Source organism: Rhinolophus sinicus, chromosome 17 (genome assembly GCF_057876585.1).
Source record: "Rhinolophus sinicus isolate RSI-liver-muscle chromosome 17, RSI-T2T, whole genome shotgun sequence".
In the NCBI taxonomy this organism is placed as follows: Eukaryota; Metazoa; Chordata; class Mammalia; order Chiroptera; family Rhinolophidae; genus Rhinolophus; species Rhinolophus sinicus.
In genome coordinates, this window is record NC_142517.1 from 51542908 (window position 1) to 51614996 (window position 72089).

Genomic DNA, 72089 nt, shown 5'->3' on the forward strand with positions numbered 1-72089 from the left:
CACTTGTGCATTACTAGCATCTTAGAAATGTGTTCTCAGAATATGATGACCCACCCAATCCTATCAAGGCAGGAAGTTCAACACCCATAACTCAAGGGACAGAGAGGTATCAGAGGAAAAGCATGGGTCTCACGAAGCAGGTGCCACTGGGCATGACACGTGCAGCAGGTCCCACATCAGTGAGAAGAGAGAGGCTGGAGTGACACACGTAGCTACACAAAGATACTCTGCCACACACATCCAGACTGACAGAAGTTGTCTGAAGATAGAGTCAGAAAATCTTTTCAAAGAATCAATTAGTTCAACAATTTTATTCCCCAGGGAAGATAAAATTTACACACGTCCTGCAATCAATCAATTCCATAAAACTCTTGAAACTTTAGTCACAGAATTTGCAAAATGCTGAATCATACACATTTTTAAAGGTGACAGATTAGAGATGGGAAGGAAACACTAGGCCTTTTAATACATGTCAAGGAAAACATCACCCCGGTGTTTAAAGAGTTATGAGGAACTCTCAGACTTTTTACTAGGAGACCAGAATTTAAAAATCATAGACAATGAAGCCAGCCTGAAAACTTCTTAGAAGCCATTTTTTTCATGTATCCTGTTGTCACCCATTTTACAGAAAAGGAAACTGAGACTCAGAGGGATGTGACTCGTTTCCAATAATATCACAAGGTAGAATTAGATAAAAGTGTGAGTTGTGTGCCTCTCTACATTTAATCCAGCACACATTTACTGAGCACCTACTAAATTCTTGCTGGAGAAACCAAGGTGAATACGCCAGAGAATCCATGTTCAAAATATTCAGAGTCCATTTGAGAAGATAAACATGTAAGCAGATGTTTCTGGCATAAGTGTTATGTCCAATATTAACAATGATACAAAGTGTTACGGGGACACACAGAACTCAGAGTGGTCAATTCTTCCTGGGTTTGAATCTTAGTGTATTGTGCAGACAGAGTGGAATTGCATTCCAAGCAAAGGCAATAGAGTGAGCTAAAGCAAGGGGATTGCGCCGAGAGCCTTACACAAATAGTTTGAAACAGCTGGAAGGTGTAGAAAGTGCTTCAGAACAATCTTGGAGGATGTCAACAGGTCTCAGCTGCTATCCTGTACCTCATTTGGCATGCTCCCTGAGGCTGTGGCCTGTATGCACCTAATGGGCCAGTACAACACCTGGCCAAGTGCTGATGCATTATGGGGCCAAATGAATTCTCTTTGAAGAGGAGAGGAGTGTGAGGGAGAAAAGAATTTGCCACGCAGGTGAGTCAACTGGAACGCAAGGTGTGTCCTAGCTCCTCAGGCCCAGCTCTGGGTGGTCGACCAGATATCCAGGGTCACCTCCCCTGGTGCCACTGGATTCCACTTGGGAACATCAAGTATTTTTTCAGCAAGTAGTTCCTAAGCCGTGACACTTCTGACTCACCCAGTGCCTGTGTAGTTTTACCAGTATAATTGATCCCAGAGCGCAGTTTCTGCCATACCCATTGGTTTCCTAGGGAGTAATGGTATATTCAGGCTCCGTTAGAGCATCAGCGCAGCCCAGCCCCCTGGGGAATAACACGGAGGGAAATATAAGAGGTAGACATAAATAGCCCTGAGTTGTATAGTCAATCTTTTGGGTGCTCTGAGCTTCCTGTCCTGAGCTAAGGTTTTCTCTTGGGGTTCGCTGAGGCACTGAGAGATAAACAAAGCTCTAAAGTGACTCTCCCTGTTGGGAAGCTGAAAGCACTTCCAAGACACTGCTTTTCCTACCCTTTTGATGAATGTGTCCTAGTCTCCCTATCATTGCACCCTTGTGAAGACCTCTATGATGTCTGTGAGGAGAGGAGAGGCCATTTGAGTATGAAATTGCTCTCAGGTGTCCTCCCACATATGTTGGGTCTATAAAGTGTCAAAACAGCCAGGCAAATCATGCCAGGATTCATCGTGGTGGGAGGTGGGGGAGTGGAGGGGTGGTGGGAACCACTCACCCCTGATATTCCGCACCCAAGCAACCCTTAGTGACTAAGGTTTTTTCCACTTACACCTGGTTCTTTTGCTTTCACCACACAATGTATTAGCAAGTGAAATCCTTGAGTAAGCAAAAGAGGTCCTTAATAAATTCTCTTGTAAGAACACATTCCTTAGCCTACTACCGATAGAGTCAGGGAACACACATTCACATAAGCTTTTCAAAATATACCTCCAAGCCATGTTTGCCAAGTAGTTGCTATGATCTGAAAATCAAGTGTGTGCAAAAGCAGGCAGCCAGTGTCTTGTAAGTGAATGAGGAGCAGGGCAATGAACAAAATTAAAAGCAAGTCACAGATTTATTTATAACTTATGTAACTGACAAAGGATTAATGCCCAGAATATGGGGGTGGGGTGGGGGGCAATCCTATACATCCATAAGAAGAAAAAGACAATATAAATAAATTGACAGACTATATGAGCATGCAAATCGCAGAAAAGAAAATTATCCTCAGCATACGAAAAGATGCTCAACCTCAGTCTCACAATAATCAGAGATGCAAATTTCAAAATTAAGAGATACCAGTTCATACCCATCCAGTTGGCCCAAAATTGTAAAATCTAACAACATGAAGTGTTTATATGAAGATATAAAGCAACAGCAAAGCACAAGCTCACTGATGATAGGACCGCAAATAGGTACAACCACTTTGGAGAGAAATATGGCAAATGTCTACTAAATTTCAGGCTACGTATACCTTATGTTGCAGCAATTCCACTCTCCAGTATACAGCTGAGAGAAATTCTTGCATAAGAGCTTTATACAAAGATGCTCACTACATCATCATTTATAAAAGGGAAAAGAAATTTAAAAGCTCTGTAGTAGGAAAGTGCTTAATAAATTGTGACACATTCATTAAAAAAATTGTGCTATAGAAGTTAAAGTGAATGAAATAAAACTAATATGCTAATATCATTACATCTAAACAAGTAATATTAATAAGAAAAGCAATTTACAGAATAAATCAGCATTATACCTTTCATGCAAATTTTAGAAACATAAAACAACACTGCATAATGCCTTGAACACACACTTATGCACAAAATACGGACAGGACAGAGGCATACATACCGTCTTTGGGGTGGTAGCTGTTCTGGGGAAAAGGAAAAAGCGCTGGGAAAAGGAGAGCTACAAAGGAACTCAGTTGTTTATGGTAATGTTTCTTACAAAGCTAAGGCAGGTATAAGGAAATGTTAACATTTTCTGTTTAAATTTTTTTATTGGGGAATATTGGGGAACAGTGTGTTTCTCCAGAGCCCATCAGATCCAAGTCGTTGTCCTTCAATCTAGTGGTGGAGGGCGCAGCTCACTGACCCATGTGGGAATCAAACAACTGGCAGCCCTGTTGTTCAGAGCTCACACTCTAACCAACCGAGCCATCCGGCCGCTCAGAAGTGTTAACATTCTTAAAAGTCAGGGTGGTAAGAATATGAATGTAAATGTCATGAAAGATTAGGTTTTGCGGCTGTAACAAAAACCCTAAATCTCAGTGACTTTGAACAACAAAATTTATTTTTTGCTCATGCATGGTGAGTCAGCAGAGGGGCTCTACTTATTGTTGTTGTTCAGGGACCGAGGCTGATAGAGCAGCCACCACCTCCGTGCTGTTGGCTATACCAGAGGGGAAGGAAAAGCAATTACATGCTCCAGCCTAGAATTGGCACAAGTTGTCTCCTATCACAACTAATTGGCCAGAACTAGTGTTATGGACCTAACCCTGCTTGAGGGGGCTAGGAATTGCAATTTTATCATGAGTCCAGAGGTGGAAAGAATGGGAAATATATGACTAACAGCAAGGAGGTTTACCATAATGGGCGTTTGTTATAGTCCCGATCATCCTTTTTTACATGTTTGAATTACGTTTCTTAATTTACAAAACAGAAGAAAAAAAAAAAAAAGCCCTGGTTTGGGAAGCAGGTAGCTTTGGCTTATGAGTAACAGAAGGAGAAAGAGGCAAGGTGGATGGACAGAGGTGGTCAGCCCCATAGGCCTGTTCCCGGACCTGTCACCATGATTGTCAGACTCCCACTGATACTGCAATTATCCCCTCTTCAGAAACAGACCTTCATTTAAATGATTCTGAGCATGTTGACCTTCCTTGTTTTTATTTCTTTCCAGAAGCTGAGTAGGCAATAGGATGCTTGATACAGAGAGGTGTGGTGCATAGAGCATGGATTATAAAGTCCAAAGACTTAACTAAGCCCCAGGTCTGCCACTCATACTTCCTGTCACCTTGGGCAAGTTAGCAGACCTCCGGGTCTATTTTCCTCATCTGTAAAATGGGCATAACAATAACACTTCCATCTCTGAATAGTTGTGATAAACAAATGCGGTATGTAAAGTGCTTTGTAACTGTAACGTGCTGTGCAGCCGTTCACTATTATTAATGACCTAAATTTTGCTGCAAGGGAAGCCTCAGGCCAGATTTACATTTCTGGCCGACAATGACTCATATAACTTCCCTCAGCAGAGCCACCTGGTTGACAAAACAGGCCCAGGCATCATCGTGTGGTCTCACTACTTGAACAATCTATTGATTTCCTTTTGTGAAAGTGAGTATGGGTGCAGGGGCTGAGCATTGTTGCAGGTTCCCCAGGGAGACGAAACGAAGAGCATGGTGTGGATGGGGCGGGCCTCTGGGCCTGATCACATATTTGAGCCAGGTGAGGATAGAAGGGAGCGAACAGCTCTTCCTGTCCCCTCATTTTCCAAATGAAGAAACTCAGGCCAGGGAGGCAAAAAGGATGGCCGTTCTTCAATAGCCATGGAGAGAGAATGAAGAGACCCGGCATTCACCCTGGGGTCTTCTATTCACTGAGAGGAACCAGGGCAAGTTTCTTACCACCAAATACCTCAGTTTCCTCATGTGAAAAATGAGGGGCTTGAACCTGACCCCCATGGTTATTTCTAATGTTTGGTGCTTTAAGAACATCTAAAACTATCAAGTACGAAATGCGAGTAGAATCCTCCCTAAAAGTGTGCTTTGTGGTCCAGGTTATTGACTTTGAAAATTTGGCTCCCAGGAGTTACCTTCTTGTGTTTCCACACACCCTGACTGCCACCTGTTTGCCTTCCTCTCTATCTCGCTGAAAGACTATTTTGAGGTCCTGCCTGTTTCCTTGGAGCCGTAATACTCTTGTCTCTCCCCTTACCTAACAAGTATCTTTCTGGGCCATGTTACCTGCTTTGTGGGTAGGGTCAGAAAAACCTTCAGTGGGCAGCAGAGAACACAGGACCTAACTCAGGAATCAGCTCACGGGCACCTGTGCCTGGCCTTACAGTTCACTAACAGAGGTTGCTTTGCACGGCAATATTGCTGATGATACTTCCCCAGACATCACAGGAAGCTGCACAGCCAGATGCAAGGGTGAGTCTGACCCAGGCCCCAGGTGCATCCTGCTCTGGGGGAAGTAAACGCCACAGGAGGATCTCTCACACCGCATTACCTAGGGCTTTGCCCCTGAGGCTGTCACAGGCTCTTCCCCATAGTTGCTAAGTCATTCCGCCAGCAATTCCCAGGAGTAGAGAAAAAACTAATACCTCCGTCTGGAGTAATAAGAGGTGGCCATTACACCTGCAAGGCATTTCACCTGCAAGGCACTTCTCTGCCTACAAAGCACTTTCACAGTCATTAGCTCATGTGATTTTTACGAAGAACTGAGAGTTAGCCAGAGAAAGGATTATTCTCTCATGTTCTAGATGAGGAAGTCCATGTGAGGTCCAAGAGAGGCTGAAGGACTTACGGACAGATCTCATGACTCTAATTCTGGTTCTTTCTCTGCAGTACAATTTAAGTATTATCATCTTATTATAAAATTATATTAATGGCCAAGCCTTAGGGCCAGCATTGAAATCACTTTCAACTATAAAGGACCTCATCAGCTCACTTCTGCCCTGCAATAAGTAGTTTAGGAGGAGAAACCATTTCTGAAACCAAAACAGTATTTACATTGTGGTTTGTATTGTATCTGGTTTCTAGAATCCAGGTCTTTAGTATTTTTCTGCACTTGTCCACTTTCACCCTCTAACTAGATTTTTATTTTGAGTCAGTACAACTGAGGAAAGATACAAAGCAAACGCTCACAAGAACTCCACTTGCGGTACTCGTCATGTGTACCCGTAACCTCAGAATGTCAAAGGGACTGTAAGGCTGGTTATAGCAGAAACTCTTTCCCGATTGTTTAAAATCCTCAGTGATCCCCGATCGCTCAGTGGTCCACAGCTAGCAGCATCAGCATTACTTAGGAGTTTATTAGAAATGCAGAATTTCAGGTCCCCACCCCAGACTTACTGCATCAGAAACTGTATTTTAATAAGATCCCCAGGGATCTGCACATAAAGGTTGAGAAACACTGATGTACTCGTAAAGAATATGACCCAGATTCCTGACTGGTGGTGAACACTCACCAGTCCCCACACCCTGACACTTCCCCTCTCACCTTTGCTTCTGCAATGATCTCTTCCCCTGGCTTTTGCCTGAACCAAATTCTTCCATTCTTTGAAGGCTGGCTCAAATTTCACCTCCTCCAAGAAGCCAACCCAGAGCTTCCCATCAGGGATTGAGCTTTCATTCCTCTAGATCCCTATGCCTCCCCCCGGCCCTGCACTTTCTATCTTTGATTATAATTTCTGTAAGCATGATTTACCTCTACCTCTAAATTATGAACACTTCAAGGTCAAAGTCTAGGTCTGATTCATTTCTATATTTCCTGAAGCCACACAATACTTTGCAAAGTTCCTACCACAATCTAGCTTCTCAATACATTTGTCTTTAATGGTTCTTTCTGTCTCTAATTGAGAGAGCTTAAGAAATTCAGGTTATTATTCTGGTTATTTTAGACAACAATTACCACATGTGATTATGATCTAGACTTGAAAATGTTTACCTCAAATATTCATTAACTGTTATTCAGCATATACACAGATACCCCTCTCTATACACATGCACACATACTTTGTTCATTTCATTTGTTCTTCACTGTTACAAGAGCAATGGGCCAGAATTTATTGAGAGCAGAGGGGAAAGGATTGCTATACACATGATGTGCCAATTTGGCTAATTCAGAATCTTACCAAGAGAGAAGAAAGGACTTGATCGTCTTACAGAATGGAACGTGGAACCAAGATCCCAAAGTCTCTATGAGGACCTGCATTTGGGACAAGCAAAGGTTCCCCTGGCCCTTCTTCAGTTGCTTAATGGAGAAGACTCTGAAGACAAAACGCCACTGGTGTTCTTCCAATTTTAGAGTCATCTGATTAGAATTACAGTAAATGCATAGCTCAGTTTGCATTGTCCTGAGGTGAACCGCAAACCAAGCTGTTCTGGTTGGAGCATCTGAGGGTACTGAAATCTGAAAGTCCACAACCTCGTCACAGGGGGCACTCATGCAAGGGCTCACCTGGAAAGGGGACAGACACAAGTTAGGACACTCCATTTCTGGGGACACTGGAGCTCTGGGAGTTAAAGCTAGATGTATAACTTCACTAATGTTTGGAAGAAAAGCTCAGATCACTCACACTCCAGACATTAAGCCAACCCAGACCTTTGAAAAAAAGGTTTGTCTTTGGGAATAATTTTAGAATGTTATTCTAGTTGATGTCTAGCCTGTCGGCGTTGAGCTTTGAGAGGTGGGCTACAACGCACAAGTTTTTTTTAACCGTGAGGTAGTATTTTGGTCCATGACTAAATGTTTTTGTTTTTTGTTTTGTTTTGTTTTGCTCTGTCTGGCTATAGAAAAACAAGGCAGGAATTCTATAGAAGAATCACCAGCCCATCCACCCTCTTCTAACCCTTCTACCTACCGAGTTTCCCTGAAAATAAGAGCTAGACAGACCATCAGCTCTAATGCGTCTTTTGGAGCAAACATTAATATAAGACCCGGTTTCATTTTACTATATTATAAGACCGGGTCTTATATAATATAATATAATGTAATATAATATAATATAATATAAGACAGGATCTTATATTAATTTTTGCTCCAAAAGACACATTAGAGCTGATTGTCCAGCTAGGTCTTATTTTCAGGGAAACACGGTATTCCACTCACAGCGTGAGGTTGGGGAATCGTTAGCGTATTGGACCAAACCTGACTGTTTTGTTTTTGTTGCTTCTGATTTAACTACCAGACTGTTAAGCATTACTGCCCCAGCTCAGTCTGGGGGGGTGGGTACCACACTTTGAAGTCACCAAGTCAAAGTGTTATTGGATGAAACTCTGCTCTACTGGACCATGAAGCGTGTTTTCAAAGGGACGGAGAATGGCAGACATGCCAGCCGTGACTAAAACTGTCTCACCAGAGTGGCACCCTCAGAATGGAGCAAAAAGAAGCACCAGCGTGTGATGGGAATCTGTCCAAGTCCTCCATAGAGCCAGGCCAAGTCACACACGAGGGGACACTTTGGAGATTAGCTATGGAGCCTCTGTTTCCTCATCGACAAAAATCAGATGAATATGTGCAGTATGTGCATCATGAGAGACTTATACAATCACATACGACTTTTGTCTTTAAGGCAGCAGTTAGTGCTAGTGTCGTAACTTGCTGCCTGGGTGACGTTCTGCGACGCCCTTTCCTCATCCATGCTTACCCCACCTCACAGGGTTATCACAAGCATCCAAAGAAAGATGTGGGTTGAGGTTTGCCCTGAATCAAACTGGAAAAATAAAGTCTACTTTCTTATCTTCCAAAAGTCCTTAGTGTAGAAGAGATGAAAAAGCTTCTCAATAATAGGCTTCCTTATAACATTAAGGTTTTTGCCACTTTCCTTGTGTGCTCTGCTCCTTTCCCAGGAGTCAAAGATATACCAAAGTCAGGGGATATATAGGAATCAAATGACAGAGTATGAATGTATGTATGCATATGTATGTGTATATACATACATACACACATATGATTCTAAATACCGATGGTGCCAAAAAATTGTATACAAATAGACACTTTGGTCAACGTTGCTCAAGCAGTAGTTCGCCGTAATCAGAAGTGTCTGGACGCTGATGGTAACCACTCTGAGCACCTCTTGTAATTGCAGAAGTCAAACATGACTTGTGTTCATCTTTTGTTATCGGTATATATTATTACAATTTTAATAGTTTTCCTTTCTTAAAATATGTACACATTTTTTTGGCACCATCTGTGTATCTATTTTGAAATTATCAAGTTTAACAAGCAAACTGTTAATTTTCAGTGAAGTCCATTCTCGGACAGGAGCTGGGAAGGAAAACACTGGATGCTGGGGGCGAAAGGAAAAGCTTTAATGACTGGTTGTTTGAAGCACACCAATGGCGCCATCCCTATGCCGGCTGTTCCTGCTCATGCTATCCATCACCTTTCAGGCCTACCCTGAATGAATGATCACTGCACAGCCTTTATCATAAATCAAACTTAATTTGGCACCAATTCAGTCTCACTCGGCCCTCAACAGAAAATCTGGAAATTACGTAGAAGACATCCATGCAATGCAGGTACTGAAAGTGTTGTGGAGAAAACTTATTTACAGCTTGGGATTCGGTGGTAAGACAACAGCAAAACAAGACAGAGGGCCTTTCTAGACAACAAACAAGCAAAACCAAGCTAAATACTACCCAGGGTCTTCCTGTGAGGGCTTCAAGCCCTAGAAACACAGTGTGTCAGGGGCTACAAAGACTCAGAAATATTGGACCTACCACCTTGTTTTGGGGATGGGGAAATAGGGCCTCAGTTTGGGGAAGTGACTGTGTCCAAGGTCACACAGCCAGTATGTGGCAGAACAGAGGGTGGAGGCCAAAATGCCCAGTGACGTTTTGCGGGCTGTCACTGCCTTTCAAGCTCTCAGGAATAAGAGCTTATTGAATACAATGTACACATTGTCTAATTTGTCTCTGAAGGTTGCAGACTCTAAGTATTCTTAGACTCTTGTACAAGAAACCGGAAAACTCTGCCAGGTCTTCAGCTCTCAGAAAGTGGTAGTTCAGTGCTGTGGAAACCTGGATTCTATCTACTCCCACCTCAGACACTAACCCTTGTGTATCATGTGCTTTGGCTCCAAACTGAAGCCCCTTTGTAGCCCAGGAAGAAAAAGGGTGCTAGAAATTAAGGAAAGCGAATGCAGCTTTCTTTTTTCAAGAGCATCCCAAGAAGCACAGTGGTGGTGTCAGTACCCTGTGTCGCTTCAAAGCCCTCCTCTTTATTTAGAGATAGGTGGATATGAAAGTGAAAACCACACCTGTCTACTAGGGGCTGATGGGAGTCAATTCCGGGCTGTATGTGCTGAATCCCGGGTGTGTGTGTTTAACACTCTGAAGCTCTTTTTTGACTTTTTATATGACGTCCAAATTGTTCGTCCTTGAGTGAATGTCTGTGGACAACTTTTATTTTATCATTTTTTAGTATCAGTATTCTGAAAGGTACATGACTGTGTGCTATTTCACTCTACAGATGAAGACACTGAGACACAATGGCCCTGTTGCTATAGAGCAAAACCCAGGAGCGGAGCTCACTGGAAGATCCAAGACCAGGACCCAGCTGCTGCTTCCCAGGATGCACACAGGGCATGGCTTCAGTCACCATAACGAGATGCCACCAGCTTCCAGGCAATCCTGCGTTGTTATTCTGCTAGAATGCTCATTAGATCATCTGTCTCCTCTTTGTTAATGCCATCCTTCTGGGACAATATTTCCTGCCCCCTACCCCCCCACACACACATACACACACACGCGCAATCTAATTACTCCTATTTATTTTTTCAGTATCAGTTTAAGTGCTGTTTCTTCAAAGAGGTCCTTGCTTACCACCACCACTACCACCCCCTAAAACATGTCCCCTAGTCTATGGTTTCTCACACCATTTCCTTTTCTTTTTACACTCCCCAAATTTGCAAACATTCATTGCATTGTGACCCTCTGATATGAGTCTCTAACTTCCTTGATGGCAGCCACTGTCCCTGCTTTTTACTCTCCATTGAATCCCCAAACCCCTGGCCCAGCATCTGGTACAGAGGAGACAACAGAGGGAGAAAATGAAATAAAGAGCTGATGGATCAACAGGAGAACACACAAATACTCAAATCTTCAGTAATTCATCTCTTGTTAGTCAGGCTTTAAAAGCTTGTCCCAACAACCCAACAACTGCCCACCATCTGCCAAGCCAGGCCCCTCTCCCTGACGTTTCCTGTACTTCAACGCAGTGAGCTTGCAGCTCTTAGAGCCTGGGCTTCCTTTGCCCAGATTCTTTCTGCGAAAGCCTCAACCTTCAATGTCAGTCTAAACGTAACTCTGAGAAATCTTCCTTGAACTCTTCACAGAATATAAAATACCCCCTTCCTCTGTGTTATCCCCACATCCTGTGGTCAGTGTTACCATGTGCCATGACTAAGACTCTGGGTCACCTTTGCCCATAGCCCCCATGTGGGCTCAGCTCATGGGTGGTGCTCAGATAATATGGAGTGAATGAATCAAAGGACCAAGGGTTTCCAACATGAAATGCTGAGCTTCTCAGAGCAGGACACCTGTATTAACCACTTCTGGCACAGTGTTTTGCATGTAACAGGTACTCAACCACGAGCTGACTGGATGCCATCCTCCCCCAGAGAAGATATAGGGAGGCAGAACAATGTAGTGGAAATAGTTTGAGCTTTGAAATCATTCAGACCCATCTGCTATAGTGCTAAAGGGATTGGAACTCAGAGTCTGGGACCCTTCCCCTTGTTCCCATCTGGCCAGCAGATGGCAATACCTATGCCCAGTGGCTCCTGCCCAAACCCTTTCCATCCTGATGAAGGGGAGGTAACAGGAATAAGCTCAAAGGATGACTCAGCTCTAGTGACTAAGGTGAGGAGGTGGTGGTGGGAAGAGCATGGGGGCTGGAGAGGAAATGAGTGAACACTGTATCTGATGAAGGATAGTTTCAAGATAAAGGGATTTGGCCCTGGTGGGTTCCTGGCCCTGACATGGCACAGATTAGCAGAGGCCCATAATCCCCTCTACCTCACGTCATGGTGAACTTCCTGCTGGTCAAGGCAGGCTCTTCAGAGTAATTGTTGGGCATACTTCTGCCTTCTGGAGGCTTTCAGCCCAAGTACTGAAACATATTTGAATACCATTTTGGATGAACTGGTTTTTAAAAAGTGTCCCATATCATCAAAATCAGTGTGCATTAGATCTAATCCTGACAGCCCCCCAATTTCCAACCTTGGCCTTGTTCCTGGGCTCCAGATGGTCTCCCCCACCCACACCACCACTTTGATAGCCCCAAACATTGTATATGTAACAAGCTTAAAACTGAACACGTAATGCCCTCCCCATCTACCTCCTTCAGCTCCTGTCCTGGTTGGCTGTACCACTATCTACGAAATCACTCCACCTGAGACATCTGGGCCCTTCCTTTCCCTATCCTCCCCATCACTCTGATATCCATGTCAATTCCTGTTCCTGAATTTGTGACATCCATTTCTTCCTCTTCTTTCCCACTGCATCTGACTCTGGGCAGGCCTTCATCATCGTTCACGATGACTCTTCCTGGCATCTCCTAACTGGTCTCCCTGCCTCTAATCTCTCTCCAGTACATTTTCCAGACCGCAGAATCATATGTTCAAACCTCATTTCTAATTCTGCTGTCACCCTGCTTACCATCCTTCGATGCTTTCCCAGTTCCTACAGGAAACAGTACAGACTCCTTAGTCTGGCATATCAAACACTTCATGATCGAGTGCCTGCTCACCTGTTTTCGCCTGCTAACCCTACCCCACAAACTCATACATATAGAGACACACCCTAGATTCCAGCCAGCTCTCAGAGTCCTAGTACCACACCTCACTCTTCCCACCTCTGGGTCTTTGAACATGTTGTTTCTTCTCACAGGTAAGCACTTCTCTGCCTTTGGCAAAATTGTTTATCTTCCAGATTCAGCTCACATATTACTTCTAATGTGTGGCCCTTCAAGTCATCCAGAAATGAGTTGGTATCTCCTCCGAGCTCTCTCAAAACATGGTCACTCTTACTAAGCATCTGTGGCATTGTGACTTCTACGTCCTGTTTATACATTCTTCTCTCCATTAAACTGGGAGATCCTTGAAAGCAAGTTCCTCCATAGAATTCCCATTCAGCAGATGCATTTTGAATAAATGAAATATCAAACACAGGCATGAAATAATGAATAATACTACTTTGTCCCTTCATCACCTGTGTTTCCATCCATAAAATAGGTATCCGTACATTACAATGCTACCAACCTCAGATTTGATACTACATTATTCTTCAAATACACAGCTCATACTCCTGGCCCACTCAATTAGTAGGAGATATTGTTGAGTTACTTTTCCTAAGGAAGGAGTGGGATGCTGGTGGGTCCATCCACACTGCACAAGGGCTGGTCTCAATAGCTCCAATTAAAGTCACAGAACTGCTCAAAGACAGTGCTCTACTTGGAGACCCGGAAAGCCAGGATGCACGCCATGAAAGGCTGGGACTCTAGCCATGTCCCCAGTACAGTCATGGGTATTGTCCACCCACATGGGTGCTTATCGTGGGCACTAACACAGGCATTGTCACAGTCCTCAGGCAGGCACAGAGGGTGACACATCTGTGCAAAGGAAGCCACCCACACAGTCTCACCTCCCCCATGTCACTGTCTCCATGATCCCACACCTCCCAGTAGCACCCACGCACTCACACACCCACACTATTGCGTTGTCTCTCTGCAAATCTGGAGTTTTCTGCAGCAGACCACAGCATCTTTTAGCAACGGAGACAGGTGCACCCATATTCTGACGGCTCTCTTCCTCTGACCTCCACCATCAGCCTGCTACTCACAGAACAGCTTCCGTCAGTATGCTGACATGAGCAGACCTGAATTCACCTTTCAGCTCTCTCGGGGAAAATTATTCGAGCTCCCTGAGCCTCAGTTTTCTCATCTACAAAATGGGACTAGTGGCCCTGCTTACCTTCCTTACATAGATATTACCAAGATGCAATGAACTAATAATGCACGTGAATGTGCCCTGTAAGCACAAGCGCAATGCAAACATGTAGGATTCATAGAAGTGATAACATTGGGTAGACGCTAGGTTCTGTCTTTAGGGAAAAGCACCTTTTCAAATATAAAGGGACAATTCAAATCCATGTATTTACTGAGCACATACTATAGGACAAACACAGTGCAAGGGATTGTCACTGATCTTAACCATAACTATTCCACAGCTGAATCCAGCTTAATGTTTATATGTCTGAAGTCAAATGATTCATGTTAAGAGGTTTTAATATATATGCATGTTTCATACATTTTTGCCTATATGGGAATACAAACATTTGCTTGTGTGTGTGTGTGTGTGTGTGTGTGTGTGTGTGTGTGTTTGAGAGAAAGAATACTTGCTCAGGAGTCAGGAATGAAGTGAAATGAAAAAACATGAGTTTTTGAATAAGATATACATACGTAGATTCAAATCCTAACTATGACAGTGACTTATCAGCTTTTTGACTCAGGAAAAATTCTGAATTCACTGAAGCCTCAATTTCCCCCATATTAAAAATGGAAAAATAAATGTTCTCTCCTAGGCCCATTTAGGTCCATTGTATAAATTAAACAGAAGTATGCACACAATATATTGATATTGAACACTGTCTAGCACAGAGAGGGCTCAATAGATGTCACTGCCCCCATTCTGTGTTCTGTCCCATTCACGCTGTGTGACCTGGGGCAAGGCACTCAGCCCCCTGGCACACATCTCCTCATCCAAGGTATCATCCAGTCTATCTTTGGATTCCTCCCAGCCTCAGGATACCCGTGTCATGTATCAAATATCTATTTTATGCATGTACATGGATTTAAATAATGAGTGGGACCACGGGGAAGCCCGTTCAGCCCGGTGTTCGCTCCATTTCCAAAACATTTCCTTTCTCCAAACATGCCATTTGCTGGCTCTCATATTTTCAATACAGGGCCCATTGATGGCTATGAAAAGGCATGCCCAGTGCAGCTGCGGGTGTACTGGAACCCTCCAAGCAAGCGCTCTCAAGCCCTGTCTGTGAGCTCTGTGTGTTCCGAGCCTGTTGTGGCAGCCATGTCTGGAATCCTCACACCTGCACGTCAGCTTCCTGGGCATTTCCACTCCCCTCCCCCAGCTACCATCCTCATCTCCCATTTGCATCTGAAATGCAGCTGCTGGGGCCTTACAGAGGGGAACCAAATGGACAGGACATCTCCTTGTTCGGCCTCCCTCCCCTGGGTCCAACCCAATGTGAAGCGCCTCTGTACAAGCTCTTTTGTTGCCTCCTCATTATGTTTAAATGAGCCTCATGTGCAGGAGAATTTTTTTTAATAAAATAAAATAAAACCACCACAAAAGACCAAAGCAGATGACATCTGTTCTTTCAATGAAAACTTTTTTTTTTTTTCCGTCCTGAATTAGACTCAAAAAAGAAGAAAAAGAAAGAAAAGAAAAAAGTGGGGCTGGGCCTGGTTTGTACCAGTCCTCCCCAAAAAACAAAACAAACAAAAGTAGTGTATGCTGGGGGCAAAGGGGAAGGGACTGGATAACAAGAAGCAGACAAGGACAGAAGAGGAAAAATAAAAGGAACCTTTCCCACTTCTCCAGCAGTTTAGCCATCACTCCACACCAGGAATATTCAGACACCATTACTTCAAGTGCCACTTATTTTGAAAGATGTTAAAATTTATATTCTCTGTGTTCATTTCATGGGCAAAATATTTAACTCTTGAGCCACTATCCCAGACCTCTTTGGTAATCTCTGTTTATTGAATACTACAGGTGGGTCTCATGCAGGTGGTACCTGGAATATAATTTGAGAAGCAATGATCTACAAGCTGATAACCCCAAATCTTGATCAACATCTTAGTTCTTGTCTGCAAACTAAACCACCCCAAGTAGCTGACACACTGAACTCACCCCTTCTTGGCCAACACCTGCTACTTGCTCTGAGTAACCTTCTCACTGAACCTCACCCAGAACTGATTTCCTGGATATCATCCTTGCCATCTGCTTCCTCCGTGAGCTCCCCACATACAACCCATTGCCAAGTCCTGCCAATGTTCCCCCTAAACATCTCTTGATCCCTCTTTCCCTCCCCTTCTCTGTCATTACTGCCTGAGTTCAGGTCACCTTCGGCTCTTGATTGACATGTGTCTCGTCATGCCCCATCCAGCAGCCAGCATTGCTGGTGATAATCACACTTTGAGCAAAACGCTTTACGGTTCTAAGGCAGAGTCTAAATCCCTCAGCTTGGTTTCCCAGAATGTTCATGAGCTGGCCCCTGCCTACCTCTCTCTCTAATCTCCACTTACTACCCTCTACTATAGCTCAGCCAAACTTCCTTTCAGTCTTCTACTTGCTTCATGCTCTTTCACCTGGGGCCTTTGCATTTGCTGGTTTCTCTACCTGGAACACTCTCTTGACTCTGCATGTGGATTTCCTCTACTCACACTGCAGGTCTCAATTTAAATGCCACTCCTCCAGGAAGTCTTCCCTGACCACACCTGCCACCACCCCCACTACCAAACTAGGTTAGGCACTCCTGCTGTGTGTTCTCAGAGCACCGTATGCTACCCCTCTGAGAGCAGTTGCTCAACTTACTGTTATTATTTATTTAATGTTCTGTCATGTCTGCTGAAAAGTCAGTAGGAATAGAGTGGGCATCTCTCTTATTCTCCCTAATATTAACATGACATGAATCCTTTAATTGATAAACCTCAATGTTCCTGTTCGTTTGTTGGCCACTTTCAGCAAAAGGAAAAAAAAAAAAAAAATTGTATTTTTTGAAATGGAATTCTTCCTCTAGGATGTTAGATATATTTTGAAATAGAACAATAAACCCAGACTAATAAAGTTATCTACAGCTTCAATTTCATCTCCAGGCCCCAGTCCCACACAATAAATCTTTGGTGCAAGTTCCAAAGATAAAAGTCCCTCGTGTAAAAAATTAACCTGGCAGAGGAAGCTCCTCACCCTCTTAAAGTCCCTGAGATAACCCCCTGAAATTCTTCTCCTTCATCTTCCTCATAGTCCCTGATGTTTACCGGGCTCCTTTGACAGCACACAACATGGTGGTATAGGGAACCAGGACAAGGAAGGGAGCCAACTAACCTTGACTGTTGGCCAAGCGTCAGGCCCTCTTCAATGTCTTACACAATCTCTCCTAACAAATGAGGTAGATGCCATTTTCCTCTACTTACCCATAGGAAACTGGCACAGACAGGCAAAGTGACTAGCTTTGGTCCCACTGCTGTAAATGGCAGAGCCAGCACATGAACTCACATCTACCAACTCAAATAGGCCAACTCTTTGATTCTAGGCTGGCATCTTCCAATAAGTAGAAATCCCAGAAGAGGGGTCTGGCACAGAGCTGGAAGCTGTCTCCCAGCCTGAGAACCTTAGCAGAATCCTGCAGAGCAACATGGGGTGGCGGAGGGGTAGGGGTGGGGATGGGGAATAGCAGGAGCAAAAACTAGGTCTACGGGAAGGCACACAGCATTGGAGAAAAATAGCTGGAAACCTGGAGGTTCCCTTGTCTCTTCCAATGTTGCCAGTCTAGTCATGTCTTCCAGACAGGCATCATATTGTCCAAGGAAGATCATTGGTCTTCTTTACAAGTCCACTATTTACTTAGTTTCTTGGGAGTCAAGGACCCTGCTTATTTTATGGGAACTAACAAAAACAAAACAAAACAAAACTCTCTGACTGAGAGCCCAACAATTTTCCCTAGACCAACACGATAAGTTTCAAGTTTTATTTTAATGGTGGGATTTGCCAGTAGCTAGGTTGTATCTTCCTTGTTTCTCTTCTGGCCTTCTCACATTCTTTCTAGGATTGTCTCCCTTAGAAAGTGAAAATGGAGTATTTTTGCAAAATAAGACAGTGGGGTAGTTCTACCAAAGATTGCTTTGTTCACTAGATTGCTAGTTACGAATGAGTGGAGGAAATTAAATTTGCTTACCATGAAAATCCCGCTTCACCCTGGAAATCTAGAGGCTGAAATCTCACACAAATACAGAGCTGAGATGGAAAATCCAATGTGAGGTCAATGTTCCTAACCGATTCATCTTCTAAACTCAACCCATTTTCCCACTCTCTTGACAAACCGGTGAGCCAACTCTAATGATACTTTCCTTCTACACTGAACTGAAGGAATCACATGGATTCTGGAGTGGCCAAAAAAGAACAGGGAGAAGTGAAAGTCATAGATTAATAATCAGTTGACGTTTATTGAGCATTGGTTATCAGACATACTAAATAGCAATAGTAAAAATACTACTACATATCTGATTTAACTTAATCTTAAATGCCTTGCAGGTTGGTATTTTTAAGCCCCATTTTATAAATAAATTGAAATTCAGAACTATTCACTGGCTTTCTAAAGACATGTATCTCCTTTTGATTCTTTTATTGTCATCTTCTCTCAGGTTTCTATATCCACCCTGGAGGAAATTTGGGGGCCAGAAAGAAATCAGAGCCATGGGTTCTGTGGGAACACACCTGGAGAAACCCTACAATCCAGCATCTCAGGGTTGGGAGGGATAAAGGGAAGGCCAGGCTGAGCAGAAAGTAGAGGGCCTTTAGTGAAGGGAGAACAGTAACATTTTGCACTTAGTATCTTCTCCAACAGCTTCTGAGCATCTCTTTTAAAGTCTCCAAGGTTATTTAGACAATAAGAAACCCCAGGGAAAGGGGAGTGGTGAGAAGAAAGGTGTGAACTGTTGAGTTACTTCTTCCCTGTGATTTACTTGGCTTGATAAAGGCTGAGACAATGGCTGAAGGTGCTAATGGGAAGATGCTGTGATGGTGTGGCTACTACTGACTGGTCCGGGTTGAAGAATCAGGGCTGTGTCTAACCCCTACTACATGAGCGGGTGAACTTTGAACAGAGGGAGTAAACAAAAACCAAAATTCTAGCTCACACATTCCTTCCAGGTCCAAACAATATCCTCACATCTCGACGTTTAGTGTAAAACAAATATGAAGATGAATTCTAGAGCTAGCTGTAAAACAAAGATGACTGTTCCCTTGTGTGGCTAAGGAATTTTAAGTATTATAAAAGTAAATTGTTCGCCTATTCTTTCTTTCAATAACTATTAATTAGGCTACTACTCTATGCCCAGAACTGGATACAGTGGCAAATGAAGCAGACCTAAAGCTTACAAACTAATGAATAAACAGATAGTAAATGGAAATTATGCACAGAAATAAATATAAAAGTGCAAGTTATCATACAAAAATCAGAGAAAAAGTATAGGGTAGTGTAAGGAAATATAACAGAAAAAATGGCATAATTTATATTGATGGGTCAAGGAAGTCCTATCTGAAGAGGTGACATTATGCTGTGAGCCAGGAAAAGAGCAGAGAGGCAAGCAGGCAGCAGGAACAGCCTGTGCAAAGGCCTTGAGGCCAGAAAGAGAGTGGCCAATGTATCAGAGGGCGCAGGGTAAAAAAAAGAATGTCAGAAAGCAAGACCACGGGCATATTATGTATATAGGGCCTTCTAAACTATGACAAGAACTTTGAACTTTATTCTAAGTGCTAAGTACAATGGGAAGCCATTATAGGGTTTTAAACAGGGAAGCACCATGATCTGATTAACATTTAAAAAATAATTACATCACTCATTGTGGAAAATGGATTGGATGAGGATGGGAAATTATTGCTGAAGTCCCTACAAAAGTTGAGAGTAGAGCCCAGAAAAACGTAAGTCCTAGTCTTTGACTCAAACCACAAAGTTTTTTAAAACATCATTATTTATGATTTATAATCTAAAAATGCATGTCATTTTATTAAACAGAATCATATTTTGTCAAATTTCTTACCCGCTAAGATGACCTGAAGTACTAGGGAGTTGCTTCAGGTCAATGCAAGGTCTAATTGGCTTCCCTGATCACCTTTCACTACTTTCCAGGTTTTCCAAAAATGGTAGTTGAGGAGGGAGTCATGATTGAGGAATAAATATATGGGTCATTTGCATCCAATTCTTCAACTCAGCCTCAACCTCATTACATAGCAGCAGCAACAAATGTCAGCGGCAGGAAGTACACAACAAGAAGAATTAACCACATTTTTTTTCATCCAAACTTACACACACACTGTCACACACACATACAGTTGGTTTGAAGTGGGGTGAGGGGAGGTAGCCAGCCTTCTCACATTTCTCACATGAGAACCAATAGGATCTCATGGCAGTCATCAAAACAACAGGCTTTTAGTCAGTTGACCTTTCATGTTGGAGGGTTTTGTGGGGAGAGGAGAGGAAAAGAAGATAGAAAACTTGGGCTTTGCATCATTTGTCATTCTAATAGCTGCACACTGAACCAGTCTTATGTTACAGACACATTAATTTGATTAAGATAAAATCCATGGGTCATTCAGGCATATAAAGTACTCTTGCTTAATTACAAAATTAACAATTGCAATAGGATAAATCACTACCAAACTGGTGGTTATTCTGGAACTCATGGAGCTAAGGCAACAGTACATGGGGCACGAGCATTCAGCTCTCAAGGCATTACTTAAAAGAGGTCACACTCACTCAGAACAGGAACTGCTGGTTGACCCATCTCACAAGAGGTGCTAAGAGTCCCTCAACTTCTGAAGCATTCATACCCTGTCAGACACACAGCACTGAAGGAAGTTATCTATAGCCCCAGAAAATCCACTTGGAAATCTGAAGGCTGGGACCCTGGTTTCCATCTTTACTACATTACTTCTTCCTTGCCTGCCACCTTTTCCTTTTTAGTAGCAGCCTAATTTTCAGGCCCCGGGCAACTTTTAGTCCAGTAGCTACATATTCCAGGCACTGTGTTAAGTGATGATAATATAAAAACAAAGACCTGATCCTGGATCTCAACAAGCTTCCACTCTAGTTGGTCCCTGGCTTCTCTGCCTTCTGTGATTCCGTGAGAAGGACCTGGCTATGGCATAGTGCCCACTGACATGCTGCAGCAAAGGTCTGTAAGGCTCCATGGAGACACAGAAAAGTGAATCAGGGAATACGTGGAAAGTAGGCATGCATTGAGTTGCCCTTAAACTGAATTAGGGGGAGTTGGTCATTGGAAGAGGGAAAGGGAGGGCATCCCCAGCAGGGGGAACAGAACGAATCAAGGCAGGGGAGCTTGGGTATACATGAGATACATGGCCATTACTGTGGTATAGCAGGCAACAGCAGGCTGTTTTTTCCATTTTAGGAGAAAGCATTAGTGGCTAAACATATACGAGTACTCCAAAACTGGGAGAGTTAGCACTTCCCATACAGTATAGAGGAAAGAATTCTGGATGGGAGTACAGGAGACACATTATTCCTGTGTCTAACACACTGTGTGCTCTTGGGCTGATTATTTCACATTTGCTTCAGTTTTCTCATCTGCAAAATGGGAATAAAGATCCTTTTCCCATTTACTTTACAGGGCACTTTTGAAGGTTAAGTGATGAAATATATGTAAAAGTTTAAGTTCAAAGCTTCCAGTATTTTTCGATGAGTGTGAATGATGGACAGCAAATTGAAGAAGTTATTATTTTAAGTAGTCATCATGATATATTCAGGGACCAGCAAGCCATCCAGTGGCTGATGTGTAGGGATAATGACTAAGACCAGCCTGGAGAGACCCTCAATGTGTGAATTTTATATTTCATTCAATTTAGAAACAGGGGTTTATCATTATTTTATTCACTTAACAGATAAATTAAACCAGCTCGTAAAGAACATTCCAAGTAAAAAGTAGAACCGAGCATGTAAGCTACTGATTCTGTGCCTTTGCAAATGACCCTATCACTCTACCAGTAGGTTTACTATCTGAAAATTTCTGAAGGTCACTGGTCAGACAAAGAACAGAGAAAAGGAGTTTGAAATGGCCTCTAAGATCCCTTTCAGCCTTAATGCTTCCAAACTACCCTGCCTGTGGTGCTGCAGCCAGACCCCAGAACACATAACCGTTTCTGAGTTCCGAGATGCCAGAGTCTGGGCAATCCCGTGTGTGTCTCAAAGAGAATGGTGTGTATGCTGTGGCTATGAACATAGACGATACACTCCCTAGAGACTTTGTGAGACCAGACAGGCACATTTCTAAATGAGCTTTCCATTGGAACCCCAACCAGTTTGGCGAAAACCCAGGAGTGAGAGAAGCAAACCTGTCACCATGTCGAAGGGGAGATTTACCAGTGTGTGACTCCGAAGAGCAGAAGATGATGAAAATAAGAAAATATCAAACCAGTTTACTCTCCTCCTGCACCTTCCTTCTGAGGGGCTTAAAACATTTTAAAGTCATAGGTGTCCATCCTCATCATTGGCAAGTTCCTTTATTTTCCAGAACTGAGAAACTTCCCCTTCTCTCATTTTTAAGGGAAACTGAGCAGACCAAGTTCGAAGCCATTTGAAAACTGCCACGTCTCCGGTGATCATTGTTGGAGGACAGAACCAGAGCAGCCCTTCACCTTTGTTCCACTCATCCCAGATGGCAATTACATCTCTGTGTTCCTGTGCTGTCGCATGGAGAGAAAAAAGACAGGTCCACACTGCAACCCACAGGCCAGGGTGGTGGTGCCCACTCTACTGTGTGTTCTGGAGCAAATTAATTTACGTTTCACGCTTTGGATTTTTTTTTTTTTCCATCATTATCCTCTGAAGGTAGACATAATTTCTAATACCACTTCCAGTTCTGATATTTTGCAAAACTAAGATTCCTTTGATTGTGCTCAATTAACTTAGCCAAGGATCAGGAACCATGAAGAGGAAGATCATAGCCGGCAGCTCTGCTTCTTCATCTCCAGGATGAGGATAATAAACGACTTTGCAGGGGGGCTGGAAAGATGAGATATAATACCGTGTTTCCCTGAAAATAAGACCGAGCCAGACCTTCAGCTCTAAAGTGTCTTTTGGAGCAAAAATTAATATAAGACCCGGTATCATATCATATCATATCATATCATATCATATCATATCATATCATATCATCATATCATATTACATAAGACCCAGTCTTATATTATAGTAAAATAAGACTGGGTCTTATATTAATATTTGCTCCAAAAGACGCATTAGAGCTGATGGTCTGGCTAGGTACTATTTTTGGGGAAACAAGGTCCGTATATGCAAAGTTATTAGCATAGTGACTTATATCCAGTAGGCACCCCATATATGGAGCTTTTTATATCATAACCTGAAGAATTCATGTCTAAACTTCAGCCAGCCTGATGTTCTGTCTACGCAGTCTTGCCCAGGCATCTTCATGGCTTGAACACGTCGCCCCTGACTTACTGCTGGCCACTGTGAGCTGTAAGTCTGAACAGTAGAACAATGTTTTAGGTTCCTCTATTCCATTCAGAGACCACAGAGAAAGCCTGTGAAGTTTTCTGTTTCTTTTGGCTGGAAGCAGTTAGTGCCAGGTGTCTGTGAATGAGCCCAGGGAGGACTTAACGAAGACCAACCATTGGCCTGCTCTGTCCCTACACCCGCGATGGCAGGAGGAGCTTGTGCATGGGACTGGGAGCCTGAAGCAGGGGTCATGACGTCCTTCTGTGTCTGCTTTGGCAAGTTAGCATCATCCCAGGGTGCAAAGCCCTTGAGAAGGGTAAGTCTTCATCACCACAGTGACGTCGGGGCTGGCCGTGTGGCACCATGCAGGCTGGAAGCCATAGATAGCCGCCTCACTCGCTCAGAGCCCCCACCCCGCTCAGAACCTGAAAAAAATCAGAAAATTCCACTTGCTTTTTCCTATTTAATGAGGTCGAACATTCTTAGGGAATGAAAAGCACAGCTCCTGCCTAGCTTTTAATTAGCTTCAGGAGCCCTTGTTTCAAACTAGCCTCGTTCCCAAAGCTATTCTCTCTCTGCTCTGAATGAGATGAAAATTCAATTGCATCTGCCTTGTCAAGTCATAATAAGATGCTCCCCGCCTTCCAAAGTCACATGGAGAAAGACACTCAGGAGCCAGGTAGACACTGCACTTTTTGACCCCAGAAGGACAGCAGAACCTGAAAACGGCAGTTGAAAGAACTCTAGTTTGACCAAACTTGGTGGGGTTTTCTTGTAACCCACCATGTGAATTTGGGCTGGTTTCTCCATGTGTACAGTGGGAAAAATATGGACTTTGGAGTCACAACGGACCCAGAATGAAATCCTGCCTTCTGGTCCGAGTGCCTATGCAAGTTAGCAAATTACTCACATCTTCTGTCCCCTCATTTGTGATACAGATATTGATGTCCCCTTGTAAGGTGACTGGAGGGACCAAATGAGACATTGTGAGTAAACAAAGCTTTCTCTTTCCTCTCACCCTCACTTTGCCTGTTTCACTGGGTGAAGTAGTGACCCAAAGGGATTATCAGTATTCAAAGGCTAGGAGCCTGGGCTTTGTAGTCAGAGGTCAGGGTTTAAATTCCAGTCCTGCTCCCTCCTACCTGTGCAACCTCAGGCAAATTCCAGAACCTCAAATTTTCCTCGCAATGAAAGTGAGGATACTATCAGTAGCTCCTTCACGGGATTACTATAAGTACTAAATGAGAGAGTGTACAAAAAGCCTTTGCCTAGAACCTGGCACATGGGAAGTATGCAATAAATATTAGCTAATACCAGCAGCAGTGGCATCTGAGAGTGTGCTGTAAAAAATCCTCTAAGATGTCCATCTCAAATCCTTTTTGGAAGGAATGTGCCAGTGTGACCAGTGCTTATGTAAACGTAAGTGGTTATTATTTATGTAGAAGAACATTACTGAATATTATGCAGGAAGCGGGAAGAGAACAACGCAGAGAAAGAAAAAAATTTATGATGGGCTTCAAAAGGGAAAGAGGAGAGAATAACTTCTCACCAGCCCTACAGAAGCAGCCCCATATATTATCTCAGAGCTGCCTGAGTGCAAAAGTTACATCAATAGAGTCTGTTTTGAAGAAAGCATAAAAGGAAAGAAAAGAAACGGAAAAGGGGAAGGAAACCTCATTCTATTGCCTCTAAAATTAATCCTAAGGCTGTATTTATCCAACAGAATCTTACTAAACACCCACCCCAGGGGAGACAGAGACACAGCAGGCCGAGCTCTGCCCTCGGAGAATTTGCAGTCTAATGAGGACCTTACACCAAGTACATAAATAACTAATTAAAGGTAGAAAGTGAAGTGTCATGAATCATCATCATCATTATTAGAAGTCATTTTTATGGAATTCCCCTTATTAAGTATACCATCCTCATTTTAAAAAAGAATTTTGGATGATTAATTACATAAACGAAGATATACCCTGACGTATAAAAAGATACAACCAGAAATTTAAATTTAAGCAGAAAGAAGTGGCAAAGGCTAATATAATTGTGGGATTGAACATCAGATTCATCTCAGAGCTTCCTGGATCAGGGCAAAATGGGAAACACATTATTATAATTTAATATTTTTTAAATGCCGACACTCTCTTAATCCATATACAGAAACCCAGGCAAGGCCTAATTCAATAATCTTGCATTTTCTATTCAATTGACAAATGCAAAAGGCATGCACGTCTGTGGAATTTTGAGATATTCAGGCAGGTACCAACCATTAAGTACATTTTAAGATGATTATTTTGGAAAAAGTAATCTGTATGAATTACTAAACTTTTTTTTTTTTTTTTAATTTCTGTTGGGACCACTTCTCAGCTAGAAGCTGTGCAGAAGGCAAGCTTTTTATAGTTATATAAGAAGAAAACCAAATATATATATATATATATATATATATATATATATATATATATATATATTCTTTAAAATACTGAGCAATCTTTGTATCCTGATACTAGACCTGCTAATTTTATTTTCAATGTGATTTCTTTGCTGCAGAAGCTAATTGCTGTTGTTCTCAAGTCATCTCCACTTAGGTAGGTGGGAAGGAGTAGACTTAGCCAATTGTACAGAAAAATCAAAGACACTTGCTTGCAAGGGCACCTACTTCTGAGAATTACCCTGAATTTTGCATGCCACTGACTAAGAAAGGAAGGAAGGAAGTGACATCTTTAAGATCCTGGGCTTGGGCTGCGGTGAAGGGGACCAGCTGTTATTCTTCTCCTGGTGTGGCTTATGTCTGGCCTGTTGTGATGTCTTTTACGAATCTGGGAGAACTTGAACTTTAAAACCTATTTTCAAAGACCATGTTTTGCCTTCTTTTTCAATGTAACCCTTAAAAGTTTCCTGAGCTTAATTAATGACGAAGAATTAAAACAGAACAAAACAAAATAAGGCAAGCAACAAAGAAGGGGGAAGAGGTGCTGAACTGAGGGAAATAAAGAGAATTTCTGGAGAAGGCGGAGGGAACACAGACAGTCTGAGGCAATGGTGTCTGAAGGTTTCTATGCTTAGACCCTGAAGTGCCCTGGAAAGTGGGTGCCAGCCTTCAACCAGTTGAGAGAGAGATTGAGAGCGAGGTCATGGTCGAGGCTGGACAGAGAGCCTAGTAACGCGTGCCGGCCAATACCACACACATCTGTTTGATTTGGCACTGTTCACTGACCAGCTGCTGGCACAGAACCAGAAGGGGCAGGTGGGAGTCTTGGGGAAGGGGGAAGTAAGGGGAGAGGGGATTATGCACAGTTGTTCCAGAAAGGGGAAAAGGGAGGAATGAGGCTGCGAGAGGCCCGGGGCAGGCAGGGGCAGGAAGCCCACAGCTGTGGTGGTGGGCATTGCTACTAATCACCCTTTGCAGCAGGTGAAGGCACTGAGTCAGAGCATAGAAGCCCAGGGGATGCGGCTTCAGGAGCTATTCAGGCACTGGGCCAGGTTTGGGCAAACTGTCAGGAGTGCTTTATCGCCCTCCCCTTTGACCCATCCACTATCCCTCTAATGGTGAGCCTTTCCAGACCTCCAAACTAGTTACCATGTTGCCTCTCCTTTTGTCCTACACGATTTAACCTTTCTACTTCCTATCTCAAACAATGTTTTTGTGTTTTGTTTTGCTTTGTTTTTCTTTCTAAGCTCAGCTCACAAAGACTTACTTTCTCTGAGCTGAGATCCTTCTAACTATCTAGACAGAAAGTAGGAAACAATAAGCCAGCTTACTTCACAGAGGCCTAGGAAGTGTAAATAATATTCCTGAAGTCACCTGGTTCAGCCAGTGGAAGAACAATTTGGACAAATGCTGACGCTTCCACGTCAGCACCATTTGCTGTGCCAAAATGTGCTCTGGTCCAAAACTTGAACCATGCGCCAAAAGGTTGAACTGGCGAGTGGTGTACTCACCAGGGGAGAGCCGTATTAGCATGTTAACCGCATTGTGAAATCTTACACAAGCATAAGCTCTTGGTTCACCATTTATTCAACACCATGTGCCAGAAACCATGCTGCTTCTCTTTAAGTAGCTGAGTGTGGGCCATCCATGTCTATGTCTCTCTCCACTGTCCATTACCTGAAGGGAAACGACTCGAGTAACTTCTGCAGGTTTGAAAATCAAACACATTCATCACCTTCGCTTCTGAAAAATTCAGTGCTGGCATCACGTATGGCAAAATAGACAGGACACCACAATGCAGCAGAGATTGATCACTGGGTCTGCTCACTGTAACAGCAAGATCTGTTTCCTTCTAGGACCCTCTCAGGACCCAGAGGTTAAAATAACATGATATGGAATTTCCAATATTCGATCTCAAAGAAAGACCATTTCATACGGCTTGCCCTAAAAACAAAGCTTGCAGCTCTGAAAAGTGTCGGAGGTTCAAATCCTCCTTCTGACACTCATTAGCAGGGTGACCTTTGCTTTAAATGAGAACAATAATAGAACATACCTCATAAGGTGGTTGTGGCAAATGAAATCTCCCATGTAACAGCACAGACTTTGGCTATTAGTACCCCAAGAGTGAAAAGGGAGGCTTAGCTTTCATGGACAGGATGTCCCCAATGACAGGGTCCCACCTTCAATCTCCCACTGGCTTATCTTTCAATGACGCCCTAATTTCCCAACTTGGGCCACTGCAATTCAACACACACAAACAGCGAGAGTTAAAGAATACAATTAAACTCTCCTACTCAAGAAAGGAACTTTAGCACTTAACTATCTACAGACAAAAATACCAGCTAAGTTAAATCTGATTTCTCAGCGACTTATTACCACTCAGGCTTCCCTCATGAAGGGGAGGCGGCCCCTCATTAAGTCTCTCCTTTCAGGCTCTTTCCAGAACCGGGCCTTCTTTTTCCTCCACCTGGAAGTTGGTCTTCCTCTGGTTTTCTTTAACGTGATCCCCAGGCTTCCCTGTCTCCTGGATCTCATCCTTAGGCTTTCACTTCTCCCCATTTCCTGGACACATGGCTGCCTCCCTCTTCAACAGCTCATTCACCTGGACTATAGCCCCATAGGGACCACCCAGGTCCTCCCTCATCCAACCTTGACGCCTTACACAGTGCACAGCTGTACAACAGCTTCAATTCATAAGTCATTTATTAAGTACACATTTGCATTTTACAATTCGCTTCCATAGACTATATCAGCATTTTGAAGTACTGTAGACCCCATATTGATATAAAACATAGATATCCATACTCACCCTACTTAAGGTCCTTCCTCAGAAGTACAGACAAGAACTTGGTGATTGATTGACACTCAGGGAGTTCCCAACTTAATGTTCAGCTCCACTCCAGGATTGGGGGCCTGCACTGTGACCCACCATCAACTCCAACCCTTTCTGGCCTTGCACACTAAGTCCAGTGACTCATCTTGTCCCTGATACTGAATTCCTAATTTCATAACCTATTAGTACACTCATGCCTACAAAGCTGTCAACCCTCCCAGGGACTGGAGTTGGCGAGCAGCAGTCACATATCCGGTCTAGCCCGTCCAGGAACAGGACTTGCTCCCAGCCTCCCTCTGGCCTCATGGTGTAGTGGAAACAGACTCCATATTTGAATTCTCAATCCACCACTTATTATATGGCCAGCCATTTTATCCCTCTGAGCCTCGATTTTTGTCATCTGTAGAATAGGAATAAAAATACCCTGACAGAGATATTGCGAGAATGAGTAATGCAGACAGAATTTGACACAGAGTACTGATCAGTGAACAAGCAGTAACTCTTTTTCTTTGGATGACCCTCTATTATGTCCGGCTTGATGCTGGCTGCCACCTGGCTTGTCACCTTCTGCCTGTCCTCTTGTGCTGCTGTCACTGCCCATACCCACACCTACCTAATGGCCTCATCTGGTCTCTGAGTTCTAATTTCTCCTGCTCCTCTGAGGAAGTTCTGCTGTGTCTGTTCTGCCTGCTGGCTGGTAGTATGCTAGAGTGGCTTCTACCAGCTCACGAGAGCTGGTCCTTGGCATTTCTTCCCAACTCCATGCTCAATGACCATCATGTTGGTAGCCTGAAATCAGATATAGTGGGGCTATTTACACCACAGAAATCAGCAAACCCTATCACAGGGCTCTTTCCCTTGGAGAGTCGCTTGTTAAACATTTACAGGCACACCAGTGTGGACCTTTCATTCTTTCTGTAACATCTCTGGGCCTGATCAGCTGACCTGAACACTCACCTGTAGCCCTTTTAAAGGAAGACCTCAGAAGTTTTCTTTTGTACACAGACCGGCCTTGCATTTCTGTGAGAATGCAGCTAAATTCATGCCAAAGTCTACAGAACAACGCTCAGCTCAGGAATGGAAACATGACACCAGGAAACAAAAAAGAAGTCTAACGAATATACATTAACCTCAGGATTAACCCCAACACTAATGAGATCTGCTCAGCCCAGCCAAAGCCTTTTCTTCCTGCCGGGCTCTCGCGGGGTGATGCAGGCTCCAGGGCTCAGGCTTTCACCTGAGCTCTCTGATGGAAATCTTCCAGGCCCTAAATGACTATGCCCTTTACACCACTCCTGCTTCTGGCTTGGAAATAATGTTGTCCGGTAGCAAAGAAGGCATGGAAGAAGGTGAATCCTTTACAGGCAAAAAAGGAAGCTCTGCCTCTCCTTCTTTTTTGTGAAGCCTCTAAACCCCACAAGTTTGCTAAGATGTAAATATTTTGAGGGCACAAATCTTGTTCCACTTTGTGTACCTCAGAGGCCTGGGCAAGTGACCTGCCCCTCGGTGTTGTTAAATTCAGATGTCTGTACCGAGGACCACATTTGGAGTTTGTAATGTCGATGGAGTGCTGGGCCACCCTTACCTCTATGTCCCCTTGAAGAAAGACTCATTAAGCAAGTAAACAGATGGGTAAGCATGTGCATGGTGGGGTGGAGGGAAGGATATTTTTCCTTATGAGGAAATGTGTTCTCATGGATTTTAGAGGGCAAATCCTCATCTGCTATAGGAGAATCCTATCTATTGGTGGTGGCTATCGTGGGTCGTTTTTTAGTAGTATTTTGTTTCCACCTATATTTGAAAGGACACTCGCAGCCCAGAAGGAAATACACCCCATCCTTCTAACTGTTAAAACTTAAATCATCTTTTCTCTTCACAGGATTCATAAATTCTACCAATTGTGCTCTCTTCACAATTCCAGATGACCTACAGAAGGTAACACACTTCTCACTACCCCACGTCTTTCCCTATACCCACCCCTCAACTTGCTGCCTCGAACACGGGCACACAGGCCACATTATCTCTCTAATGCCTTGAATGATAATCTTCACGGCGACACCAACAGAGACTGACAAACGTAGGGAAGGGGCATAAGTGCCACAATTCTCCCCCATATTCTCCTTCCTCAGGTCTCTGGCCCACACTAAAACATGAACTGCGAGCCCACCATTCCAATAACCCTTCTCTGTCACCTCCTTATTGTCCCCTCTTGCCTTCAGGGCAACATCTCCTATGTCATCAGATTATTACTAGTGTGCTTCTAGTGATGGCAGATGTCATGGCCTTAATGAGGCACGTCACAGCTTACAAATCACTTTCTGTCCATTATTTTGGTGAACCTCAGAGCCTCCTTGTGACCCCCAGGTTGGTGTGACTGCCAACATTTTAATGGGTCACTGAGGCAGCGTGGACGGAGTGCCCAGTGGACGCTTGGCTAGAGCCCCCGCAGCTCTTTCCTCCCACCCGTTTCGCCTAACCAAAGAAATGCAGTGATTACCAAGGAAATACATGACCCTTAGAAAGACTCTGATTCAAGAAAAATTTTTTTTCAAGAAAAGGATCTCAAATTGTGTTTTAACTCCATTTATGAGGAAATCCACATACTCTTTCTATTTTCCACCTCACTGGCAACAGCCTCTTAGCTGATGACCAGATCCCTCCTTTTATTCTGACCTAGTAAAGTCAGGGTGCCTTACACTGGACAGCCACATGACCTCTTGCTGTACTCCCCAAATCTAGGTTTGAGCCAGATTTTTATCAACCTGAAAAATTGCCATTATTCCCCTATGAGCTTTTATTTCTTCCTTTATCTTCCCACACTTTCTCTTCATGCCTTCCTCCCAAATTATCTAATGCGCAAGTACTCCAAACCACCCAATTTAAGACTCTCTTAATTTCTCTTCCTGCTTTCTAGTCCAAATTAACTCAGGAACATTTAGGATCTTCAGATACAGAATAACTACTCTCTATTCAACATAGCCGTAACACAAAATTTATTTTAAAATATTTATCAGTTTAAACTTTTCACAAACTCTTATTGGGCTTTATAATTAGATGGCTTTTCTCTCTGTGTAAGTCAAGTAGCTCCAATATCTTTAGCGTGATGATATCAGATTATAGAATGGAGATGGCCAGCGGGCTGGCTGCTCGGTGCCAAGCTTAAGAGGTCATCTTATTAATCAATTAGAGAGAAGATTAATTTAGTCCTTCACCACACACTTACTAATCACTTAAGCTGAACTCCTATAGTACTCAAGATCCAGTAGTATGTACTTGTTATGAGTACACTACCCAAGCATTCCAATTAGACTGTGAGCCTCTTCAGAAGAATCTGGTCTCAGCTTGCCACTACCTACCTGTCTTTCGACATTGAGCAACTCACTTCACTTCTCCAAGCCTCCTTTTCCTCATTGTGGGAGGTGAGTAAATAGAGCATTCTAAATCCACTGATTCACCTTCTTCCCATTCAATTCAGTAAACGGGTTAAGCACAGAACATAGGAGCTACTGGGAGAACTCAAAGGAGGGATTAAGTGCTATTTAAGAGAACTCAGGTAACTGTTGAAGCTGGAAGATGGGTATATAGAAGTTCATCATACAGCTCTACCTACTTTTGTACATATTTGAAAATACCCCTACTAAAAAGAATAAAAATAATAGAAGGAATGCAGGTTACACATAGCAGGTAGCAGCTGAGCAGAATTGAAGCATGGGTAGGATTTCAATGAGCCGACACTGGGTCAGGGGCCATTCCAGGCAAGGCACATCATGAGCCAAGGCATAGAGAGTGGAAAATACAAGGTGTTCACAAAGAACTGGGAGTAGTCATGTGTGGCCAAAACACAGGGTGCAAGAAGGGAGTGGTAGGAAATGAGCTGAAAAGGTATCTTGGGGTCAGAGCTGAAGGGCCTAGAGAAGCAGAGAGGAAGCCTGTGCTTGATTCAGGTCCAAGGGAAAGTGACCTCATTGGTTAAGCCCAAGTTGGCCCCACCCCTTCTCAGTCAGTCTGGGGGCAGGCCTGGGAGAACGGCATGTGGCAGAAACTGGCAGAGGAGCATGCTGGCAGCACCACCAGGCTTGTTTCTTCACCAGGAAACAAGGTTTCCTGTAACTCAGACCCATGAATCAGCATTTCCTCTGTCAATAATACACAGCAAGAAATGCAACAGCACAGGGCTTAGGGGAATGGAAGAAAGGAAGGAATATTCCATGACATGGCTGGGCTCTGCTCTCCTTTCCCCTCATGAAACACTCCAGATAAGCTCCCAAATAACACTCAGGTTTCATAAGATAAGTTTCTCAGAGAACTTCACGGTATCGCATAAAGATTGAGCCCTACAGAATGCTCAGCTCTCTCATTGTATTACGTGTTTCTGTCACCATTGGGATAAGTAAGGTCACACTCTGAATTCTTTCATTACATGATAACTAAATATTAATATAACAGTGTTTTATCCTTGCAGAGGTTTGAATGCATGTGTGGTTTGCTTTTAGTTTTTACACGTCTGTCCAATATTTTGTTTGACTCTCATGATAATCCTGTGAGGTACACAGGGAATATTATAGCTATTTCACAAGTGCAGATACCAAGGCACGGGGATGAAATGCTTCTTTCATGCCAGAGCTGTTTTGAAGAAGCCAGAATTGATACTAACTCTTCAAACTCCAATCCAAGACACTTTTCAAAGTCATAGCCTTTAAATAAATACATAATATTTTAAATACATTTGATAAGTATTAAATTATTAATAGTATGTTTAATTTAAAACATTTAAAAATATATATTATCTACACAAATATCCTAGCACCAGAAAGAATTTCATTCGCTCCCTCATTCTATTCATTCATTAAATAATTATCGACTGCCTACTCTATGCCAGGCTCTGTTGCAGACACATTTCATGAGGAACAAAACAGACAAAAAGCCCTGCCTTCATAAAGCTTACATTCTCATTGAGGAGCTCAGTGAATGAGATGAAAGTAAAATACAGACTGTGTTAGAGAGTTATACTTGCGTTGAAGAATAAAGCAAGGAAAGAAGAGGGTAATAAGTGTTGGGACAGCAGGGAAAGGGGGAGATGCAGACAAGTTTACATAGGATGCTCAGTGACAATCTCCCTGAAAATATGACATTTAAGCCAAGATGTGAAGCGCAAGCTGTGCAGATATATGGGGTGGAGGGCGTCAGCAAAAAAACAACAACTGCCAAGGCCCTGAGGTGGTACTTTCCTGGCATGTGCAAGAAACAGTACGGAGTCAGATGTAGCTGGACTCCAGGAGAAAGGAAAGGGGGAAGAAGTGGGAGTGGAGGTGGGAATAGATCATGTAGGCCGTTATGAAGACTTGGACCTGACTTAGAGAATTTGCTCTCACTTAACTCAAAACTAAAACCAAACCAAACAAACCAGAAAGACAAAACTGAAATAAGACAAAGGAGTAAAATGCAAAATAAACAAAACAAAAGCATGTAAAGGGAGTTAAGGTTAGTAAGAACTCTCTCTCTCTCTCTCTCTCTCTCTCTGTCTCTCTCTCTCAGATCTGGAATCCAGAGCCAGGATACAAACCCCCAGACCAGCCACCATGGCCGCTTCCTGAGGGAGGCTTTCAGCGGCAAGTCAGATGGAAGAGTCACTTACTACCACAAGCCTGGGCCCGGGCCCCAAATCCCAGTTCGATTCCTATTGAGCTAGGCGGCTAGGATTCATCAGGCCTCTTTTTGCTTAGGAGGCTATGGGCCAAAAGCAGAACAAAACCCTCCTGAGCCTTCTTCCCCCAGGCCTTCCAAGTTGAAGCCCTTCCCACCCAGCAGGGACAGACATCCAAGCTATCAGCTCAGCCCTGCAAAAACTCCCTCCCTATCTCAGGAGTCTATAATACGCTTGTTTTCACCTGGACTCATCCCTGAGGGTGGAGTGTGCGTGTGGATGTGGACATGGTGTGGAGGAGAGTGCACAGAATAATCTCACACTCATTCTAGAAATCAGTATTCCCTCATGTTTTGTTCTTTCTCTTTATTAATCCTATGGGCTTAACAGGCAAGCTCATGATCAATTTATGCCCATGTTGCCTCCACCAGCATCTCCCCCTTGCCCTGAAGCATTTTAAAAAATTTCTTTTTGTGATTTCTTCAAACATTGACACTGGGACCAATGGGAGGGTAGTTCAGTCCCTCAAAGCCTTTTATGACTGTCTCTTTGAATTGCTTCCAGAAGTCACTGAAATAGATCAGAGCAGGACATATTCTAAGTCAGCAATGGACACTAGGTGGAGAAGTCCCTCACCATTCTTCTTACCAAGTAAGTGAACAAACAAGAGGGACGCTGTCACTCAGAGATATGTGAACAACCCCAGTCACCCCAGACATATCATGACCAGGGTGAGGGCACGAGAATAGTTAAAATAACTCTTTAAATGGCTTCTGTCATTCATGCCTTTCTCTATCACCTTCCCCATACCCACCCCTACCACCATTATTACCATCCTAATTTCAGTCTCCTCTGAACTACTTTTTTCAACTTTTTACTCTGAGGTACTTGTAGATTTATATGTAGTTGTAAGAAATAATACAGAGAAAGCCTGTGTACCCTTCATCCTCTGTTAACATCTTGTAAAACGATAGTACAATATCATAATCAATATATTGATATTAGTACAGTCAAGATAAAGAATATTTCCATCACCCTAAGGATCTCTCATGTGCCCTTTTATAGCCATTCCCTCCTGCTCCCACCCCCTCCTGAATCCTTGGCAACGACCATTCTGTTCTCCGTTTATAAAATCTTGACAATTCAAGAATGTAATATAAATTGAATCACACCATATGTGACCTTTTAGAATTGGCTTTTCCCTATCAGGATAATTCCTATGAGGAGATTCAGCCAGGTTGTATGTTTATCAAGTTAGTTTCTGTTTATTACTGAGTAGTATTCTATGTATGAATATACCACAGTTTATTCACCCATTGAAAGACATTTGAGTTGTTTCCAGTCTTTCAAACAAATATTATTATGAAAATAAGTTTGCTATAAACACTTTGTACAAGATTTTGTGTGAGCATAAATCTTCGTTTCTCTGGGATAAATGCTCAGAAGTGCAATTACTGGGATGTAAAGCATTGCATGTGTTTTTCTTTCTTTCTTTTTTATTTTTTTAAACATCCTGCCAAACTATTTTCCAGAGACACTGTATCATTTTACATTCCTACCAGTAATGTCTCATGAGTGAAGCAGTTTCTCTGCATACTTGCTAGCACTTGGGGTTGTCACGATTTTTTGTTATTTTAGCCACTTTGATAGATGTATAGTGATATCTCATGTGTTTTTAATTTACATTTCCTTGATCACTAATGATGTTGACTATCTTTCCATGTATTTACTTTCTATCTTTACATACTCTTTGGTAAGATGGCTCATCATGTCTTTTGTTGATTTCAAATTGAATTGTTTTGTAATGTTGAGTTTTGAGAGTCCTGTATATATTCTAAATACTGGTTCTTTGTCAGATATGTCATTTGCTAGTATTTTCTCTTAACAGGGCCTTTTGATGGGCGATTTTCTTTCAATTGTGATGAAGTCTTATTTATGTTTTCTTTTATGGGTTGTGCTTTTGGTGTCAAGTCTAAGAACTCTTTGTTTAGATCCTGAAGATTTTTCTCATTTTTTTCCCTAAAAATTTTATAATTTCATCTTTTACATTTAAGTCCATTATCTGTTTTGAGTTAATTTTGTTATAAAGTGTGAAACTTAGGTTGAGGTTTCTTCCTTTATTTGTTTGTTTTTGCCTATGGATGTTCAATTACTCCAGCACCATTTGTTGAAAAGGCTATATTTTCTCTGTTGAATTGCTTTTGCACCTTTGTCAAAAACAGATGGGCATATTTGTGTGAGTCTATTTCTGGGCTCTCTATTCTGTTCTATTGATATGTGTGTCTATCTCTGCAAATACCACACCGTCTTGCTTACTCCAGCCATATAATATATCTTCAAATCAGGGGGACAGAGTCCTCCTACTTTATTCTTCTTTTTCAAAATTATTTTAGCTATTCAAGTTCCTTTGCCTGTCCATATAAATTTTAGAATAATCTTATTGACACCCACCAAAAATCTTGCTGTGATTTTGAAAGAAATTGTGATAAATCTGTACATCAATTTGGCAAAAAATTGATAGCTTTACTAGTGTGGCAGACAGAATAATGGACCCTCAAAGATTTCTACATTCTAAGGCCTGGAAACTGTGAAAGGGTTACTTTATAGGCAAAAGGGACTTTGCTGATGCGATTAAGTTAAGGACCCAGAGATGGAAAAGTTCTTGTGAATTACCCAGGTGGGTTCAATATAACCACAAGGTCCTTATACAAAGAAGGTAGGAGAGTCAGAGTCAGAGGAAGGGACAAGTGACAATGCAAGCAGAGGTCAGAAAAGAATTGAAAGGTGCTGTACCGCTGGCTTTGAAATAGAGGAAGGGGCCATAAATCAAGGAATTGGTGGCTTCTAAAAGATGAAAAGGCTAGGAAGTGGATTCTCCCCTCAGAGTTTCCAGAAAGAACCAACCCTGACAACACTTTGATTTTAGTGCCTTAAGATCCCATATCAGACTTCAAAAATCCAGAACTACAAAAAAAAAAAAAAAAAAAAAAAAATTAATTTGCATCATTATAAGCCACTAAGTTTGTGGTAATTTTTTATAGCAGAAATGGGAAACTAATACAATTATGTTGAGTCTTCCATTCAATGAACAGAAATTGTATATCTCTCCATGTATTTAGATCTCCTTTGATTTCTTTCTTTATCATTTTATACTTTTCAAGTCCCATACATTTTGTTACATGCACATTTAAGCTTTTTATTTTTTCAACAATAAGTGGTATTGTATTTCTAATTTCATTGTCTATCTGTTCATTGATAGCATATAAAAATGCAATTGATTTTTCTTTTTATTTTGTATCCTGCAAACTTGCTGAACTCACTTATTAGTTGTAAGAGGTGTTTTTAAAATCCTTGTAATCTTCTATATAGATAATTGTGTCATTTATAAATAGGAACAATTTTCTTTCTTTCTTTCTTTCTTGCTTGCTTGCTTGCTTGCTTGCTTGCTTGCTTGCTTTCTTGCTTTCTTGCTTTCATCTTTATTCTTTCTATTTTCTTTTCTTGACTTATTGTATTGGCTAGAACTTCCAACACTATGAATAAAAGAGGTGAGAATGGAGCCTCCTTCCTGCTATGAGGGGAAAGGATTCAGTCTTTCACCATTAAGTATAACAGTAGCTGGTTTTGTAGATACTCCTTATGAAGTTGAGGACCTTTTCCTCTAATCCTAGATTTCTGAGAATTTTTATCATGAATAAATGTTGAATTTTGTCAAATGCTTTTTTTGCATCTATTGATATGATCATGTGGTTTTTCTTCTTTTGACACTGAATGTGGTGGATTAACATTAGTTGATTTTTAAATATTGAACCAGCCTTTCATCTCTGGAGTAAAGCCTACTTGGTCACGGTATGTAATTCTTTTTATAATTGCTGAATTCTATTTTATATTTTGTTCTATTCTGTTCCATTTAATTTGTAATTGTTTCTATATTCATGAGAGATGTTAGTCTACAGTTTTCTTTATTTGTACTGTGTTTGTCTAGGTTTAGTATCAGGGCAATACTACCTTCATAAAATGAATTGGAGATTGTTCCCTCCTCTTCTATTTTCTAGGAGACATGTAAAATTGGTGCTAACTGTTCATTAAATGTTTGGAAGAATTCTTAAGTGAAACCATCTGAGACTGGAGATTTCCTCTTTGAAAAATTTTAAAATTATAAATGCAATTTCCTTAATAATTGTAGGATCATTCAAATTACCTATATCATGTTGGGTAAGTCATGGTCATTTTTGAAGGAATTGGTTCATTTCATCCAGGTTGTCAAATTTTTATGTGCGGAGTTGCTGCATCTGCCTGGTATGTAAAATCTTCTCTATCTGCCTCTAACCCCTCTCTTCAATCTCTCACGCCTCTCTTCCACAGACTCAGTGAGTCTCAGTGAACTGGTAGCTCAGTGAATTGGATTCCTCCTTGGGATTCCTTACATACTCTGTGCTTTTTCACTGCCTCATCTTGCTATTTTCATTCTCTACACCTGAATACCCCCAAATTAATATACATATATATATATTTTTTCTTTTTCATTCAAGGGACACTCAGAAACTGCAACCTGTCTTTCCCATTTCCCTCTGAACTCGCTTGATCTGCATTATTGCTGACAGTTCTGTGGTGTGCACTGTATACTCTCTTGGACAGAAGTTATTTGTGAACGTGAATTTATGTCCCCAACTGGATTATCAGTTCTTTGAAGGATAAAACCCTTCTTTGCTTCCTTCATATGCCCTGGCACAGGGCATGGCATGAGATACATGCGCAAAGGACACCTGGAGAATTAATTCACATGGGTCCTCACATGATAGTTCACTCAAGAATTCTCTTTGACCTCCTGTCTTCAGGTATTTAGGAAGCTATTTTCTAGGACCTGCTCTTGAAACAGGTGTCTTAACCTCTGAATAGAACTGGTTTCTTGAGTAGTTAGAGGGAAAGAGTCACTCTCAGCACCAAGCCAGATCTCAAGGGAAAAACATACTGTGGCTTTCAGAGCCATAAAGACTGTTTCACAAAACCACAGGTTCACTATGGAGAGATGGGACACAGCCAGGGTTCTGTATTGATAAATGTACCAACTTACAGAAAGAATACCTTCTCTTACCATCTAAATCAGTAGTTCAAATTCTCTTTAACAGCACTGTACTAAATGGATTTATGTTAAGGAAGCAGGGTAGAAAAGTGATCTCCATCTATTCCCAGCTCAGCAGGCATCTGTATCCAACAACACCACTGAGATGGACTTTGAGACCCAGGCTGGGAATCAATATTCTCCAGGGAATCCTCCCTCCATCCCCAAATTGGAGAAGGTGAAGTGGCTAGGAAGGGAGGCAGAGATGGAGATGAAACAAAGTGAGTAGAGGGAGAAACCATTTCCACTCCTTTGACTGTCAAGAACCAACTCTTGGTGATTCCACTGTTCCTTTCCTTGTCTGAGCCTCTTTGTCTTTCACTATGTGTTCTGCTGTATCTGTTTATATGGTCTCCCAGCCTGGGTGTCTCCCTGCATCAATCCATTCTAAACCCAAACACCAAAATCATCTCCTTAAAATGTACCTCTGATCGTACCATCTATATTTGCAAAGAAGCCTTCATACATGCCCTATGGCACAGGAATAATGTTGGCATGCCTTCACCAGGCATGTTATAACTTCACCTCCCACCATCCCACTTACACCCCAAGTTGGCAAAAACAGAATAGAAAGACTCTAGAACCTAGAATCAGATCTGAGTTCAAATTTAGCTCGGTCTCATCACAGTTTCATGATCTTGGGGAATTTGTCTAACCTTGCTGAGCCTCAATTTCTTACCGAAAAAATAGTTGAAAGAATAACAATAACTCAAAGTATTGTTGTGAAAAATAAATGAGGTTGTGAGTGTAAAGTATACAACACATAGTAAGTACTCGATAAATGATAGTTTTACTGTGCTGAAGCCCACTAAGCAACTTCCCTACTCCTATAACACCCCCTGAGCTTTTCTCAGGCCTAACGGCCCTGGCAAGGTTATAAAATGCCCTTGCACAAGGCATAGGGAAAAGCGACGAGCCAAGGATGTAGGGTGGGGGTGATGGAGCATCCATGTAAGAGAAGCTGCCTGTTGTTAGAAAGAAGCACTAACTGGAGCTCTGAGAGGGGCTGTGTGAAGCATGGGTGACAGAGCAGGTCAAGAAATTCAGAATGGCCGGCCAGGGTCCAGCATCTGACCTTCTTCCCTGAGCATTGGAACAGGCCCAGGCCTGTGTTTCCACAGCCGATGAAGACTCCTTTTCCATCTCTCCTGCAGATGAATCATCTCTGTGTGTTTAATAGAGACTTATTTGAATGTTATTCTCAGCACGAAGGAGAAGTTGGTGGTGGGCTACAGCCTGAGGTTTAATTCTGAAGTCTATTCACTATGGCTTGTAGAGCTATCATACCCGGTATGTATGTGTTTTATTATAAGGGGCTCAAGGAAACAGTGTCAAGAGACCCACTTCATAAGTGTGCTTATTATTATCTCCGCTGTTGAAGCCACACAAAATAAATGTCTGGCATTTCCAGAAATTGCTATCGATTCAGCAGCAGATTTTACAAGGCCAATCAATAACAGTTTCCTCCATACTCCTCTCCCCCAGTGTATATTTGTGATCACGATTTTTGTTCCTCCTGTGCTTTCTAGTGCTTGTAATTGGTCCAGAATAAATGGATGATTTCATCTTTTTCCAGGAAAAAAAAAAGGAGATAATAAACTCTGCTATTAAAAATGTCTCCCTCCCCTACCCACAACAAAGCTGTGTGCATATATGTATATGTGTGTGAGAGAGACAGAGAGAGAGCCTGCCAGGGTAAGACCCTCAGCACATAAGCTACAATTTGAGGCCCCTTTTCCCTGCACCTAAGCCATGCTGTAGCAGGAGATTAGGGACCCAGGAAGGCACATAGACTCTTCTAGTCGTGAGTTCTATCACAATGCCTTTATAGCTTATAGTGTCACCAACTGTATAACAGAGGCTCAGAGCAGGCTAGAATTTCAAAGTTCACCATCCCAACCCCCTTTTCTTACAGATTAAAGTATAAAGGCTCAGAAAGAAAAGTGGTTCTAAACTAGTCTCTTTCCTCAGAACATGATCTTATTTGGAAATAGGGTCTTTATAGAGCTCATCAAGTTAAAGTGAGATAATTAGGGTGGACCCTAACCCAATATGACTGGTGTCCTTATAGGACAGGAGCAATTTGGGCACTGAGAAAGACTCACAAACAAGCAGAATGTTATGTGAAGATGAAGGCAGAGATCAGGGAGATGCTTCTTCAAAACAAGGGATGCGAAAAACTGCCAATAAATCACCAGAGGTTAGGAGAGAGACATGGTACAGATTCTCCCTGCTAACCCTCAGAAGAAGCATTGATCTTGGACTTCCAAAACTGTGAAACAATAAATGTCTTCTGTTGAAGCTACCCTGTTTGTGATACTTTGTTACAACAGCCCTAACAAACTAATACATTCCTCTTCCTCAATAGCAAATGTTCAGTAGGCCCAGCAGCTCTAAAGAATCTAGAGATGAAAATCAGAAAAACATCATAACTATACTAGAGACTCAGGAACCATCTTTGATAATACTACTCCAAATAAATACAGTGTCGCGAGCAAGGGTATGCATGCACATGGAGAATACATACCTCAGCTTCCCAGACGAGACAAACATTTTACAACTGTGAAAAAGTAAAATAACTCCTAAAACAACATAAAAGAAGTTGTCTATGGGATAAAGCACGTCAAGCTACAGTTTGTTCTCTGATGGGATAAAGTTCACATTTTTTCAACTAGAATATAAAAGAAAAGAAAAATCTATGAACACCTTGGCAAAAAAATAATGCTATAGGTTCCCAAGACCTATTTCATTTATTTCTTCCTAAGGACACAGGAAAGCTGTAATTCCCAGTCTCCTCTGCAACTAAAATGGACCATGTGACTAGTTCTGACCAATGGGCAATAAGTAGCAGTGACATAAGTAAAAGCATAGGAGAGTATATGTGCGTCTTTCATGCTTTCTCTCCCCTTGCCATAGAGACCCTAGGGGTCATATATTGAGATAAAGGAGGTACAAAATTAAAGTAGATGGATCTTTAAATCCCTGATTGAAAGGAAACTGCCTTGGAGAACCATCTGGCCCTCCATGAAGCTTGTGTGAGAAAGAAAGATATATTTTTGAGATTTGGGAAGGATAATCTAACCTGACACTTTGGCCTAACTTAACCCTTGCAATCTGTATTTGACTAGTATACTACTCAAAATAATAACAAGCCATTTGAAAAATATTAACTTGGAATTTTTCATATTTCTTGTTGCTTAGGAAACAGACATTGACAGAGAATCCCACCAAACTACGTCCATGTGATCCCCCCAAAAACCCAGACACTGGGCCCCACAATAAAGGAAACACCTCTTCAACATTCTTGAATGTTCCTTCAGTGGGAGGTTGGACCCTTACAGAAAAACGGGCAATTTCTGCCTCAAAAAGCAGCCTTTCTTGGCACAACTCTGAGTGTTAGAAATTTATTCCTTACAATCAGACTCTCTGTTACTTCACTCATGGAACTTAATTCTACCCTCTAGAATTCTGGAATAGCAAAGAATAAGTCCCCCAAACTGCTCTCCCCCAGGCTGATGATTTAATCAAAGGAGATTTCTTTCCAGAAGGCTTGTTCATCAAGCTATCACTAATAAGTCAAATTCCAATGGAACGTAGGCCAAAGCACTGTCCCAATTATTTTGTTAGGATTTTATCATATCAAAAAAATGTTTAAAATAAATGGAATTCCACCTGGGGCCTAGCATTCTTTCAGTTACAGAAAGATTTGCATCACAGCCATATTTGTTTTATTAGGATTTAACCTGTCCATCGTTCTGTTGACTGCCTGAGTAGGAATGTGGGAAACAGCTTTATATCACCATAAGCTCAGAAAAATATGTCAGTGAAATGCAAGCAAATAGACTATGATTACATCGACAGCTCTTTTCATAAGCTAATGGGCTGTCTAACCTATTCACGACTGCTGTCCCACATAGGGTCTCGTAAGCACATTGCCAAGGCGTTTGTTGAATTTGGCAAATTGATACACTGGGCTTGTTTGACTTCCCATTTCTATGAATGATCATTAGGTATTTAACAATATGTGAATGTGCTTAGCATGCCTAATGGGGCATTAGTTAGGTAAATAAGTGATTCAGTTGAGATCTGTAGTGTTAACACAGACACTACAGTTCTCCTTTTTCTTAATAATTGAGTCCCTTCACGTTTTAAGTGGAAATTTTTAAATGTGTATATACATGTGAGGAATCTCAGTCCTGTAATGTATGTCTGATCATCAGGACTCCTATAGAAGAGATAACATACAATTTTGCTTAAAGGACTAAAGGAATCAAATCAAGATGAGGGAAAAAAAACAAAACAAAACAAAAACAAACAAACAAAAAAACATGAAAAATGGAAACTTACTAGTAAACAAAATATTTTTTTTATATTTCAAAGTAGAATATCTAGTATTGGCATGGCTGGGGGAACACTTTTATATACTTCTTTGTGGGAGTATAAATTGAGACAATCTATCTGAAAGCCAATTTGGAAAAATATCAAAAGTTTTTAAAGTGTGCGTACCCTTTAACTCATACCCAATGATTTCACTTCTAGGAATTTATTCTAAGGAAATAATACTGGGTGTGTGCAAAGATTTATTTACAAAAATTCTTATTGCGACATTATTTACAATAGCAGTAACTGGAAAAAACCAAATAGACAACAAAAGGAAGTTGGCTTTTTAAAAAACCTGATACATCCATTTATGCAATGTTATATTACACAGGCCTTAAAAATTATGCTAAAGAAGAATTACGAATATGAAAAAATATTCACAATATACTGCTATGATATTTTTAAAAAGCAAGTTTCAAATCAGTATTTTCACTATACCAATTTTGCAAACACTTATATAAACAAACACAGATTAAAGACATAAAATATTTCTGAGGGCTGGGATTGTGAGTTGTTTTTATTTCCTTGTTCATCTCGCCTGAGTTTTTCTAAATATTTGATAAGGAACACATAATATATTTGGTGTACAAAAGTATTATAATAAGATTGAATCTAATACATGAAATATTTTAATTTTTCCAAGATGCTGCTGTTACTAGGAAATCAGGCACATCTTCCCTACTGGCTTAACCCATAATGTGCTAAGTCAACCTTTTTTGGCGTTTCCAGCTAATACAGAGTCAAATATTCTCCATCATTTAAAGCAAATTTGAAAACCAATGGACAATTCCACAATTAGCCAACATACTGAACTCAACTGCACTTGAAGTAAAAGGATTTGTGGAATTTTTGAAGCTGGGAATGGAACGTTAGTATCATCACTCAAGAGCATTAGATGGGGAGTCAGAACACCTGGGATCAAATTCTAACTGTGACATTAGATGTGACCTAGAGCAAGTCCCTTAGTTCTTCTGTAGGACCTCTCAGACTGGGATTATATATGTAGGTTAATATTTTTAAAATAAAGGATATGAAAGATTACTATATTTAAAATACCACCAAGACAGTCTCACATTATTTATTGCATAGCTTTAGCCATCTCTCACCTAGAATTTCAATAACTAACAACCAATCTTGATTGGAATGACATAAGAAAAGGAACTGATTTTGTTTTTTGTTTTTGTTTTTTATTTGTTTGATGTGCGTAAAACCAAACACACACTCATTGACAAAGTGTATAAGTCATAAACGTACAGCTTAACAAATTATTGCAAAGTGAATCCCTGTACCAGATCCACCCAAGTGAAGAAATAGAACGTGGCCAGCACCCCAGAAGGCCTGCACATGCCCCTTCTCAATCACACCTGCTTTCTACCCCTTAGAGTCACTGCTCTCCTGACATTGTGATTATTTCCTTCGTTTGCTATATAGTTTTACCACCTAAGCATGCATCGCTGAGTAATATAGTTTACTTGAGTTTATTTTTTAACTTTCTATAAACAGAATCATGCAGGAAAAAATGTCATGATAATGAATGTAAAAAATTGTAAACTATAATGTACAAATGAGTGAATGGCAATATTATTAGTAATTCTTTTACGTGCAAGATAGGCACCTCCAAAGCAGGTGCTGGTCTCACAATTTTAGCATTGAGTCAGCTTCCATCAGGTCTAGACCACCTCACCCTTACAGGTGTTCAGCACAAGGTCACATTCAGGGGCCCATCAGAGCTCTGGGTTTGTGACTTCTTGTGCCACCTGGATGGAAAAGTACTCACCTCAGGCTGAGGGGGTCTGTAAATACCTGCTTTATTCATAAATTAGCAGGCTTCCCTCTGTTGAATGAGTTCTCCACCTATTATCAAGGCTCTAAGGTCACATCTGGTTAATCGTTGGCCAGAAATCAATACACAGACAGTGATGGTTTATGATAGGGGCTTATAATAAGCAAGTTCAAGTTCAAGAGACTGATTGTCTTTTTGCTCTTAGATGCTGAAAAGAAGGTGCTGATCCCCAATCTGCTTGGAAAAAATATAACCTCATTCATACTGCTTCCTAAATGAAGCAGTATTTCATATATTTTTTATAGGTTCCCTTCTGCTAGTTGGTCAATTCATTGTGTCCTTAGGCTCAGCTGTTAAATGCCACCTAGAATTCTTTTCAATCCCAAGGAAATGCATTACCTTCTTCTCTGGTGTTACAAGACCTCAGGGTTGCAGCTACCCTTTGTCCCAGTTCTGGAACAATCCTGACACTCTTTGATGTTAGCGGCTACCTTGTGAACTGATCCATGGGGCTCCCAGTGCCTGAGGCTCAGTGTTACCGTGGATTTCCCAGCTGGCAGTTGGCCACTGCTCCCCATTCCTCCTGTGCAACGAGCTGTGCATGTGTGCATGAGCACATGCGTGTGTGAAAGGGCGGGTGTGTCTAAGCGTGTGGAGGCATACTATCTGCTCATTCCACAGTAGACAGCATTACCATGGACTGTAGCAACACCAGTAAGAATGCCTTTCATGTAGTGAATGTCGGGTGAATAACTGAACAAATCAGCAATGCTCCACCTGGCTTCCTACCCCAACATTCTTCCTCTTCTCATAACTGAAGCCACATGAATTCCACCTTAGGCTAAGGCTGTACCATTTCATGGACTGGTTTAGGGCTTAGTCAAGTGAAATTTCAGGGGCTTTAGTAGAGATTCTCAAAAGATTCAGAAATAATGTACCTGGCCAATCCTTTCACAGCAATGTTGAGTCAATATTTGGATCACTGCCTTGTTTCTCTCCCATTTCTCCCCCATGTGCACTCCAGTTTTAGTATCTGGAGCACTTGCAACCTATCCCAGGGTCCTTACCAACTATCTCTACTCCTGCTAGAGACTGAATACGCCCCTCCTGAATCACAGTAACTGGAACCCTGCTTTCTGACCTCTTATGATGCTTAGATCAGGCAGTATTTGTCATTGCTCATCACTGGTTGATTTTCAGCTGGAACCTCCACTGCTCTCTGGTATTCCTTGATCCTGAACAACAGACACTTTCCACCATACTTTCCTGATGCCACATCTACTGGAATTCCTCACCCCACTGACAGTTGGTCTGCCTCCAGTTCACCATCATAGGCATCTTCAATCTCTAGTTGCCTGCTCTGTACATTGCCAACTGAAAGACCTTTTCATTTTTAAATTAAAGATAACAATAAAATTTAAAAGTAAGACACGTTCAAAGGAAGCAAATAAGCAAAAAGAAAACAACCATAATCTAACCATAAAACTTTGTTAAAATCTTAGTGCAAATAAAGATATATACCATATTCATGGATTGGAAGACTCAGTATAGTTAAGATGTCAGTTCTTTGGGAACTGACATAGAATTAATGAGATTCCAGTTAAAATCTCAGGAAGTTTGTTTGTTTGTTTGTTTTTGTAGCTATAAAGAAGCTGATTCTAAAGTTTACATGAAAAGGCAAAGACCATAGAATAACCAAAACAAACTTGTAAAAGAAGAATAAAGTTGGAAGATTTGCCCTACCTGATTTCAAGACCTGCTATAAAGTATTCAGACAGTGTGATATTGGTGCAAGGATAGAAACATAGATTATTGGAACAGAATACAGTCCATAAATAGATTCACACATGTGTAGCCAATTGATATTTTAATACAAAAACACAAATGCAGTTTAACTTATCTTCAAAAAATCATGTCGAAACCATTGAACGTCTATATGCAAATATATGGAAAACTTCAACATTAAACCACACACCTTATAGAAACAATTTACTTAAAATGGACCACAGATACAATATAAAATGCAAAGCTATAAAACTTTTAGAAGTGAAATTGGGGAACATTTTCATAACCTACGTTGAGGCAAAGATTTCTTATTCATGACACTAAAAAAACCATATACAAAACAAATTGATACATTGATCAGATTTCATACAAATTAAAAACTTTTTCTCTATGAAAGATAAGGTACAGACTGGGAGACTACAGTTACACATACCTGACAAAGGAATTCTCTCTAGAATATATAAGGAACTTTCAAAACTCAACTGTAAGAAAACACACAATCCAATTTTTCAAAATGAACAAAATACTTGAATAGATACTTTATCATAGATGATATATGGATGGCAAATAAGCACATAAAGAAATGTTCAACATCAGTAGCCTTTAGGAAATAAAAATGTAAACTACAATTAGGTACCACTGCAGATCTAGTATGAGAATGGCTAAAATAGAAAAAGAGAAACAAAACCAAAAACCAAAAATATACAATCTGACAATATCAACTGGTGGCAAGAATGCAGAGCAACTGATATTCTCATACATTGCCGGTTGGAAAGTATAAAGATAAAAAACTCAATAAAATGGTTTGGTAGGTTCTTATAAAGTAAAACATACATTGACCATATGATCCAACAAAATGTATGATTACAGAAAAACGTGTACAAAATGTTTATAGCAGCTCTATTCATATTACCCCCAAAGTGGAAACAACTCAAAATTCTTCAATAGGTGATTGAATAAACACCTGTACAGCCATACACTGGAATGATACTCCGCAATAAAAAGAGAGTCCTATTAGTGCCACATCTCAAAGGCATTACAGTGAGGAAAGAAGTCAGTTTTTAAATTAGAAACTATACGATCCCATTTATATGGCATTCTGGAAAAGGCCAAGTTATAGCAACAGAGAACACAGTAGTGGTTGCCAGAGGTTTGGGTGTAACTCCAAAGCGCAGCACGAGATTTTTTTTTTTAAGTGATAGAACTGTCTACCCTGATTGTTGTGGTGATTATACAATTTTATACATAGATAAAACTCACACAACTATACTTTACAGTGTCAATTTAAAAACTAAAACTAAACAAAGAAGTCAGCCCATTCCTCCTGAATCTTTTCCTATGTGCATGTCTATTAATAGAACCATTCTGTATTAGATAATGTTATACCCAATTTAACTCACAAATGTTTGAATAGCTTTCACTGCAATTAAATATGTATCTACATACATTTTTTAATGGGTGGATTGTGTTTCATTGAATGGATATAACACCTATTGTGTAAGCAATCCTATGTTGTTGGGAATTCGGGTTGTTTCTAATTTTTCAATATTAGAAATGCTGCTGTGATAATCACTCCTGTCTAAATAATTGCACAAATACTTAATTATACTTTAGGTACATGTTAGAAGTGGACTCACTGAATCAAGGTATGAACTTTTTAAAGGTCTTTGACATGTTTGTCAAAATGTCCTCCAGAAAAGTGGCATCCAAATGTCCCACCTTCTAGGAGGAAGTGAGGGTGACCAGTTCCCAATATGCTCCCCTATATCCTTGCTCACATTCTGTTATTATATTACGTGTAGTGAAAACTTCTTCGAAGTCTTTCTACATGTATTGTATTCATCTTTGAACAACAAAACAACCCACAGAGTCGAGCACACTGCCTGGCACACAGAAGTCACTATTTCATATTTGTATTTGTTTGTTGTCAAGAATAACTGAATAAATTAATGACCTATCTTTTTCTTTGGCAATGAATTTTCCTATTTATTGTCATATATTTTAGAGTTACTTCACGGAATAATCATTCATTTAGCACCTAGAACAGTGGCCGTAAACATTTTTTAATCAAACCTCATCAACAGAAGAATTTTGACTATTCATCCCAATGCATTTATTTTATTTTATATGTGCATACTCCTGTCAGTCTATACATTACAGAATAATAAAGCTTAATTTCTTCCTTATTTTGGGTTAGAAGGAAACATAAATGAAGTTCTACTCCTCCGTTCTCACTCTCCAAAAGATTGTTATTTACAACCACCCCAGGCGGCACACATTTTTTCAGATCGCTGTCTTAAGGAACCCAGACACATGGGGCTCTGCATTGGACACCATGAAAAATGCTGCCTGGATAACACAGTCCTGCACTTGGATTTCAGTCAGTTCGGGAACAAATGCCATGAGAACTTTACGGATATCAGAGTGTCTTGAGAAAGTAGAGGACAGAGAGAGAGATCTCTTCCTATTGCAGAAGAAAAGAGAGTCTTCAGGGAAGAGGGAGCCCTGGAGCATGAAGCATGAGAAGAGTTTTGTGTTCTATACCCTGAGGAAGTCCCTCCTTGCCCATGTTCCACTTCAGCCTCAGCATCGTTGCAGTTTGGCAGGATGGGGGAGGGCTGCTGAATGGGGAAGAGTCTGTACACCTGCCATGTATGGCTGTTGGTGGGTTTTCTTGGCGCCTCTTTTGTTCCTGTTTGTTCAATGTACATTTTTTCCTCCTGCCTTCAGGACAGAGTGACACACATTTCAATTTGGGCAAGGGACAGTGCCAGAGGAGTGTGGGGTGCAAGAGTCCATGGACAGAGATGGCCAAACTTTACCAGGCTAATGACCGATGCTGCTTCATTGTCTTCTTATTTTAAAATATATGAAGTTTCCAGTGCACTGGAGCTGCTACAGTGGGGCTCCCAGGCATTGAGTGTGGTGGAGGTTATACCAGAGCCCAGCTCTGGTGTGAAGGGGGCCTGGGGGTGCCTGAGAAAGCTGGCGGTGGTGGGAGAGGCAGAGCATGTTAAGAGCTGGGCGACAGGTGGGACCAAACCAACGGAGCAGCACATAAACAGAGCCCAATGCTTCATGTGAACAAAAATGGAAAATGTCAACTGCTATGTAAATATTACTTTAACTACTTTTATTGCCTTCCTTCCATTTTGACCATGATCGTCTTGAGTAGTTTTAAAGGAATGACCCATGATTCTTTAAAATGCACCAGCACGTCATTTATTTGAATATGGCTAGTTTCAACTTCAAGTACAGGAAGCAAATCCAATCAAAGTCTTTGGTGAGAAATTAGGCCTCACTTTGGCAATATGACAACTGATTGTAGAGGACACAGCCAATTAGGGTTTTACACATATTGTCTATGGTTCCTGGGGAAACAGACTCTAAGACGGGACTTTGTAAGCAGGGGTTTATTGGGAATGTGAAGGAAGAAGGACTGGATAGCAGGAAAGGTTGGTCTTGAGCTGGCATGGCCCTTCAGAATTGTCCTCAGTTGAGGCAAAGGGCCAGGCCTTTGTACCCCATGTCATCTAGATGTTGCACATGAGCCATCCCCAGTGTGGGGGTGTTACCTTGGGTAAGGCAGCTCCCTTTGGCCTAGGACAATTTCTGGGAAGATACTCAGCTGTGATTCGAGCAGTACTGAGTGGCAAGAAAGAGTGTCTGGGTTTGTAAGGCGGGGTCAGGGAGGTCCAGCACAGCATCCATGACACATGTATTTCTGAGAGAAAGGACAATGGGAACATTGGTCTTGTCCCTTGTCTTGGATTACTTTTGTGGAGAGATTTCTTTTCTGAGGAAAACCATGAGCACCCTCTTCATAAGTAAGGGGACTTTCACTCCTCTTCCCATTTTGAGGTGTGAATTGGATACTTGTAGGTTTTCAATATCCCTTACTTTTTTACTCCACCCCCATGTCCAGCCCCAGCACCTGAGGAGGAGGGCCAGGAACCAACAGGGTGACAGCCTCTGGACCACGCGCTCCCTGCGGGTCTGGCCTTCCAGCTCTGCCTTGTCTAGCTTTTGTCTCTGTGGCTGGGTGGGCAAATCAGGTGCCTGTGTACCTGTGAACTGCAGGGACAGCACGAGAGGCCCATAGTGGCGTCCCCTCTACGCTGCCTTCTCCAGCAACTGACCATATGCCTAGGAGGGATTACCAAGCATCTGATAAAACTTTAATTCTCTGTAGACTAGTGACCTGTATGTCTATTTTCTACAGTTTTTATTTATTGAACAAATATTCATAAAGCAGGTATTATATGCCAAGCCTTGTGCTAAGTGCTGGAAAGTGGAGTAAAGAGAATAGATCTCTGCTTCTGCAGAGTTTACATTTGACTGGGCACAGAGAAACAATAAATAAATCGGCAAACAAACAGACCATATCAGATCCTAAGAGTGCTTTGAAGGGGTTGAAATGACGAGTGACTGTCGGGCGCAGTGGAGTGGGGTGTGAAACAGCTGGACTGTGTGGTTCCCCGCGGAAGAGCCCTGTGAGCTAAGACCTTAATGTCTATCAAGAGCCAGACATGTGAAGATGTGAGACAAGTGTTTCTGGCAGAGAAAGCAGCCAGTGCCAAGGCCCTGAGGTGTGAATGAACTTGGCAGGTTTGAGGAACAAGAGAGAAGGGGCAGAATATTAGGTCAAAGAGAAAAGCACGGGCCAGATCATGGAAGGCTTGGTACAGACTCATCATAGTATTTTCCAAAATGTGCAATGCATACCACCAGTGCGTGTGCAAATATTTGGGGTGATATATGTGCAAATATTTTTATAATTAGCCCAAATAATTATAAATTTATTTTGGAGTATATTAGGAAAAATATAATTAGCACATTAAAACCATGATTTCCCAGATATGATTTATTCAGGTGAAACTAAAATTAAAAAGTGAACCAATTTAAAGAGAATATTAAGTCAATTATAGTACAGTTATTATGTAGATAGGGTCAAAATCTCAACAGTGGTGTTTACAGAACTGAAGTTTAGGAAAGCGTTGCTGACCAATTAAAAACAACGGGGGAGGGGAGCCCTATCTCAGTCCCTAACATGTCCCCCATGCTGGGGGCTCAGAAGTGAGAGATGGAAGCTGCTTTGGTATAGCAGAGATGGTCGGCTGCCCTCCAAATGTTCCCCCACCTTCTCACTCCCACTTCATAAAGCGTCTCCAAGGGTCAGCAGACCAGCCAGAGACTGTATTTCCCAGTTCATGTTAGTGTGAAATGCATCCATATCACTGGTTCTCGCCGGTGGAATGAGAGTGGAGAACACATGTCTCCTTCAGGTAGGGCTCTCTCTGTCTTCTCCACACTCTCCCCCTCCACTGGCCAGCAGGATGGAGGGGGCTCCATTGCATAGAGGATAGGGGAGATCCAAGTTAGCAGGAAGCTGGGTACCTGAATCACCATGTGAAAGGAGACCACCCACAGACCAGGACCAGTTAGATAAGGAAGAAATTAAATTCCTTTGTGCTAGGCCACTGGTATTTCTGGAGTGTTTGTTGACAGCATTAGTCAATCCATATGTGGAACTTCTGCATTTTGGATGCCCCACATCCTAAGATATGTATGGCAACTTTATGAGGTAGAAATGTGATAACCTGCATAAGAGAAAGGAGTTGGATGGGAGTAGAATATATGACCTTTTATCATACACTCAAGAAGACTGTTTGGCCAGACAAGAATTTGATATGTTCTGAGAGGGCCGGTCATCAGAGATACAAGGAGGCAGTTTTCATCATTATCTGGAAGAAAATTCTAAACTAGCACAGGGCAAGCTGCCCTACGCAGTCAAACATGAAGTATATGAAGTGTTCAGATGAAGGCTAGGAGACTAAAGGAAAGGAAACCCACTTGGGGAGACTCGGCATTGGCTGGAGGGGGGGCCGCACCCCTTCCCTGATATTCTAAGTCTCTCATTTCCTGCCACGTAGGAAGGGAGAACAGGAAGGGTAAGGGAGAGGCTTTGATGGGGAAGCCCACCTGAACCACTTTCTCTCCTTGACAGCAGCCCCTACAGCACCAGACCCAAGCATGCTGTCCATGCTGAGGACCCTCTGCACAAATTACACGCCCCAAAGCTGTTTCCTTCTGAAAGAGCATGGCCAGAGCCATACCTGGGCCCAGCAGACACGATGACAGATCCACGACCCCCAATGTGTCTGGTGACTATGCTCCAAGGGCAGAGGGGGAGGAAGGGAAGAGATAGAGACAGCCTTTCTGAGGGGGGACGGGGGCAGGGGCCCAGTCCCAGGAGTGAATCTCTAAAAGCCTCCTTTACACAGCCAAGCCGGCACTGCTGGAGACAAGACTGAGAGGCCTCAGGGGAGACATAGGCCAGGGGTATAGAGGCACAGATGCCCTCAGGTCCAGGCAGGTATATCTAAATGAACATAGTGGCCCTAATGTAAGGGAAGAGGAAATGACAAGGGACTGTAGCAAAATAAAAAGTCAAAATTCAGAAAGCAAGAGGAAAAAGTGAAGAAGCCCCACACGTGCGGGCCTTTCATTGGGGATGAGAAGACAGAGACGGGAGGGTCTTACTCGAGGGCACTCTGTCTGGGGGCAGTGTCAGGGCAGGAATATAGGCCTCCTATAGAGCCTCCTGACTCTGGAGGACAGAGTCAAGGCAAAAGAAGGGCAGCCGCTGGAAATGTAGGACACTGGGATCTTGCACTGACTCTGCCACTAACTCAGGGACTTGGGCAGTGAGCACCTTGCACCTCTCTGGGCCACAAAGGCAGTTGAGCATGTGGTCCTGAAGATCCCTCCGACTCTGACATTTGCAGGGAACAGGAAATAGGAGTCGTTATGCAGACCTTCCTTCTCCCACCTCTTCCTCCAATCAGACACTCAGCCTTTGGAGTTTAATGTCTGCGTACCCCTAGACCCCATTCTCTGCCTTCTACACTCATGCCCCAGCTTTGGTACAATCCCCATCCGCTCTCTCCTAGGTGAAAGGCCCTCCTGGCCAATCTCCTTCCTCCATGCTCCTCCTCATCTTATCCGTCCTCACTTGTCAAAGTGCTCCATCAACAACAGAGCTAATTACATTATGCTCCTGCTTACAACCCTCTACGGCTCCCCATTGTCTCCTAGAATGAACCCAGATTTCATACCGTATCCTGGGCCCTCAAGGAGTGAGGCTTCATTTTCAGTCCTGCAGCTCCCCTTCCTCAAGCATCCCATGCCCCACCACATCAAATTGTCATTCCACTAATACATTCTGAAGTGTCATACTTCTGTGCTGCGGGCACGTGCTGCTCCTGCTGCTTCCAATGCCCTTCCCCACCGTGTGTGCCTGGTGGTAGTTGGGGGGAGCCGATCTAGCCCAGTCTAGGTAATAGGGGGCGCATTGTTTGTAGGAATTTTAAATCAGTGATAAAATCAACTAAAATTTAGCCTTCTATTTGTCACTGGCAATTCGACACATCAACAGGGACAAATCCTTCTCCAAACTCAGGTAGACTACATCACACTCTCTTGGGGCACCACTGGAATGTGGAAGCCCCCATTATCCTCCAAACCCAACCTAGGTGTTGCTTCACGAGTAAAGACCTTCCTCGACCCTCCACCCCAGCCCTTCACTCTCCACCCACAGAAGTAATGCTTCTCTCCTCTGGAAGGCGTATTGTCCTATTTTACACTTTATTTCATTATATTCCCCTCCTATTTACAAGCCTGTCTCTCCCAGGGGTCATTGAATTTCTTGAAGACTGAGGCTATGATGTATTCACCCCTTCCTGAAGCTTAGCACAGCGCCTGGGATATCACAGGGGCTCAGAAAAGGAGTGAGAAGTGAACAAATGAGCACAAGTTGAGCTATTCTGAGCCCCCATTTAGGCCTGATGGGTCTCCAAGTCGCAGCCCAGGAAGAGCTCCAGCTCATGTTAGAACGGTGCTGCGCGTCAGGTCCCATGTTCAGGCTGGAGCTCTTCTCTTTGCCAGGACATGACAGGGAGATGTTTGGGTATTGGACGACTCACTGCCCCAGCTGCCTAACAGAATTACCAAGGGGTTCACGTTGCTCAGTGAAGCATGGTGGGAGCCCAGTGGTGCCTGCCAGCTCAGGAGCGAAAGGTGTTTTCTGTGTGACTGTTTCCCTCCTGCCTGGGGACAGAGGAAATTAAAAGTCACTGCCATCCACTAGCTGAGAAGAGAAAGGTTCACAGAAAACAGAGAATGCCTCCCTCCCCTCATGAAATTTCATCCTGTTTCTGCCTTCAAGAACCCAGGTCTACCTGGGAGGGACTTTGGATAAAATCTGGAACAATTGCCTCATCTCGCCCATTGGGAAGCGTAGGTCCAGAGCGAGACATAAATTACTCAGGGCCACACAGGTAGTCAAGTGACAGCACTGAGAACTGAGTCTGCACATTTTCATCCTGTGGCCCCTGATGGAACAGCATGACCTGGAACCAGGCAAGGGCGCATAGAGCAGAAGGCGGGGAGAGTAAATTCACACCTGATTGTTGTTGGCTGGTTCAGTTTTCCTTTCTTTCTTTTTTAACTGAATTGAAAGTCATATAACATAAAATTAACACTTTTAAGGTAAAAAGAAACCAAAGGCTATCCACTCTATGAAGAGTCTCCCCCTCAAGACCCTCCACCTTCAGGAAAGTTACAAAATTCACAAAGGCCCAGGTGCAAGTGGATTTTTGTGCAGCCCAGGGAAGGAATTTAGCTTTGCTCCTCGAATTGCTGCGGGGCAGAACCAGGCAGTACAGTCAGACAAAAGGGCGTGAGGCCAGAGGCCACACCCTATGGGCACACATGGAAAGTGGGCGGTGGATTCAAGGCTCTCACGAGGCTTGCATTGGGGTTTGGGTCAAGTTTAGTCAGATCTCTGTGGGCCTCGGCTGACATCTGGATCGCACGTACCTGGACATCTGCCGTGAGGGTTGTGCCCCGAGGCAGCGCCACTTATGACAGTCAGTGTCCTTGTAGTGAGGATACAGTGATTTGCATCCCTGCACCGTGCACACCCCTCATCCCTGCAGCTACAGGTCAAGAACTGGGCTCTCAACTCTGGTTCACTGCTGCTCTCATCAATTGTTGGTTCAGAGGCCCTTAGATGGGGGCCACAGATGAACAACCTGCAAATAAGGCAGACCCCCTCGAATGGCACCTATGTATATTCTGTTGTCAAAAGTTGAGAACTTGTGCAGTAACAGGTCTCCCTCAGGGCCTAGTAAACCTCTGCTCTTCTGCTCAGTTGCCAGGTGACGTGCTATTTACTGGCTTAGAACACCAAGCCAGTAAGATCAGTATGAACCTTAGAGCTCTGCCCAACACAGGTAGCTTTGTACCAGGGCAAATGCTGCTCCTCATAAGGGGGTCCATATCCTTTCACCAAGTATTCTCCCCTCTTAATTTTGATCCTAAGGAAATCAACAAACGCACAAAGCTAAATATCCTAAGATGTTCTTTACAAAATTATCCATAATACTAAGCAGCTGGAGACATAAAATTGCAACAATAGGTTGGCAATTGTATTGTGAATCACCACAATGGCATTCCTGGAGCCATAAAATAAAGATTGGAGCAATATGGCGAGTGCTTATAATATTAAGCGAAAACACAGATTGTGAGTTGCATTTGCGACATGATTGCAGCTATGTAAAAATATGCGTTGTATATGGACAAGAAGATTGAAGGGATCTTGGAAAATAAAAATTGTTGCAAAAGATAAAAGAATCAGAGGTAACTTTTTCTTTAATATTATCTTTTCTATCATCTTCTTAGTATTTTAATAGGTTTAAACCTGTATTCGTATCCAGCTGTTTATCTACATCTGTTTTCCCCACCCAGTTAGATTTCATGCATCTGTGTCTATCAAGATATTTATTTATAGTTCTGTTTGTGCTAACTTGTTCCTATCTCACTTACCATGTAGATCCTTCTGCTAGTAAAACCCATACAATATTGGGCAAGAAGTGGCTAAACAATAATGTTCCAGGCTGCTTTTTGTTTGGGAGATGTTTAATGACACTGCACTGGAAGTATCGCTCTGCCTGCAAATGGAGGATCCATTTTCTGTTTGGACTCTGATCAGGAAGAGACTCTTCCCACCAAAAGGCTTTAAAACCCTTCCCAGCAACCAGCAGGCAGTGACCAAGGCTGCCAGGACGAGGAATCCTGATCTTCACTGAGAAAATGCAGCTACAGCATTATCAGTGAACAAGATAGTGCTCCCGTGTGATCGGGGAGCGAGGCAGTGCTCCCGTGTGATCGGCGAGTGAGGCAGTGCTCCCGTGTGATCGGCGAGAAGCTTCAGTGTTAGTGGAGATGCCAGTCCCAGGGTGAGCAAGCACAGACTAAGATTTCTCTGTGATCAATAAGGCAAGGTCTAGAACAAGAGATGGGCATTTCAGTCCAGATCAAGCCATGAGGAACCAGAGAAATATGGCCCAGAGAAGACGATGCTAACCGCACAGGGACTCTTCCGCTAACCCTAGCCATCTGGATGCCAGATCCCCCCAGATCCTTCTTAATTTGGCACCAGAACACACAGTAGCATCGCTGGTTGATTCATTTTCCATAAGACCATGCAGAAGGTAATTTCAATCTCATTCTGGAGAGTGTACTCAGGCCTCCTCAGAATGTTGCCAGCAAGTGCCAGGCTAAAGGATGTCAGAGATCGTTCTGTAGACACCTGAAGCAGGTGAGGATTCTCTGACATTTAGAATTGGGCTTCAGCATTCCGATGAGGCAAGCCTGGGAGAGCAACTGCTTCTGGAGAATTTTCTTTGAATAGGCTTGCATCTTTCTGAATGAGCTATGTCTACTAGATCAGGAAACTCCTTGATTATTATTTCCACAAACACCTCACAGAGGAGAGGATCCACAAGGAAATGGTAACTGGCTGCTTTGGGGCAGGACCACAGGATAACTGGGGGAAGAGGGAGAGGAAAAGTTTTACTGCATTTCTCTTCTACATTTCTACTTTTTTAACTACTCACTACCAAACCAAATAAATGGGTGAATAATGAGTGAACAGTTATGTAAAATTAAATAAAACGAAAATCTGCAGAGATTTGCTGATGACATTTGCCTGAATTGGAGACCGAGGCCAGCAGACGATTTTAGTTGGTGGTATTAATAAAATTAAGGGACAAAAAGAGTCCCAATTCACACAATAGGACCCCAGCTATCACCTGAGTTTGCTATTTGAAATTCACTCTTTAGAGTGAAGATACTATCTCACCATAAAATGCTTACATAGTCCCTTAAAAGAAAAAAAATCACTTCAATCTAATATAAATCCAAAGTGCATCCTACCTAACTGGCAAGGGAGCAGCCAGTTCCTCCACGACTGGGATTGTATCTCTGTGGCTGCAAGGATCAGTGTCTGCATTGCCACTGAGACTAATAGCACCAAGTCCTGAGGGTCAGCCCTCATGGCCACGAGGCAGGAACCAGGTGTGAGCATCCGGCTCTAGTCCCTCAGGATCTTGCTGCAGAGACAGTCATTCTGGGCAGTGGGCCATGGTTAGCCTAACTGACCAGGAACGGGTAGACTACGGAGGGAGCTCGTTGCTATGCCTGAGAGTGCATTAGGTGTTGCCATGGGCAAAGAGTGAATCCTGCTCTCCTCCCAAGGCACTCTGCAAAGCCCTCATGCCTCTGGGGCAATGGTACCACGATGGGGACAGGCCTTGAAAAGAAAGAGAAGGAAGCAATAGAGGCAAAATCAGAGAGGAGGCCACGGCCTCTGTTATCAGCAGGGAGACAAGCGCAGGTGTGTGAACAGTGGACGCCTAACAAAGGACAGGCTCCCTGAGATGAGATGGCATCACTGTGTCTTTGCCTTTCAACCCCAGGTGTTTTCGATAACCTCCTGCCAAAAAGGACTGAATATTAAGTTTCTTAACCCCATCTGAACAGAATGAATTGTGTACAAAAAGCCTCAAGATGAAAAGAGAAATGAACCAAAGGGGCCAGTCCTTACCCTCTCCTGGGGGAAGGAAGGTCACTGGTTGCTCAAAAAACATCCACAAGACCCAGTGGCACTTGAAATCCTGGACTCTGGGGGGCCATCTGGAGAGCTAGGCCTGTAGATCCTGGAAAGGGGAACAGGACCCACCAGAGCTGCTTATGTAAGAGCACTTTCTTGATGCCACTGAAATGGGGAAAAGGATTCTCCTCTCCAATTCTTCCTAAACCTGCGACCAGAACACTGCCTGCGTCACAACACTGGTCACCTCTCTTGGATACTCAGAAACTAACAGTGGCTCTGGCTGTCTTTTACTCAAATCTCATCTTCCCTCTGGCATTCAGGACCCTCCAAAACCTGGTGCTAACCCGTTTCCAACTACAGCTCCTTCCCTCCCTCCCAGCTGTACACACCTAGCCATGCCCATCTCTCCACAGGGACTAAGCTTTCCCACCCCCGTGGGCTTGCTCATGCCAGCTCCTCCCCCAGAAACCACTTCCCCACTTTCCAACTTCTCAAAATGTCACTTTTGAACTCTTAGCTTTTCTTCACCCCAATGTCATCTCTTCAGCAGCACCTTTACTTGTCTACTGTTCTGCATACTAAGTCAAGAGAATTTACTCTCTCATCTCACCTCTAAGAACATTTCCTCTATGTTTTACTTGGGGGTCCTAACTTTCTCCTTCCCATTTTGTTCATTGTGTACTTCGCATAACTTTGCTCTAGACGGCACCCTCGGGGTAATCCATCATGGCTGATATGGAAGGGGTCACCAGCGGATACTGAGGGACCTGACTTGAGGAATGGAGTGCATGCTTGCTGGGAGAGCACAGGCTGGCTGATGTCTGCCAAGTTTGCTTTAGGTGGAGAGCTGGGCTGGCTGACCTGTTTTCTTGTAGCTCCAGGGTTTCACGCGTCTGTGAGTCTATGAATAGGCAAAGCAAAAGGCCACACGAAGCATCTTTTCTGCTCCTACCCCCAATCTCAGGTTCCAGGAGATCCCTTGGGGATCAGTGCTTTTCATCACCCTCACGGCATGCCATGGAGAGGTGCTCCTTCCTGGAGCTGACTAATGCTGCAGCCTTGCCCAAGGAGCTCTCTTAGTTGCTTTCAGGGCCTACTGTTTTTCCTCTGCATCCTCCTGAATCTCTCAGTTCTTCTGGCCTGCCCCGTGCAGGTAAGGAGTCTGAAGAGCGTTGCCTTTCTCCTGGGAGTACCCTAGCGGCTCCTGCCTTCCCTGGGACATCAGCACAAGGCTTCCTTTTGCCCACTGTCTCAAGTCCTGCCTGTCTGAACCAGACAGGGCCCAGCCCGAGAGGTCTGTGGTCACAAAGAGGAGATGACAAGAGTGCAGGGTAGGGAAGGAAGGCAAAGAGCGATCCCTTTACTCATGTATCCTTCAGGGAAAAGAGAGCAAATTTGACTTGAGCCTGTTTTCTGGGTAATTCGGCATCAGACAGCTATGAGGCCTGGGAACTTGCCAAATCTTTGTTTTGTTTTGTTTTCTTCCTCTCCTCCAATCAGCCCTGGCTGTTGGGGAGTGGGAGGGCGTGGAGGGGGTGGGGGCTGCACGCACACTTGGGTTGAGGGAATGCTGAGCCTGCAGAAGTGGCCCATTGAGAGCTCCTGCTCACAGCAGAGAGGCGGGTGGCACCCCAGCCTACCACCACAAGGGAAGCTCTGTCCTGTGGGCACAGGGCTCTGTCCCAGCCCCACTGGCTGGGAGAGAACAACATTTCCTTATAAGGCCCCGACCGCCTTGCCAAGGCTGGACGCTCCGACAGACTGTAGCTTTCCATTCTCCTCTCCCAGCTCCAGTGCAGGCATTGAATGTAGCCCTTGTTGTCAGGCCCCTCCTCTCCTCCACGGCCCCCACCCCACCCACTTCCATTCCCTGCCAGAGCCAGCCCCACTGAGCGGGATAAACAGCCCAAAGGCCTCTCCCAGGCAGGGCCAGCCTAGGCTCAGGCCTGCTGGAGGCAGCACAGGGAAGCAGAAAGAGCAACAAACAGGACACAGGGTTCAGCGGCCCTGCAGTGGCCTTCCCTGCGCCTGAGGCTTCAGCAAAGGTCCCGATTTCTGTGAGCCTGTTTCCTCATCTGGAAAACAGATCTAGTTGTCATGGGATCTAAATTCTTTACGTTGCATTCAAAGCCTTTCCCAGTCAGCCTCCCTTCACAGCTTCACCTCTATCAGCTACCTCAGGGTGGGGTTCTCCAAACCATTCCCCTCACCCCGATGGGCACCATGCTTTTGCAGGCTGCCAGGGTTTTGTGCATATGGAATGACCCCGATTAAATGTCTGGAGAACTCAACCTGCAGGGCCCCAGCTTAAGTGTGCCTCTTTCCCTTCCTCAGGAAACAGGCAGCCCTTCTTTCTCTTCTCTCCTCAACATTTGTATGCCCTTCACCTAGAGTTTTTCTATTTTGCAACTGCAATGCTTTGTTTACAGGCCTTTTCCTTTATCTGAAGATGAGTGATCTTCTTGTCATTCAAATGGTCTCTCTACCTTTTTATTTCCAGAGCTCTCCCACGGAACCAGGCATGTAACCAGTGCTTCATGAAAGAGCATTGTGTAAACACCTGAATGTAGTACTGGGCAATCTCAAAAGAGAACTGATGTGCCAACAGTCTGTAAACTATAAAATGCTGGTAGCTGTGAAGGTCCATACCTGTCTGTATCATGCTGCCCTCCACCGCAAATTCTACTTTGTTGTTACGCCATCATAACCCTTTTTCCTGTCTGCCAAGTTCAGTATCCTGGATTCCTGGCTCACTGCAAGCCCCTCAGGTGTGTAACTTCTACTCACGGAGATGTTCCTCTTCCTTAGATGCCAGTGGTGGGGGATAAAAGGGCCTTTGGAAATTATCCAGTCATTTCCACACTGACGTCTTCCATGCACGTGTCACATGGTCACACAAGTGAATTACATAAAGGGGTTCCATACATAATGCTCATCTCTACCTCTTTTACCTTTTATACATTCTAGGTTCCCATAGCATACTCAGAAGAATCCCATGCTTTAGAAGTTAGAACCATGCCAATGAATCCAATCTCAACATTTGACAGTTAAAGAAACTGAGCTGCCTGAAAGAAAAGTGGTTTTCTTAACATTACTTGAGTCATGCCCAGAATCAGGCCGGTCCCTGAGGTCCCTAACTCCTGCCCACTAAAGCCTCCTGCCCCTGCATAGTTGCCTGCTAAGGGCAGAGTGATAATGAATACAGCTACACATCTTGTCAGGCTGAGTTCTTATGGGTCTGGGATGTGTCAAGTTCCAAATAAAGAATTTCAGTCTCCACTAGAACAAATCTTTCTGAAATGGGGATTCTGCAAATTATCAGGTCAATGATTTGCAAGCACAGCACAGTTAAGTACTATAGTATGACTCTATTCCTCAGGATCCTAGCAGTGATTTTTAAAGAGAAAATTCTTATTCCAGGATAAAATACCCTGTGCGCCATCCATGCACTCATTTTCTCAGAAATGATGTTTGTAGAACAAAGCCTGTGGTTGATCCTAAACCATGTTTTAACATATTTGCCACAGAGCCAAATTCAGGATATAAGGTGGGTCTGCCTTGAGCTCCATCCAAGAGGATTTAGTTACTAAAATACCCAAAAGACCTTATTATAATGAGGTTTCTACTAGAAGATGCCTAAGAGAAGACCCTTCAGGCAGCTGGGAGAAGTAGAAGGAATATTAGAGCAGGGACAGTAGGCCAAGCTCTGCTCCCAACTCTGATACTTACTGTGAAACCTAAAGCAAGGCAACTGTCTTTGTAGGTATTAATATTAGTTTTCGCAGCTACAAAATAGTGTCACCAAGATCTTTTCCTAAGGCAGTATGAATTAGATTAACTGTAATTGTACATACGAAAGTGATTTATAAACAATAAAAATATATGTGCCTATAGAAGTGCTAGTTATTAATAAGCAGAGGTTCTCCCTTTGGTTGTGTTCTTCTAGGCACAGAAGAGAACAGAGCTTCCTTTTCCAGAATCCTATAATGTTGCTCCATCCCCCAGCTCCCTCGTGGCCAGTGGAAGCCTCACTATTGCTGATCACTTTCCAGGAAATCAAGAGAAGGGTGGAGCTGCTCCTGTTAAGGAGTTACTTCAAGAAGCTGGACAGCAGACAAAGGAACCCATTCTCTCACCACATATTGGTACAAAGAGAAGATGTTTGCCAAGTCCAGGCTCAGGACAAACTCTAGGTGAATTTGGGAAGTCATTTCTCTTCTCTGAGCCTCCATTTCCCAATATATAAAATGCAGAAGTTGAAAAGAATGATATTTAAGTTTAGGAGTAACAACGTAACTTACTGCCAAAAAGAGATACTTTTAAAAGTGAAAAAATATATTATTAATAATTACACCAGGATGGCTGTGGCAAACAGAACTGTCCCAGGCAATCTGGATGTGTGGATGTTTTATTAAGTCCTGTTTCAACTTACATTATTACTGGGAAAGCAAAATGACCTTGAGAAAAAGAAATTTCAATTCCCTCAGTGTTGTGTTTGCCATGCTGAACTTTTGACTGGTTTTGTAGATTCTTATTACATTATTCTCGGTCACCAAGGGCAAACTCAGTATTAAGGCATGTATATATAAAAGAACTTGCATATCATAAAGCATTTCTATATCCTTTATCTCCGTACAACAGCCCTGTGAGGCAGGTATACAAAGGTGTTAATCCCACTTTAGAGATTTTTTTAAAAGGCTTAGAGAAAGTCAAGGACTTGTTCAAGGTCATGGAGCAAAGGGAAGCACAGCCATGTCCTAGACTCTTAACCCTGTGCTTATTTCACTAAGCCATGTTTGTAAAGAGGGCACTTAATTGCAAACACAGTCTGGCTTTAGGCCATCCACCTTCCATCTAGAAGTTCCCTCTCTGTCCATAACAATTATATTCAAAGCATAGAAACTTTTTTAGACTCCCCTAAAGCTTGAGGTTGACCAGGGTCTTAAGAATAAGCTAAATTTAGAGGAGATCTAAGATGCAGGAGGAGATAAATATCATGCCTGCTTCCTTGTGAACATATTAAAATTACAACAAATTATAGAACGATCAACCTGGAAAACCATCTGAAGTCTTTCTGAACGGAAGATTTTTTTCTTTTTTCTTTTTTAATTTATTTTTTAAATTTATTGGGGTGACAATTGTTAGTAAAATTACATAGATTTCAGGTGTACAATACTGTATTACATCATCTATAAATCCCATTGTGTGTTCACCACCCAGAGTCAGTTCTCCTTCCATCACCATATATTTGATGAACGGAAGTTTTATAACTAATGATATAAAGAAGAACCACATCAAGACTGGTAGAAGAGGCGGAGTTGTGAAACGGGCTGGTCCAAAACCTCCACGTGGCAGTTGAAAATAGGGAGGAATACCTCAGTTGCAGAGGTTCCCCTGGAAGAGTGAAGGACCCCAGCACCACTCCAGGCACCCCAGGCTAAACTACTGGTGCTCAGAAAAGGAGCCCCCACAACATCTCGCTGTGGAAAATACAGTGGGGATTCCAGCCATCTGGGTGAGACAGAAGGCTGCCGGAAACCCAGATATCCTCTTAAACAGCCCGCACACAGACTCATTCGCTAGCAGGCACTTACCTTGGGCTCAAGCAGAGAGACAGTGATTCAGGGGACATCGGAGGCACATAGGAAGCAGACTGAGATGTGTGGCTTCAAGGCCAGGATAGTAGGACAGTCACCATTTTCTCTGTATGGGGTCCTCCTCCCATGCAACCTGACATGTTTAATGTGTTGAGCCCACCCCCTACACTTATAGTCAGATCTGATTGGTCTGGTGAGCTCTGGGGCTCTGCCATGCTGACTCACTAGGACCCCACACCACCCAACTACTCCAGTGCAATGGGAACTTTCTCAGTGAGCAGCAAACCCTGCCTGCATTGCACTCTTTCTTGGAAAACTATCAGAGTCTATGGGCCCCAGGCAGGTGACAAATGGTCTCAGTGTGCTCTGAGACTTTTTCTGAGTAGCTCCAGACTCAGCACTGGCACCAAACCAGAATCTACATTAACCTGGTGAACATAACTCTTTTCACTCTAGTAACTCCCTGAGATCCTGTCTCACCCAACTTGCATACCACATGAGGCTTTATCAGTGGCTGAACCTTAAGGGAGCTAGCAGGTGGCAGCAAGCAGGCTTCAGGGTGTACTGGCTTTTAGCAGAGCTACCTCAGACCCAGTACTGGTGACAGCCATCCTTGGTTCACACCATGGCCTCTCCCAGTGCCTCCAGGTATAGAACAGGCAATGAAAAAACCCAGATCACTTTGTAGCCCCTACCAGGTAGTCCCAGGCCAGTCACAGGTAGTGAGTCACTTATGCCAACACCAGAGTGCCTCCCAAGAGGCCCCAAAACCAACACACCTGGAGGTTGGCTTCAGACCATAGCAGAGTACCACCCAATTAGCCCTACAAGCAGCAGACACAGAGGGCAATCTCAACAGGTACCAGAGCCCATTGGGGCAAATCCCACTGAGTGGGGTAAGTCTACCACAAAGCAGCCCGTAAGCTGTAGATGTGGCCAAAGCCCACAGCCAACCAGCCTGAGGGTTAATCCCAACCACTGATAGCAATCAAAGCTCAACTATAACAGGAGAACACACACAAGGGACACTCCTGGAGCACCCAGCTCATGTGACCAGGCAGACTTTGTCACTGGTCCCCACCTACTACATAAGGCCACCTAGACAAGACTGGGAGACAGAGCACATCTACCTAATATATAGACACAAACACAGAGAGACTGCAAAATTGAGGAAACAAAGAAATGAGTCCCAAATGAATGAACAGGAGAAAAATTCAGAAAAAGAATTAAACAAAACTGAGGCAAGCAATCTACCAGAGACGGAGTTCAAAACAATGGTTATCAGGATACCCAAGGAACTTAGTGAGAACCTCAACAAAGAGATAGAAAGCATAAAAAAGGACATAGAAACCATTAAAAAGAACCAGTTAGAAGTGAGGAATACGATAACTGAAATGAAGAGTATACTAGAAGGAATCACCAGCAGACTAGATAAAACAGGGGATCGAATCAGCAATTTGGAAGACAAGGTAACATAAAACACCCAAGTGGAACGGCAAAAAGAAAAAAATAATTTAAAAAAAATGAGGATAGTTAAGAGACCTCTGGGACAGCATCAAGCATAACTACATTCTCATCATAGAGGTGCCAGAGGAGAAGCGAGAAAGCAAGGGATTCAGAAACTATTTGAAGAAATAATGACTGAAAACTTTTCTAACCTGGTGAAGGAAACAGACATACAATTCCTGAAAGTTTAGAGAGTCCCATACAGGATGAACCCAAACAGACCCAGACACACTATAATTAAATTGGTAAAGGTTAAAGACAAACAGAGGATCCATAGCAAGAGAAAGTCAACTAGTAATATGTAAGGGAGCTCCCATAAGATTGTCAGCTGATTTCTCAATGAAACTTTGTAGTCCAGAAGGGATTGGCAGGAAATATTCAAAGTGATGAAAAGCAAGGATCTAGAACGAAGACTACTCTACCCATCAAGGCTATCATTTAAAACCAAAGGACAGATAAAGAGCTTCCCAGATAAGACAAAGCTAAAGGAGCTCATCATCACCAAACCAATATTACAGGGAATGTCAAAGGGACTTTTCTAAGAAGGAGGAAAATTAAAAAGATCCAAATTGAATAATAAAATGGCAATAGCTATATATCAATAATTACTTTCAATATAAATGGATTAAATACTCCATTCAAAAGACACAGGAGGGCTGAAATGGATAAGAAACAAAACCCTTACTATACTGCCTACAAGAGACTCACTTCAGATTGAAACACACACACACACACACACACACACACACACACACACAGAAGGAAAGTAAAGAGACGGAAAAAGATATTTCATGAAAATGAAAAGAAAACAAAAGGGTGGGTAGTCATACTTGTATCAGACAAAATAGACTTTAAAACAAAGGATATAAGAAGAGACAAAGAAGGGCTCAGTAATTCCACTTCTGGGTATTTATCTGAAGAAATCCAAAGTGCTGCTTTGAGGGGATGTATGCATCCATAAGTTCATTGCATCATTGTTTACAATGGCTAAGATAAGGAGGCAGCCTGAGTGTCCAGCAATGAAAGAATGGATAAAGAGGAGGTGGTATACATATACAGTGGGATATTGCTTGGCCATGGAAGGGAATGTGTTCTTGCCATCTGTGGCAGCATGGATGGCCCTGGAGGGTATTGTGCTGAGTGGAGTATATCGGACAGAGAAAGACATATGTAATGTGATTTTACTTATATGTGGAATCTAAAGAATGAAATAAACAAACAAACAAATCAGAAACAAACAAACAAAAAGAATCACCTAAATTTACAGATGAGAAAACCAAACCCCAGAGGATGAGTTGTCCAAGATTACCCATGAAGAATTTAGATCCCAAACACCTCTGTTAGCTCTCTTTCAATATTAGCGAAGCACAAACATACTTAGGAAAGTAAATATAACTTATATGCCTTCACCTCCTCTCAAAGACTCTTTTTTTTTTATGGATGAATATAACTTATTTATTTATTTATTTATTTATTTTTTAAATTTATTGGGGTGACAATTGTTAGTAAAATTACATAGATTTCAGGTGTATAATTCTGTATTACATCATCTATAAATCCCATTGTGTGTTCATCACCCACAGTCAGTTCTCCTTCCATCACCATATATTTGATCCCCCTTACCCTCATCTCCCACTCCCCCACCCCCCTTACCCTCTGGTAACCACTAAACTATTGTCTGTGTCTATAAGTTTTTGTTTCTCATTTGTTTGTCTTGTTCTTTTGTTGTTTTTGGTTTATATACCACATATCAGTGAAATCACATGGTTCTCTGCTTTTTCTGTCTGACTTATTTCGCTCAGCATTACACGCTCAAGATCCATCCATGTTGTCACAAATGTTCCTATATCATCTTTTCTTACCGCTGAATAATATTCCATTGTGAATATATATCACAACTTCTTTATCCATTCATCTATCGAAGGACATTTTGGTTGTTTCCATGTTTGGGCCACCGTAAACAAAGCTGCAATGAACATTGGAGCACACGTGTCTTTATGTATAAATGTTTTCAGATTTTTTGGGTAGATACCCAGGAGAGGGATTGCTGGGTCATATGATAATTCTATTCATAATTTTTTGAGGAACCTCCACACTGCCTTCCATAAGGGCTGCACCAGTCTGCATTCCCACCAACAGTGTATGAGGGTTCCTTTTTCTCCACAGCCTCTCCAACACTTGTTACTATTTGTCTTGTTGATGACAGCCATTCTGACAGGGGTGAGGTGATATCTCGTTGTGGTTTTGATTTGCATTTCTCTGATGATTAGTGATGTTGAGCATTTTTTCATATGTCTATTTGCCATTTATATGGCCTCTGGAGAAATGTCTCTTCAGGTCCTCTGCCCATTTTTCAATTGGGTTGTTTGTTTTTTTGTTGTTGAGTTTCATGAGTTCCTTGTATATTTTGGATATTAGCCCCTTATCGGAGGCACTGTTTGCAAAAATCTTCTCACATTCAGTTGGTTGCATTTTTATTTTGTCGATGGTTTCTTTTGCTGTGCAGAAGCTTTTAAGTTTCATATAGTCCCATTTGTTTATTTCAGCTTTTACTTCCATTGCTATTGGAGTCAAATTCATAAAATGCTCTTTGAACATAAGGTCCATAAGTTTAGTACCTATGTTTTCTTCTATGCAGTTTATTGCGTCAGGTCTTATGCTTAAGTCTTTGATCCATTTTGAATTAATTTTGGTACATGGTGACAGATAGCAGTCCAGTTTCATTCTTTTGCACGTGCCTATCCAATTCTCCCAGCACCATTTATTGAAGAGGCTGTCTTTCCTCCATTGTGTGTTTTTAGCTTCTTTGTCAAAAATTATCTGTCCATATGTATGTGGTTTTATTTCTGGGTTCTCAATTCTATTCCATTGGTTTACGTGTCTGTTTTTCTGCCAATACCATGTTGTTTTGATTATTGTAGCCCTGTAGTACAAGCTAAAGTCAGGGAGTGTGATACCTCCAGTATTGTTCTTTTTTCTTAAGATAGCTTTGGCTATTTGGGGTCTTTCGTGGTTCCAAACAAATCTGATGATTTTTTGTTCTATTTCTTTAAAAAAATGCCATTGGGATTTTAATGGGGATTGCATTGAATCTGTATATTGCTTTGGGTAATATGGCCATTTTAACTATGTTGATTCTTCCAATCCATGAGCACGGAATATCTTTCCATTTCTTTGTGTCTTCTGCAATTTCTTTCAAAAATGTCTTATAGTTTTCAGCATATAGGTCCTTCACATCCTTGACTAAGTTTATCCCTAGGTATTTTATTCTTTTTGCTGCAATTACAAAAGGAATTGTTTTTTGTATTTCTTTTTCTGCGATTTCATTGTTAGTATATAGGAATGCAATGGACTTTTGTACGTTGATTTTGTAGCCAGCAACTTTACTGTATTCGTTGATTGTTTCTAATAGCTTTTTGGTGGAGTCTTTAGGGTTTTCTATATATAGCATCATGTCATCTGCAAAGAGTGATAATTTAACTTCTTCATTCCCAATTTCGATGCCTTTTATTTCTTTCTCTTGCCTGATTGCTCTGGCAAGGACTTCCAACACTATGTTGAAAAGCAGAGGTGATAGGGGACAAACCTGTCGTGTTCCTGAATGTAGAACAAAGGGCTTCAGTTTTTCACCATTAATTATGAGATTAGCTGAGGGTTTGTCATGTATGGCGTTTATTATGTTAAGGTATTTTCCTTCTGTAACTATTTTATTAAGTGTTTTAATCATAAATGGATGTTGTATCTTGTCAAATGCTTTTTCTGCATCAATTGATATAATCATGTGATTTTGTCCTTTATTTTGTTTATGTGATGTATCACATTGATGGATTTGCGGATGTTGAACCATCCTTGTGCTCCGGGGATGAACCCCACTTGGTTGTGATGAATAATCTTTTTAATGCATTGTTGTATTCGATTTGCTAGAATTCTATTTAGGATTTTTGCATCTGTATTCATCAGAGATATTGGTCTGTAATTTTCTTTTTTTGTGTTGTCCTTACCAGGTTTTGGTATCAAGGTAATGTTGGCCTCATAAAATGAGTTAAGTAGTACTGTCTCTTTTTCAATTTTTTGGAAGAGCAGGATTGGTATTAGATCCTCTTTGAAGGTTTGGTAGAATTCACTAGTGAAGCCATCTGGTCCCGGACTTTTGCTTTTGGGAAGGTTTTGGATGACTGATTCAATTTTGTTACTGGTGATCGGTCTGTTTAGATTTTCCAGTTTTTCATGGTTCAGCCTTGGAAGGCTATATGTTTCTAAGAACTTGTCCATTTCTTCTAGGTTATTGAATTTGGTGGCATATTGACCTTCATAGTATTCTTGGATGATCCTTTGTATTTCTGTGGTGTCCATGATAACTTCCCCTTTTTCATTTCTGATTTTGTTAATTAGTGTCTTCTCTCTTTTTATCTTAGTGAGTCTAGCCAAGGGTTTGTCAATTTTGTTAATCTTTTCAAAGAACCAGCTCTGTCACATTAATTCTTTCTATTGTCTTTTTGTTCTCTATTTCATTTAGTTCTGCTCTGATTTTTGTTATTTCCTTTCTTCTGCTGACCTTGGATTTCACTTGTTCTTCTTTTTCTAGTTCTTTAAGGTGTAACATGAGGTTATTTATTTGGGATTTTTCTTGTTTCTTGAGATACGCCTGTAATGATATAAATTTCCCTCTTAAAACTGCTTTCGCTGCATCCAAAAAATTTTGGTAGGATGTATTTTCACTGTCATTTGTTTCTATGTATCTTTTGATCTCTCCTCTAATTTCTTCTTTGACCAGTCGTTCTTTAAAGTATGTTGTTTAATCTCCATGTATTTGTGTTTTTTCCTGCTTTCTTTTTGCAGTTGATATCCAATTTCAAAGCCTTGTGATCAGAGAATATGCTTGGTATGATTTCAATCTTCTTAAATTTGCTGAGGCTGATTTTATGTCCCCATGTATGGTCTATTCTTGAGAATGTTCCATGTACACTAGAAAAGAATGTATAGTCTGATGTTTTAGGATGAAGTGCTCTATATATGTCAATTATGTCCATTTCATCTAATGTGTCATTTAGGGCTACTATTTCATTATTTATTTTCTGTTTGGATGATCTATCCATAGCTGTCAATGATGTATTTAAGTCCCCTAGTATAATTGTGTTTTGGTCAATTTCTCCCTTTAGTTCTGTTAGTAGTTGCTTGGTATATTTCAGTGCTCCCTGATTGGGGGGAATAAATATTGATGACTGTTATGTCTTCTTGTTGTATAGTCCCCTTCATCATTATGAAATGTCCATCTTTGTCTCTTGTTATCTTTTTCACCCTGAAGTCTGTTTCATCTGATATCATTATGGCTACACCTGATTTTCTCTGGATACCATTTGCTTAGAGTGTCAATTTCTACCCTTTCACTTTGAGTCTTGCTTGTCCTTGTAGCTGAGATGTGTCTCTTGGAGACAGCATATGGTTGGGTTACGTTTTTTGATCCAATCTGCTACTCTGTGCCTTTTTATTGGTCAGTTCAGTCCATTTACATCTAGGGTGATTATTGATATGTGAGGATTTCCTGTCATTCTATCTTTAGTTTTCTGGTAAGGCTGTGTCTCCATTGTTTCTTTGCCTTTTTGTTGTTGTCTATTATTTCTGTGTGGTGGTATTCTATGATGTTTCCCTCTGTTTCTTTTATTACAGTATATATTTCAGTTCTGGATTTTTTTTTTTTTTTTTTTTGAGTGGTTACCCTTAAGTTTACATAAAAGAAAGTTTGATATTTGGAGTATTCCATTTTCTTCAGCACGCTTACTTTCTCCATTCCCATATTCTGGTTCAGGCCTTTACT

The 72089-nt window shown here is 42.2% G+C and overlaps 1 long non-coding RNA gene across 1 annotated transcript; it reads left to right on the forward strand.

Moving 5' to 3' along the window:
* Positions 1-29529: 29529 nt before the first annotated feature.
* Positions 29530-35774, forward strand: LOC141572412 (uncharacterized). The gene is made up of 3 exons (XR_012497785.2): positions 29530-30130; positions 30378-30433; positions 34034-35774. It is a non-coding gene; the product is annotated as an uncharacterized LOC141572412 (long non-coding RNA).
* The last annotated feature ends 36315 nt before the right edge of the window (positions 35775-72089 follow it).